This window comes from Macaca nemestrina, chromosome 10, assembly GCF_043159975.1.
Source record: "Macaca nemestrina isolate mMacNem1 chromosome 10, mMacNem.hap1, whole genome shotgun sequence".
Taxonomy (NCBI): Eukaryota; Metazoa; Chordata; class Mammalia; order Primates; family Cercopithecidae; genus Macaca; species Macaca nemestrina.
In genome coordinates, this window is record NC_092134.1 from 43,149,285 (window position 1) to 43,221,373 (window position 72,089).

The following is a 72,089-nucleotide window of genomic DNA, read 5'->3' on the forward strand; positions in this document are numbered from 1 at the left end:
GTCTGTCTACAGATGCACCACAGATAGGGATACCATTGCCTTGGAGTCAGGGTCCAGCAAAGTACCATCTCCTGTACAGGTTTCAGGCAGACATGTTGGTTGAACAACTAAGGCTTATATACACTTTTTATAAATCAAGGCCCTCTAGGTGAGCACAGAGTGAGGGCTAATAAATATATCTTAATAATTACACTTGAGACTCGATTTGAAATTGATAATGAATGAGACTTTTGTGGGTACCTGAGGTCTTAGCCTGTTCATAAATAATAATTTTCATACATTTTCCATTACATTAGGATGGTACTGCCTCATCCTGATGAATTCACGTTTGACGTTTTTTTTTGGCTAATAAATGAATGTTAAATGTCATTTTCAAACTTGAAGAGACATAGTGCACCTTGCCCCATGTGCTTTTGCCTCTCTCATAATAAACAACAACATTCTGGATAATGGCTAAATCAAGCAAGGACGGAAAACAATGATGTGAGGACAGAGATCACAGTCAACTATCCGTGGAAAGCAAGAAACCATTTCAGTTTTAAGTGAGCGGTATCTGAGAGTTATATGTTTGCAGCATAACCTAACCTCTCTCAAGGAGTACATACCATAAAATGCTTCTTGGGTTCACTAAGTTGTTGAATATCATGGTCTTCCAATTATTTTTTTCTGTTTTCTTATGTCCTACAACTGCAGAAGTCTTCCACTTTTAAACACATCTTTTAAGGAGCCTGGCTGTCATTGAATGTCTTCAGAGCATTTCACACATCTTAAAAGCAGTCAAGGGAAATGAAAGTTAAGTCTAAATCTAATGAAATCCTGGCAGAGTACGAATAGAACTCAAAGCTCCACCTGTCCTCTAGCTTCTATTGTATAAATATTTTCACAGGAAAAAGGTCTGCAGACAAAACTACGCACATTCTTCACTCCAATTTTTCACTAGGGCAAAAGCAAATTTTTACTACACACCAAGTGTTGGAAAATAAATTTACTCTTAGTTCACCCACACTAGCCTAAATAACACTATTAAACTAATAAGCACAAGCACATTTGAAAACAAAATAGGCAAATAGGTAGAGGTTTCCAGCTCTACTTTAATGAGACTATATAGCACAAACAATTTAATACTACAAGGCATGCTAAGATGACAACATCCTAAGATCTAACAACTCTTCTTTTAATCCCAATGGCATTATTACTGAAATAATTTCCCTTGTCATTAATTGAAATATTTTTACTCCTTTGGAAGTTTTCCCCTGGGTCTATTTTATTTTAAAATTCATCATATTGCAATTTTCTTCTCAAGGTTTTAAAAGAGTAAAACAAAACATCACTTGTTCATTTGCCAGGTATAAAATAAAAATTTGAGATTGATAAATGACAAAAGTATTTATTTCTCCAGAAACAAAAGATTAATTCCAAAAGCCTTTTAAAAGTTGCATGACTTCTTGATAAACAGCATTCTGGCAGGTGTGAAATTATACCTCATTGTGGTTTTAATTTGCATTTCACTAATGATTAGCAATGTTGAACATCTTTTTATATATCTGTTGATGAAAGATAACAAATGTTGTGTTGGCAAAGATGTGCAGAAAAGGGAATTGTTGTACACTGTTAGTGGGAATGTAAATTAGCACAGCCATTATGGAAAACTGAATGGGCATTCCTCAAGAAACTAAAAATGGAATTACCATATGATCCAGCAATTCCACTTCTGGGGATTTACTCAAAAGATTTCAAATCAGTTTGTTGAAGAGACATCTTCATTCTCATGTTCATTGCAGCACTAATCACAATGGCCAAATTATGGAATCAGCCTAAGTGTTCATCAACGAAGGAATGGACCAAGAAAATGTGGTGTACTATTCAACCTTAAAAAAAGAAAAATCTCTCATTCGCAGCAACATGGAGGGAATTGGAGAACACTATGGTAAGTGACATAAACCAGGCACAGAAAGACAAAGGACATGTTCTCACTTATATGTGGAATACAAAACAACCCACATCACAAGCAGAGAATACAATGGGGGTTACAGAGGCCAGGGATGGGAGTCAAAGGGCACAAAATCTCAGGCATGAAAGATAATAGATTTTTTTCAGTTCTGTGCTAATAATAGAGTATTATACATTTAAAAATTGCTAAAAGAAAAAATTTCAAATGTTCTCACCACTCAAAGTATTAAGTATTTGAGGTGATGGATATGTTAATTCACTTGATTAATGATATTTTACATTGTATCCATAAATCATAATAACTTTTATTCCATAAATTTATACAATTATACATTGGCAATTTACAATTTTAAAAAATTATTTTACAAGTTGCATGACTTAACTCCACAGCACTTGGGCTTTATTCACTCTAGAAAATTAAGCGTAACAACCCTTTATCTCATGAAGGCCTCCCTAGCTATTGGGCCAAGTGTGAAACCTAGTACTTTCAGCATAGCAGAACTTTCTGTCTACTACTTAGGATAGAGAACCTCTTACAGATGCTCAAAGAAAGGTAAAGACTGGAGACTTAGTGACTCTGACTAGAACCAGCTATTTTGTAATAGAAAAAAAATAAATAAATTGAAGTCTATGTCATTCTGTATGTCTCATGCACACCAGTTTGCTGGTCTCTGTGGCGCATATCAGTCAAAGATTTTTATAATAATGGGGACTTTTCTGTGAGTCTGAAGGCAACCAGCAAGATATTCCATTCATATTTTCTTCAGTTAAGATTCCTAGAAAATGATGCAATCATTATCTTAGCATCCTACAACTTATTTCCATATTTTTCAATTTTTGAATGCCTGGCACCTATGTGATAGGCATTTTAGCAGTCTTCAAGAATATCATGGTGAGTAGAATTTACATGAGCCCTATCCTGCAGCAGCAAGCATTGGAGTGAGAAAGACAACTAAACCAGCAACAATACAAAGGAGGATAACAAAGGGTGTTTCAGGGTAACAAGAACATGCAACACAAGCACCTTCTCTACTCTAATCCAAGAATGAGAGCAGAGGGTCATGCAAGAGAATTTCCAATGTATCACCATCAGATATTAAATTAGTCATGCAAAAACATGCAAGACTATCTCAGGGTGTTGGAAACTAGAGAAAGTAACTCTGAGCACAAAATTATGACCAGAATCTTTAGAAAATAAACGTGGGCTTTCACTGTGCAAAAGTGGACAGTCTTGTCACAGTTTTGGCTCCACAGCTCTGAAAACACAAGAAATAAAGCCAAGGAATGGAGAGAAGCAAGCAGATGACCATCGGATCAGAAAGGAAAGGAAAGAATTGCAGAAGCAACACAAAAGTACATTATCCTAGGAGTCAGGTAACTCAGCCAAGCTGCCAGTCCCTGTGATCAGCTTTCCAACTGTGTTCGCTCATTCAACTATCAGTACAAAGCTGTAAGGAAAATATCACATTACCCCATCTTAAAGATGAATAAAAATGAAGCTTAGATAGGATAAGTAAGCTAACTCTTTCTGCCTTCTAATCCTGAGTTCTAAACCATTAGACTGCTACTCCAATTAGAATTGTCCATTAGAATTAGACAACAAGGTTTTAAAAAATCTCAATGGACAGGACAACCCCAGAACAATTAAATCAAGTTCTCTGTAGTAAGCTCGGACATGAGCATTTTAAAAAGCTTTTCAGGTGACTCTAATGTGTAACTGAAATTGAGACCCACCATGGCCTCTGCTACCAGTCACTATATGACTTTAAAACATACACATGCTGTTTCCCCTGAGGCCCTTATCAATAAATCACAGAGCTAAAACTAGATGACTCTTCAGGTCCCTTCCAGGTCAAACCTTCCAAAGAATTGACCAGGAATTAAAAGTCACTAAAATGAATGCCTTGCAAAGATTTGAAAATGAGTAAGGAAATTTATGGTCTATATAGGTCATTAATTACATAGATCTCATTTTGTCAATAATTATAATCTTGAGGTATATTTATGAATCATCAAAATACATGCCTTCCAACATCATAAGTCCATTATTGGAATCCAGTAAGTAGGTAAGGTAATCACTCCAGTGTTATCTTTTGTGATGAATTAGAGAAGATGGGGAGAAATGAAAATCAGTTCCAATTAGTGATCTTAAATGCTACATAAGGCATTGCAGTAAAAACTACGTAAAATTATGATGCTTGTTATTTTTAGATTTACAATGTAACCTATATGCTTTTCCTTCCCAGAAGAGCTATTTAACATAGAGTTTCAGAAAGCCGTTAAATTGATGCAGCTATGAAATGGAGTTGAATGTTTGAGGAGACAGAACCAGAAGCTGGGACCTCATAATAAGAAGGCATCTGCTAAGACCAACAGAACATTTTCCAGATTTAATGGAATGGTCCAAAGAAGAACTGAATGGAAAAGAAGAGCAGATGAATTAATGTTAAGTGAGTCAGAAATGAACATGGATTTTTTTTTTGAAAATCAATAAATTAATGCCACCAGGGGAACTGAGTGAGCCCGAGAAGAGAGAATTGAAAGAAAGTAATTTCTTGTTTTAAGAACTGAAGAAGAGACTAGACAAACTGAGAAGAATGCAGCAGTTTATGCAATTTTTAAGTTTTCAGATTTATGGCAAGCTGGAAAGTCATGTTGTGGTGCCATATTCTATTGCATTACGATGGGGCAGAAATATTCATAAAGAAATGCAGGCTCCTTTAATCCTAATAAAACAACAATTGGTCTTTAGGCATAATCAAATACAATCTTGCCAGTTAAAAAATAGCCACAACTGTTTGTGAGGTCTATTCGTACAAAATAGGTTAAAAGGTGAACTGGAATTCGAATGCCTGTGCCTTAGCCATGGGCATTAATGCTGAATCACTAATAAACAGCATCTGGTGCTTTGAATGTTTCCCAGGAATGTTGCTTTCTCAGCCACAAATTGGACAGTGAAAAGCATTAAGGAGTCAGCCACTTTCCTCAATACCTCAACCCAAGTTTGTAGATTTTTATATTCCTCTTGCCTCCTACACAATAGTATACACATACAAAAATGGTGCCTTCTGGCATAGAGCTTAGCTCATCTCACTTCAGATCGACTTCGTGACTCAACACAGTGACAACTGTCTATCAGCATTTTCACCAAGCCTTCAAGGTAGTAAGTGCATAGAAGAGGCATGGGATGGCCAGGCGCTGTGGCTCACGCCTGTAATCCCATTACCTTGGGAGGCCGAGGCAGATGGATCACTAGGTCAGGAGATCGAGAACATCCTGGCTAACATGGTGAAACCCCAGCTCTACTAAAATTACAAAAAATTAGCCGGGCGTGGTGGTGGGCTCCTGTAGTCCCAGCTACTCAGGAGGCGGAGGCAGGAGAATGGCGTGAACCTGGGAGACAGAGCTTGCAGTGAGCCCAGATCGCCACACGGCACTCCAGCCTGGGCTACAGAGTGAGAGTCCGACTCAAAAAAAAAAAAAAAAGAAGAAGAAGAAGAGGCATGGGATATAAATTATATAAATTAAGTCATTAAAGTGAAAGAACAGAAGCAGATAAAGAAAGATAGGGAAAGAAGAACAGGAAGGAAAGGGAAAAGTAAAAATGACATAGAAATAAAAGGAAGGATGTGATTTGCTTTTAAAAAGCATGGGAGGTGATGTTAGTGAAGTACAAGCAGCCCTGAACTACACTTGGTAAGAATCTAGTTCAATTCAACAAATATTTGTTGAGTACCAGCAAGGTGTCAGGCACTGTCTGAAGAACTCGGGATATAACAACATACAGGATCTGGTCCATTATTTAAGGAACTTACAGCTGTTTGGTGCAAGCAGACACTTACATATGCATTCAAATACTCAACTGACAAACTATTTTTTTAGTGGCTACTATGTACCAGGCACATCTTAGGGGCGTAGCATACAAAAATCAATGTAGTATCATAAGTTCTATGCTAGCAGTAGGAATAAAATACCATGACAGCACAGAGAAGAGAGTTATGGCTGCCATGATGGGATCATGGAAGGCTTCAGCAACTGTTAACATCAGAGGCCTGGCTACTAGTACTGCATCTCACACTTACCAGCTGTGTGACTTTGGACAAGTTTCAAATCACCATCACCCACTGCCATATTGTTAGAAGATGCAGATTTTTTTAAATCCTATGAGAATTCTAGTAATAGTGCCTGCACATCCAAAGTCACAGATTAAAACCATTGGAGGAGCAATTCTTTTCACTCCTCTACCCACAAGGGTGACTCTATCATATTTTTCAAACGTAAGACAGTCTGAAATTGAGCAACCACTCTATGTAGATTACAATTTTAGATAACCAGGGTTGAGGACCAAGGGTACATGTTAACGAAATAGAATACCTGCTCTCTGCCCATCAACCACGGTGACGACAAGCCAAGAAACGTAATTATGCTGGACACACTTAATGGGCACTCCATAGCTATTCACTCCCACAACTGTTTATGGTACATTCAAGTGAGTGAATTCAAATTTTGTTATTTTGTAGAGGCATAGAGTGTTGAAACTGCTTAAATATTATCTAACTCTTTCCTTCAAACTGAAAGAAAAGGAAGTTGAATGATATTCCCAAATCATAGAACTAGTTAATAAAATATCTAACATTAATGGCTACTCAACTCAGGCAAGTAAATGATCAGGTTTTGACAGGGAGTTAAAAAGAAAAAGATGATATTCTGTTCCTGTGAAAATAGTATGATGATATAGGATGAAGGGAAAGTGTGTCTCGGGACAAAAGGAGGCGATGAGAAATCTAATTACACACACGCACACACACACACACATTAGCTTTCAACATTGATAACCCACCTGTTTCTTAAAAATTTTAAAGAAAATATTGAGTCCAAGAGAAATAGCTCTCATACTTACACGTTTTCATTTAACAGATAGTTGACTTTCTGTCTTTACAGCAAAGCAACACAATTTCTTCTCCATGTCTGTTACCAGTTCATGACCAAATAATGAATAAATAGCTGCAGACAAGTAATTCTCAAGGGGGCCTCAAGGTACATCTTGGATGTTTGTGTTAATAAGTCTAGTTTCAAAGTAGAACTGGCAATCTCAAAAGCAATCATTCTGAGCAATTCAAATCTCCAGTCATTGAAACAGGCAGCTCCCCACAAGTGTTTTGCTAATCCTAACCATTACCACATAATGCAAAATGGGATGTGAGTATAACAATCTACGTTGGTTGAACATTTCAAAGAATGGCCAAATGTGGCTCATTTTACCTATGAAAATTCAAACTAATTATTGCCTCTAATCACATCAGCACTTCAGCAAAACTAATATTAGAATACTCTTCATCAGTGTTCCATCTTTTCTATTTTGCCACATATTCGCAACTTTTCATTAGAAGACCTTTGCTTATTCTATATGTGATGGTAGAAGGGAGAATCAAATAGTAGATGAGAAGCCTGTAATACCTACTGGGATTCAACTCTTGTTTATGCAAAGCTTGCAATAACTCACCTATTGGTTAACATAGTTGTTCATTTCTCCCATCATGTAATATTCAAATATGGGGGGGGTGTGTGTGTGTGTCTGTGTGTGTGTGTGTTGGGAACTGAAGGTGAGAGGAAGACAAGTGGTGATGATATAATTTAAAAGTAGAATCCTAAAAGGTATGTCTCAAATAATAAAAGTGATTTATATAGAAGTGATAAAGCTTGGTCATGTCTCACCCATTTATAAATGAGTTGAAAGGAGTCCAGAAACCTCAGTGACTTTCCCAGCACAAAATGGACAAATGAACTGTAAGAGTTAATTTTTATTATCTCCAGGATTATGAATCACCCTTATACATAATGATTTATCAATTTGTACTTAATTGGCGGCTTTGCAGATGTTTTGGATTTACTTTGGCAAATGTTTCATTCCAACTACATGATAAGCTCCTACCAGTCACAGTCGATTTGCCCTGTTTTCACTATTTCTTCTACATGAGGTTCGGGCTTCTAGTCAACCCATTGCCCAAGTGGTGAACATAGTACCAAACAGGTAGTTTTTCAAGCCTTTCCCTCCTCCTTCCCTCCACTCTTTTGGAATTCCCAGTGTTTATTGTTCCCATCTCTGTGTCTCTGTGTACCCATTGTTTAGCTCCCACTTACATGTGAGAACATGTGGTATTTGGATTTCCGTTTCTACACTAATTCACTTAGGATTATAGCCTCCAGCTGCATCTATGTTGCTATAAAGGACATGATCTCATTATTTGTATGCCTGTGTGGTATTCCGTGGTATATATGCACCACATTTTCTTTAACTGATCCACCATTCATGGGCATATAGTATCAGAGATTATAATGGAAATCTACTTTCTTGACAAATAACAGTTCTGATTCACACCTATTTTATCAGAACATGCCATCAGAAAATTCTCCACCTCTCATCTCAAATGAAATTCTAAAATATTCTAAATATCTAAACTTGCCCGTCTCGTTTTTTCTCAGCCTTAAGGATTTTTGTTTTGAATATCATGCAGAAGCAGTGGACTAGGAGTGAGAAAACATAAGTTAAGTCTTGCTTCTGTCTATTTTGGACGCTGGAAAAATCTCAGTAAGCCAGTAAGCATGTGCCTTATTCAAGGACTGATGGATGAATTAGCAACTGGGTGCATGAATGTCACTGTTTACTCATCTACTTCAGATGGATCACCGGTCTTTTGGAAACCTGATTTCTTCAGGTTTATAGTCTGTTATCTTAAATTTGTTATAACCTGTTATCTCAAAATTAAGAGAAACATTGGGTACTTATACTGTGCCAGGTATTTAAAAGGTATTTTAAATATATAGAGCCATAAATATACAGATAATTATATGGTTATAATTGAGTCATTAAAACAATTACCATTAACCTCATTTTGCATCAGAGGAAAACTGAAATTCACGAATACTATGTAACTGGCCCAAAGTCACATAGTGGGAAAATGGCAGAACTTATTTTCAATTCCAGTTCTCTGGGACTGAATGCTCTGACCTCTTTGTCACATGACTTCTCATGGTCCTTCTCGTTCTTTATCTCTGTGTGAACTCCACGCCGCCAATCGGTGCTTGCTTTAAGGTAAAGAATGCATTAAATCTTAGTAGCTTCACATGCTTTGCAGTGTCTTTAAAGAAAGTATGCAGAATTCAGAAGAGGTAGGGACTATTTTTTATAATTAACAGGCCAAAGGAATAGTTGTGTTATTGAGGACACAGATAGGTATCTCAATTAAAAAGAAAAATTATAGTCCTTCTAAATGTTCATTCACAGTAGACACTTTGGAATGTCTTGTTGAATGGCATTTAAAACTCTGCATAGAGTTATACATCATGTTCAAGAGACTTTCCTTTTATCTCTCTGATTCACTGGACTTTCAATTATTCTAATAGTCTGACATATATCTGGATTTATAAGTAATCTCTCAGAGTGCCCTGCAACTATTTGCTATTCCCTAAAATTTCCCATTTCTGGCTGCTGAAAGAATACAGTTCAGCAGGTAGGTTTATTTTAATGCTTCTCTCAACCTTCAAACCAAAGGTTAGTGACAAGAGGGTAAGTCAGACTTCAGATTCCTTCATTTTTTTGCTTGCACCCCAAAAAATGTAGTTTTAAAAAATGGTGGCATATTATACTTTTAGAACAGTACTTTAAAGGCCCCAGGCATAATATTGATTATTTTCCAAACTTGTTTCACCTAGTTTGCATGTATTCTTCTTTTATCAAATGAATTTAGAAATGGAATGAATTTATTTTGCTTGTTTTAAGAGGTGATCTCATACAAAAATATGACAAATTCTTTAGGGTTTTCTATTAGAATCTAGCTTAAATGTAAACAGGACACATCACTGAAAGCTTTGAAATCAGTTATCAGGAACTTCCTCTGCAGTATAATCCCAGTTAACTAAAAGTAAACTACCTTCTGCCCATGCCCTCCGATCCCCATCCCATTTTCCTCAATCCTAGTCCTCAACCTTGTCATTTTTCTGAATGTCTACTATGATCTTTAGATTAATGATGTTTGGAATGATCATGTAAGGACGTCATAACATCAGAGTCATCAAGAAAGATCAAGTAGCATTTAATAACCATGTTTCCAATGATAAGAAAGCTAATAACATTTTGTAATGCCAATTAAATAAGAAGTACGAAAATAAAAATAGCAATAGAACTCATTCTTAAACAACCAGAACTCCAGCTAAACAGAACAACCCATTTACCAAGAAATCTGGTTAATCATATTTCTAGTGCATTTCATATTTTAATTCACAAGGTCAGGCATATCCTGCTGTCCCTGAAGTTAATTTTGGGTTGATTCATGTATAAACAGGTATTACAGGGAAACCAGGCCAAGCGTTCCTGCAGAAAGCCAGTGGATTTTTATGTCTCCTCTGCCCACATGGAGGGAGGCAGGAGGGGATAGAGAATAAAATGATGCATATAGACCTCTGGGGTCAAACGTCAAGTTCTACGGAGGTTCAGTTCACACTGCTCCACTTATTCAACCCGACTACATCATAGCAAAGAGCACGATGCCATGAGCCAGATGTAAATACTCTATTTTGGAGCTGTCAGACATTTTTGGTGGTTCACCAGCCTGACCTTCAAAATCATGTTAGTGACATTTATTTCAAGCCTAAAAGTTTCATGGCAGAGAATTTAAACACTGTAAGCATAGAAGTGGTGAGCTCTTACATCAAAGTTCAAATATCTACTTAAAAACAAAAAATAAAAATAAAAAAATTTGGTCTTTCCACTTAATTTTAAAATCTGTTCTTTTATAATCAGGGAAAAGGGAAATAAAAAAGCAGAGAAAGTTGCCTTTTTATTTCATGACATCAAATTTTATGAAATTTAAAACTGAAGCTAGGGCACTAATCTTTTTTTACATATAAACAGGTTTCAAAAAATTAAAGTTTAGTTTTACAATGTTGATTGTTCCACATGAGGCAAGTTTTTTTTTTTTTCTTTTCCTGTATGTGTTTTCTATTTATTTTGTGTTCTCAAAAGCATCTAAAAAACTCGGTCATAAAAGTAAAGTATACAGTGTGGATTTTTTTCTAAATACCTCAAGTGTTTTTGTAGCCAAAACTGTCTGCCGTCTTTCCTTTGGAGAACCACGAACCCTGAGTTACCCTCTAAATGAGGCATACAACTATCTTTCTTCAGCGATGCCATTCTAGAAAATTAGGTTATATGTTGTCAGAGTAAACCATATAATACATTTGCAGGGAGAAAAAAAAAAAAAAAAAGACAATGTGGCCGGGCATGGTGGCTCATGCCTGTAATCCCAGCACTTTGGGAGGCCAAGGCAAGTGGATCACCTTAGGTCGGGAGTTCGAGACCAGCCTGACCAACATGGAGAAACCCCATCTCTATCAAAAATACAAAAATTAGCTGGGCGTGGTGACACATGCCTGTAATCCCAGCTACTCAGGAGGCTGAGGCAGGAGAATCGCTTGAACCTGGGAGGTGGAGGTTACAGTGAACTAAGATTGTACCACTGCAGTCCAGCCTGGGCAACAAGAGTGAAACTCCACTCAAAAAAAAAAAAAATGACAATACATCTATACCTCAAGAAATGGAGGGTAAGCCCTCCCACAGATTTCTCCAAATATTTTGGCCTCTTCAACTCTGATTACACTTCCAAACAGGTCAACAGTAAACATGTAAGGACCTTCTAATGGTTCATATGTGCCAGTGTCCTTTTTTTTTTTTTTTTTTTTTTTTTGAGACGGAGTCTCGCTCTGTCACCCAGGCTGGAGTGCAGTGGCCGGATCTCAGCTCACTGTAAGCTCCGCCTCCCGGGTTTACGCCATTCTCCTGCCTCAGCCTCCCGAGTAGCTGGGACTATAGGCGCCTGCCACCTCGCCCGGCTATTTTTTTGTATTTTTTAGTAGAGACGGGGTTTCACTGTGTTAGCCAGGATGGTCTCGATCTCCTGACCTCGTGATCCACCCGTCTCGGCCTCCCAAAGTGCTGGGATTACAGGCTTGAGCCACCGCGCCCGGCCATGCCAGTGTCCTTAAACAGTTGTATCTTGAGGAAAATATCTTGTCTTTATCTCCTTTTGTATCTCCCACAGACAGCGCTCCGCCAGGAAGTATTTAAGAAGTACTTGTTGAAGTAATTTTTCTTCAAAACCACAAAGCTACACACACACACACATACATGATACAAAGTTGCCCTACGGAGATAGAAGGGGGCTATTTCGTCACATAGCAAGGATGATCCATCTAAAAGAAGGAAGCTCAAGGGCTGAAATTGAATCAAGAGGTACTTCTCCAGGCACTAAGAAACTGTCACAGTACTATCCATAGAGTGGAAAACAATGAAGTACTCGTTGACACTTGCACTTAACACCTGCTGGCCCACCCAGCTAAGTGGGCCAGCAGAGTAATGCAATTATCCAGGTGACTCATGGAAATAAGCCATTTTTAGCTGAAATATCTAAGCAGCTCAAGCTAAAGTAGGTTGTTACCTAGGTCATTCAGGCAAAAGCAGGTTGTTTTGTTTAAATTTTCTGGTGGTAGGGGAAAGCGTGGAGGCAAACTGAACAAGAAGTTCAGCAAGAAGCTCTTTCGAAACCTCAGAATTGCTGCTTATGACATGCCAGGTAGGCTCCATGTGATGCTGAAAGGAGAAGGAATTAACATTTTAGTTGTCTCTTATTCTACTGCATGCACATACAGACATAGTTTTAATGTGAAACCAGGAGCTTTTGATCTTTAGAAGAAACGACGTTTTATCATCAGCGATCAGTGAAAAGAACTCTCTTTTTTTTGATACAGGGTCTCACTCTGATGCCCAGGCTGGCATACAATGGTGTAATCATAGCTCACAGCAGCCTCAACCTCCCGGGCTCAAATGATCCTCCTGTCTCAGCCTCCCAAATAGCTAGGACTATAGGTGCAAGCCACCATACCTGACTAATTTTCTTATTTTTTGTAGAGGTGGAAACTTGGTATGTTACCCAGTTGGTATTGAATTCCTGGGCTCAAGTGATCCCCCTGCCTCAGCCTTCCAAAATGCTGGGATTATCGTCCTGATTATTAAAATTCTGACTGTTCAAGCACTGAAAGGTGCTTCAAAGACATCAGTTCATTTAACAATAGGTCGTGAGGCAAAAACCATAGTAAAGTTTCTGGTCCTTGTGTAAAGAAACATTTAAGGCTGTGCTGTTCATGTTGAATACATCTGATGCTCATGAGTCTTTACACATACTACTAAAAGGGGGATTGATGATAGTCACTAGGGGAATTCCGCGCTGGCATACAGCTTTCCCCTCTTAGGGTCTGCCAAACCTGTTTCTTTACTTTCCATGCTATTTCCTGCCAGGGTTAGAAACCATTTTGCTTTTCTGGCTCTCTATGGCAGCATTGCTTGGACTTGTGTCTCAGTAGGATGCTCTATGTTTTATCTGCATGCTTTTCTCACTGCAAGCTCTAAAACCACAGGCTGCACCAAAGAAACCATTGTGCTTTTCCAGACCACAGCAAGCTCAGCTTCAGTGAAAAAGGACAGACAGTGATACAATAGGCTAGGGCAGTATGAATAAGCTGCTCCAAGGAATAAGGACATTCAAGCTCTAGAGACATCTCTTGGCCACAGATCAGTTCCACTGTTAACCCCTTGATAGTTAGTGGTCCACAGTATAGACTCTGGAGTCAGGTTAGACAGACATAGGATCCCACTTCTTTCATTTACAAGTGAAATGACTTTTAAAAAGTTTCTTTAACCTCTCTAAACCTCATTTTTTTCATCAGTAATATCAGAATACCTATAAAAACAGCATTGATTGGTTGTTTGGAAGATCAGACGAGATAATGTCTGTAAAGCATTAAGCATACGGATGGGCCGGGCGTGGTGGCTCAAGCCTGTAATCCCAGCACTTTGGGAGGCCGAGACGGGCGGATCACGAGGTCAGGAGATCGAGACCATCCTGGCTAACACGATGAAACCCCGTCTCTACTAAAAAATACAAAAAAATAGCCGGGCGAGGTGGCAGGCGCCTATAGTCCCAGCTACTCGGGAGGCTGAGGCAGGAGAATGGCGTAAACCCGGGAGGTGGAGCTTGCAGTGAGCTGATATTCGGCCACTGCACTCCAGCCTGGGCAACAGAGCGAGACTCCGTCTCAAAAAAAAAAAAAAAAGCATACGGATAGTACATAATCCACTTTCCAAAATGGTGACTACTTGATCACTACCATCATCACTTCCTTCTCAGCGCTTTAGGACTTGTCCCACTTATTACTCCTCATGAACAGAATCTGCTCCCTGGAACATCACAAAAGGAAACCCAGGTGAATCATTTTCCACTTTCTTTTGCAACCCCAAATTAAATTCATGGTACGACTGACATTCTCTTAAGATATTTAACTAGTAGTAATATTAAGAAACCCAGGAATAAAATTCCTTCAACCTATAGTCTTCATCTTTTTTGGTGTTTTTAATCCCTCTGACACAATCATAGCCATTCATGAATTTGTATAGCCAGACTTGGAAAGGCTAAAAGACTAAAGGAAAGAATTATCTTCAGTGACAAAACAAAGGCAAGTTGTACTGGACATTTAACTAATGGATTGGCATCCTGGGGATTGGAGTTCAGGTTATCAAGATGAGATAGAAGGAAGGAGAGAAGAAGGAGGAGGAGAAGGAGGTAGAGGAGGAGGAGGAGGAAGATAAGGAGGAGGGGAGGAGGAGATTCTAGGTAGTGACAGCAAAGAAGAAATTAGAATCCTGATTCCACTAGACCTATTTCTTAAAACAAGAGGGAGACGTGGTTGCCTAGAAAGCATCAATGTATCTAAAATGTAAGAGAGTATTTTATAACAAGACTGTCCCAGAAAATTTCGACTTGGGTGTTACTACCATTGCGACAACAAATCCTTTATATATATTAGAGTTTGGACTGCCTTTGTTTAGTCTAGTATGAAGCCCCTTTCTATAAGACCTCCCTGTTCATTTGCATTGAGTCCCCATTGCTAGTTGTCTGAACCAGGTGTTCAGGTAACATTATTAGCCTTTAGAAATTTCACTTCTCTTTTAGAACTGAAAAATCTGTTATGTTTTTTATTTTTCTACATGGCAAACACATTTTGATATTCACCTCAGTTATATCACGGTTACATATCAGGGTATTTTTGATTTAAAAATTATCAGGTTACATTTCCGTTATTTGGTATTTGGTCACTGATAAGAGATCTGCCACTTCGAAATTCCAATATGACAGATAACTAAATCCAGCAGATTTGCTATTTATAAATTCTTACCTATCACAATGACTTCAAGCTAAGAAGAATGTGGTCCTTCAATTACATACAAATTATCTTCTCTACTATCTGCAAAAGAAATTAGAATAAAAATTAAATTGAAAAACTATGTCTTCAATTAAAGAAAAAAGCCCCAAAGGAAACTTACTTCTATAATCAACAATATAATGCTTTATTAAAATCCCATTAAGCTGTACTGTTTATCATGTTGCTCGCCTGCTTAAAGCCTTTCAACTACTCCCCCTTCCTTTCTGCAAGATTGTGATGCCCAGCATGATTTTGTCCCTCCATATCTCTCCAAACTGACATTTTGCCAATCTCTCCCATGCTTCTTCTCTCCCTTTCTCCAGCCACACAAGCCTTCATTCAATTCTACCAAAGGACTAAATCCCTTTCTACCCCAGGCCCTTTGCATGTACAAATATCTTTACTTAGGTGCTTACTTCTCAGATCATCCCATCCCCTACTTTTCCTTTACCCTATTGCACAGGCTCCTCGATCCTGTACTTACCCATTATAGTAGATGTTCATAATCACAATTAATCCACTATTGGAGTGCTATCTCTCTCCCTGATAGACTCAGATTTTCAAGAAAGTAGATACTTTATTCTTCATTACTGTATCCTCTGCTCCTAACAAGAAAGCACATAATAGGTGCTCACTAAAAAGCAACCAGCTGATGGAATAAATAATAGAAATTTTAGTGAAAACTATAACATTATATTGCCCACATTTACAACTTCTTCCTTGCTTAACTGAAAGTATCATAGCCCTTCTATGTAGCTGGAACTCTTTTATAGGTACCTAGAGGGAGCAAATGTCAATAGTCCTTTTTTTAAGTCCCAAAGGAAATGATTACTGTAACAGATTCTTGAGGGCAGAACTACCTTGACTCAGATCTGCTTCACATGAAAAGATCCCAGATTTTTATTAAAATTCCTTGGCTCTCTGTCTGTCCATTTCAACTGGAATTCTCTCTACTCACCTAACCAAGCCCATGAAAGATAAAACACTTGCTTTTCAAAGTTGAATGGTCATTTTTTTATCTTTATAAAGGAAAATACTGACAACTGAGAAACTGGTTCCTTATAAAATTCTTATCCATTTCCCCTCTTTCATTCTTTCTAAGTAGTTATGATGTCACGAATTCAACTCTAGTGTCCCATCAACTGCTATATCCAAGAACTAGAACTACTTTGCAAATGCTCAAATTATAGTGAACATCAGATAAAGCATTTGTTATCTCCTGTTCTCTATTTTTGGGGGCCATAAGTAACTGAGCACAAGCAGTGCTACCCACTGCAAGCAACAAAATTCATTCTGGAAGTTTGAATGTGGGAAGAAGAGTCTTGCAGTTTCAGGAATGTGCTAGTCACATAAGTTATCTTCTTAACAATCCAAGTTGACCAGAATATCATGACCAGCCAAGGTTCCTCTTGTGAACAGCATTTTCCCACCAAAATGTCTACTATACAGTGGTGCTATTATTTGCCATCCATATCTGGTTAGCACTAAAATAGAAAGGTAAACCAATCATTTCTTGTGAGATTTTTAAAAACAACTTGCACAATCATCAGACAACTCTCAAATGGCCTGTCCCAAGATTTAAGACACAAGATTCTTTCAAATAAATAAAATGGAAACACTATTTCCGACAGCCCAAAGAGAGGTTTGTTGATACTGGTTTCCTTCAAGCTGTCCTTTGATCAAATCGAGTCAACAGCATAAGTGTCTTCCCAGCCTCAAGAGAGGGTTAGTTCAGGGAACAATACAGTTTACACAGGATCAGTTGCCAAAGTGTGAGCTTCGGCTTGGCTCCACTTCTCTTATGAAAGGAAATAATGGAAAGTCTCTTCACATTGGAGATTCAATTAAACCTGATTCAACTATTTAGACTGTGACTACCCAGAATGGAGTGAAATTGAAATATAGTTAATATAATCCCTTTTGCTCCTGGACCTCAAACTCCTGCCTCTCTCTAACACACACACACACACACACACACACACACACACACACACACACACACACACACTCTTTTACCTCATTAACTCATATTTAAAGACACAGCTCAGGCTTCCTTTTCTGAGTCTACCTCCTACCCCCTATTCTGGTAGGACGACTCTACTCGGTGTTCCATAGAACCGTGCTCACTGCTATCATACAACTTACAATTTGTTTTAAGTTACCTGTCTGTTTTCCTTTTGCCTTAAAAAGACTGTGAGCTGCTTAATGGCAGATCTTATTTTACTCATCCTTATATTTAAGCACTCTGTTTTGTTCCTGGCCAATAACTATTTGATACAAGAATGAATTAAGGAATTATACTAAAAGATTCACTTTGGAGTCTCAAAACAGCTAACAAGGTAACTTTCTTACAACTGAGGATATCTTTTTCCTGTTATCCTGAAATCTACAGCCTGAAAGTACAAACTGAGATTACTGACTCCACTTAACTTTTTGCAGATGCTGTAACTTCAGATACTAGGGAGCAGCGCTGCTCCCTAGTATCCACTCAGCCTGTCACATCAAGGAGGCACAGCAGGCTCCTCCTGCCTCCCCACAGCTGTTTCCATGCCTCTGATCCACTGTCTTGTCACTTCCTTGAAACTCTCCATTCATCGGCATTGCTCCCATCCACTCTATCCACCATCTACCAACATTCAGTGCAGCCCCATATATTCTCTCAGGACATTGTTAATTGGTTTATAGTTGTAGTAGTCCATTTTCACACTGCCAATAAAGACATACCCAAGACGTTGAAAAAAGTCTTAAGAAAAAAAGAGGCATAATGGACTAACAGTTCCATGTGGCTAGGGAGGCCTCACAATCATGGCAAAAGGTGAAAGAGGAACAAAAGCACACCTTCCATGGTGGCAGGCAAGAGAACAGGTTCCCTTTATAAAACCATCAGATCTCAAGAGACTTGTTCACTATCACAAGAACAGTACAGGAAAAACCTGCCTTCGTGATTCAGTTACGTCCCACTGGGTCTCTCCCATGACGTATGGGGATTATGGTAGCTATAATTTAAGATGAGACTTGGGTGGGCACACAGCCAAACCACATCATAGTTATTCTCTTCTGTATTCTCCCCCATCATCTTAGGCAGCTCCACCACCAACACTGAAAAATCATCTAAGCACCCAATTCCTTGACCTCCTCTGTTTCACTGTCTTATATCCAAGCACTAAATCTTGATTCTTTGGTTTACTTGCCTCCTCCTGTCGGTCTTCCCCTGCATAGGAATGCTGATTAGGAAAGGAGGAAATGATTGTGTAGAGACAGGGCTTTCCCTGAGGCTAAGAATCCTAGGCAAAACAGAAATTGTCTATGAGCCATGGAACAAAGGGAAATTGGTCATTCATCTTGGGCAAGGAAGACCAAGAAAGTAAATATGGGTTCAAAATATCAAGTACAGTGAAAGAAGATAAAATTAGTCTGAGTGGGAAAAATCTAGAAAAATAAGGTAGAAGTAGTCATGGTTTTCAGCACTCCCTTAGTTGCCAAAAAGACCTGGTAACTGTCCATTTTTCAGCTAACTCTCACATTTGCCCTTTTCACCCTCTTCCCCACCTTTGGAGACAAACCTGACTCTGCCAGTCAGTCTTAAGACTTTTATGATACAGAATGAATGGAAGGGTATAACGAGCCAGGAGAAAGAACTGGGGAAAATTAGTAGGAGCATTATGAATAGGACTGCTCTTCTTGAGGGCTGGATTGATAGCAGGGAATGGTAGGGTGGGAAGTACAAGGCTCCAGCAGTAGCCTGGAGAATTGAAAAGGAAAGAAAAAAATGCAAAAATCAGATCCCCATATGTCCTCCAAGAAATGCAAATGGAATTCCTAAGAGAGTGTGTGTGCGTGTGCACGCGCGTGTGTCTGTGTGCATGTGTGTGTGTTTATCTGTACTTCACTTCAGGCCTGAACCACCTAGCTCACAATCTCAATTAACTTACTTTGTAATCCAACATGGAGTTTTGGTATCAGACAGTGGACCAGAATGAGTGAGGACATTTAGGATGCAGAGTATTCCATGGAGTGGCCAGCTCCTGAGTGAGCAGAGAGCTGAGAAGGCACAGAACCAAGTTGGGCAGACTCAACCTCCCACTACTGCTAGTTTGCAGAGTACTAATCCCTAACCTGGATCAACCCAACCATCTGTTTCTGTGGGCTTGCGCCCAAACTACCAAATGCAATTGGAGAAAATTGGCGGAAAAACAAATTTACAATTTTCAAGCTCAGCTGGACCATCCGTGTTGCTCAGCAATTCTTTTACTTATCCATGATTGGTTCCTTTTTCCACTTTCAATAGCAGCATTGCCAATATGTTATCTTCTTTTTCAGGACTCCAACCTACTTTCTCCATTCATGCATGCAATTCGACAACCATTTATTGAGCACTTACTATATTCTGAGTACTTTTATAAGGATTCGTAGATGATAAAAAATAGTCACAAATTCTTCAAATTCTTCATCAAAAAGGCAGAGTCTGTTTTGCTACTTCCCAAATCTGGCCAGACTACCTGATTTCCTTTGGCCAATACAGTGCATCAGAAATAATGTTGCACTATTTTCAAGCAAGGTCTCAAGAGTCCCTGCAACTTCCTCTCACCCTCTTGGAACTCTGGTACCACCAGGTTCCGAAAGCCCCAATATAGGTGCCTTGAGGATGAAAGACAACATAGATGGAGACACACCATCAACTCAACCATCATAGCTAAACCTATCCACCAATCAACCCACCACCTAAATATAGCCACCTGAGGGAGCCCAGGTGTGACCATAGTCCAGGCCACAGAATTCATTATTAGTGATTTATTGTGCGGTACTTCACTCTGGCCTGTGAACTCCTCCTCACCTAGTCCACCAAACATGAACTTTTGTATGTATGTCTAGTCAATGTAACTTCTGCTACAACAGAAAAACACAGAAATCATAGTGGTTTTACATAAGAGCAGTTTCTTTCTTTCCCTTTTACGTCTAATCAGCAGCTGACTGGCTTTTCAAGATTGTTACATTCCATCGTTTAGGAACCCAGGTTTTTTCCATTTGGTGTCTCTATCTTCTCTAAGTCCTCAGAGTCCCTTCCATTTAACCGGAAAATGGGAGATACTTAATGAGAGACAGGCAATATATGAGAGAGGAAGTAGAAGATTACATGAAAATTTGTTAAGGATCAGGAGTGAAATCTGCCCACATTCTCTCGCCTTGACAAGGACATCTGAGAAATAGTCTCTATGCCTAGGAAGAAAAGAGGATTTATTTTCGTGAACATATAGCAGTCTCTGCAATTATCTACCCTTTGTCACCAAGTGGATATTTCACTCTTTATTTCAAACATTAACTCTCTCCCCAGAGAAGACAACCTAGCAATGCATCCAATCATTCTAATCAGCTCAAAGTTGAAGATCCCTGGGCCAGATGCAGTATTTTCCCTTAGGTCTGAGAGAGGATTTTATGGACCAGCAATTTATATTCTAAAAAATAATCTCTGAATGGTGGAACAGGGGAAGGATAGTTGCAATAAAAATTCACATTTGGAAAATGAAAGAGTGAAACACACACAGCAGTCACCAGTTCCTAGCAATTCTGAAATTCTGCTGGGTGGGCAGGAAAACCCTTTGCCCTGGAGTAAGGAAACATCCTAGATTAGATTGATTTTATTCTCTGAGAAGAACTCTCTTATCCATTGTTCTCCATTGGCCCTGGATCCACCATCTCTGGAAGATTCTTCCTTGTCCATTATCCTCCATGGCTACATATAAGATAGGCTTTTGGGAATATGCCTTCTTTGATAATTTTAGTCTTTGTAGGAACTTCCTGCTAGGGCAAACATTGAACCCATAGTTTGTATTCAGGTTTGAAAAAAATCAAAGTCTTTTATTTTTTTGCTTTAATCTCATGAATTTTTAGCAGCACAATTCACATAAAAACTTAGTAAGCTTCTGATCTGTTTGCTTTCAGTCCCTTCCAAATACTAGTGGCCTAACAATTCTTTCTTCCATATAATTCTAAAGCCTATATATTTCTTCGCATCTGTGTATTTCTTTGCTATCTCACTTTCTTGTTATTCTCTTTCATACATTAATGGCAGCTATCTTTAGCTTATCTGAAACGAAAATTTCTCTAAGTGGAATGTTAGCATAAGGCTGAGGTTTTTCTTTGAATGAAAAGCCTCATTGGACCTCTGTTGCCCAAACTGTTTCTCAGTTTCCTCTCTCACTATTTGAGATATGAAAGCACTCAACTTTGCTAGCCCTCATAAGACCTCTGTTTTCTCCCCATTTCCTTCTAACTTTGCTTTAATATCAGCCTATTCTTGCCTAACCTCATTTCTTTCTTATAACACTTAGGGCAGCTAATAGTGGCCAACACACACTCTCATTTTGACCCTTTTCAACAATTTTCTCTAGCAACAAAGTCAAGGTCCTTCAAACTCTGGCTCCAACACCCTTTTCTGTCTCACTCTACTCCATTATTTATCATGTCCATCAATCCCGTCTATGATCCAGACCTCTGAGCTGTTCCCTGTTTCCCAGACATCCCATGTCCTTTCACATCACACCTTTGCCTTTGCCGATCTCTGGTGATTAAAAATTCTGACATAAGTGTAAGGTTCTTCTTAAATATATCTTCTCTGAATTTGTCCACAGCCATGTCTCATCCAATGACTTCAGTCAAAATAAGTTTCTTCATCCTCTGCTGTCTGTCCCAAAACAACTTGATTTTAATCCTAGTAGAATATAGAATAACATTATTATTATAGTTTATATAATTATTTTTGTCCCTCAACTTAACTCTTTACCATTAGTTACTAAAGAAGAAGCATTTGAGGTTACATAACTTTGTGGCCCTGGTATATAATATGGATAGTGGGAGCTCAGTTAATGTTTGTTAAAATTAAATAGATGCATAAAAAGTTAACAGTATTCTAGTCAATTGAATAATTCTGCCCACCCACATATCCTCAATCACCATGAGCAAATCAAGTATGCAACCATCTACCCTGATGGTTAATTAGGCCAAAACAACCAAGCCAGGATAGGACAATCAGATCATTTTGCAATGAGAGAACCATTCTAATTTTTTTTCAGAGTATTGCAAGAGAGAAGTTCCTAACAATGCACAGATGGCCTAAAAGAGCTAATGCACTCCATCTCCAAAGAGCAGACACTTTATTTTCTTGTTGTCACCAAGACAAGACTCATTATCTAATTTTGTGCATCTGTCTTAAAGTTATTTTATAAGTACAGATCGTTAACTTTAAAAGGACAATTTTTGGTAACTGTTTAGAACTACTTCATTTAAATGCATGAAATCATGAAAATGTAATGCACTTTCAATGCATGAAATCATCGAGAAATGCAGAGAGGCACAGAACAATGGATATCTTTAGATGATTTTCATTGATACTGCTTTGGATTCCTGTTCATAGCACAAAGTTCTTGAAGAACATGGAATCTCATTTTGTGAGGGTTACAGATATGTATGTAACATATTCCATTATGTATCTTTTATTTTCCACTCATGTTTATTTTGATAATATTTTGAATTTTAATAATTTCACATGTGATTTCTGGTTGTGTTTTTCTATTTTTTCTTAGACCAATAGCTTTTTAGAGCCAGAAGAAACCTAAAAATCCTACAGCCCTATCCCTTTATTTTGCGGAAATTCTAAAAGGTCAAGTAACTTGCCCAACATTGAGTAATAAGAAAACAGTAAGATTAACAACCAGGTTTCCTGAATCCACTAAAAATGGAAGTGGCATGATAAAACTAACATTTACCAAAGCCATGTTAGTATTTGTTTGTTCTACTTTCAGTTCAGTTCAATTAAATAATTTTTTCCATTTATAGTCATTGGAGTGAAAACATAATACTGCTTTACTAAATTGGCTAAGGACTAGGTAAAATATATGTTTGCCATAATTCTACCAAAGGATCTGTGACTTTTCAAATTCCTGTTCTTAGTCAGACTAGAGATTTACTTCATATTTCAACACATTTGCTTTTACACACACACACACACACACACACACACATATTTAGTAGCCCAGGTTAACTGGCAGATGATTCCTTAACTAATGTTCATGACTAACCAACAATCTTACTCTGTCTGAATGCTTCAGATGCAGCAGCCACTTTTTTCTTGGTGATTTAATCGCTTCCTTCCATTTAATTACTTTGAGGATTAACTGTGGGCAAATGTATTCCAATAATAGCCAATCTACAAAGAGCAGGAAGCTTTCCTTACGGTCCCAAGGGAAATTTAGCACTTCCGATTGTAACTGCGTTACAGCTCTCATGTTTCTTTTAGCCCGTAAGCCATGTGTGTCACCTTGCCTGTTTGAGTGTAAAAAAAATGTCACGGGTTGCACTGTTTACATGCTAGCATTTGTACACAATTTCTGGCAGAGTAAAGAGGGCTATTCTTAACCTGGGCCATACAGGAAGCTATTTCTTTCCAAATCAAGTCATTAATTCTTAAACAAGCAAACACTACAGCCAAGACAAAAATCAATTTGCAAAAAGGGGAGGCTTTTTTCCAAACTCTCCAGCAGTCGTTGGGGAAGATGCTTTTACAATCTAGTGCTTTAGAGTATTACAGTATTAGGTTAGGTCAATCCTATTTTTCTAGTTGGATTTATTTTGAGAGTCAAGGTGATGAGTAGTTTTGAATACTATCAGCAGCATTTCTATCAGCAATGTTTTCACTACCAGAAGAAATAGTTCTTATTCTAAATAACAAGCATAGAAATCTGTCCAGTGACCTTCATTTGACCTCTTGGCCACATGTGTCTGGGTATCTTCCAATGGTTGAATGTTCTATGAGGGCGGTTTCCAAACTTTGCTGCAAATTAGAATTACCAAGGGAGCTTTTTAAAATCCCAGTGTCCGGGTTGCACCCATCCCAATTAAATCAGAATATCTGAAGGGTGGGAGCCAGCATTATTTGTTAATAATTCCCTGAGGACTGCAATGTGCAGAAAAGGCTGAGAGCCAGTGACTGTGACATTTCTGATTCATGATGCTTTCCGGTAGATAGATTCTCAGACTGAAAGATAAAAAGGAAATTTTTTCTCTGTTCTGATATCCAGATTTGTAAAATCAAGAAATATTAAAGATGCATGTATTTATTTGGGAGATATGTTTATTAAAATAGAGGAAAACATTTACATCAATAGTCACGAAACAGTTTATATTCTTCAACCTATCTATTTTAATTCAGAAATTTGTTTGAAACAGGTAATCAAAGATGCATGTCCATAGCAATGCTAAATTTTAAAATATTTTTTTAAATTGTCCTATTACTATGTCATAATTTAATGAATTACGAAATGGCTGTGTGAAGAACTATATTTTTATTAAGTGTGTTTCATTACACAGAAAAGCTCTCTAAATATAACGTTAAGTACAAAAATATAACATGTATTTGCATATATATCATATATATGGACATATACACCTACACATATACATCCATTTATATATCCTATCTATATATCATATATAAATTACATTTGAAATTATCTACATGGACAAATATATATAAATGCCTAAATGCAAAAGGACATATCTGGAAGGTCACACTTTAAATAAGAAAAAGGGTTTACTCTGTACAGAGTAGTGGGGCTGGGCAAAGTGAAGAGAGACTTTTTCTTTGTATTACATGTACTTCTTTATTGTTTGCATTGTTACAATATTAGCATGAGATTATTAAAATTTAAAATAAACAGAATTAAAACAAGCCAGAAAAGTAAACACACTTTAATACAGAGAAAAAGATCCAGCAAAATGTAAATGTAAATGGCATCTCTGATTTATCAGACAGAAACACATTTTTTTGTACTTTTTATTAGACTTTAAAATTTTTTTCTCATGATTTTACTAAGCATCTTTTATAATGTGTGAAATAAAAAATATTGACCCTAAACATAGATTACAGGATAAACAGACCCTCACGTTTGAAAGGATTAATTCACATTTCAAAGGGGCCCCTGCCTCACCAGCCAGGCCACAAACAATTTTGTTTCTCATTCAGGTTTTTCCACTAAGGAGTATAAAAGCACATTAGAAAACATTATTCAAATCTTGTTCATCCAGTCATCATCTTTAGTCTATTTCAAAGGTGGCTTTTCCAGGGCCATTAGCCTGTATACTTCACAATTCTAAAAAAGGAGGAAAGGTTCACAGTGAAAAGACATCTGAATATTTCATTCTAATATTCCCACAGTTGAAGCATAAAGATTCTTCACATGGGAAAATCATAAGATAAGCACCTACCAAATAAGTGAAGTGTAAATTATACCGAAATTGTGCTTATTGTCATAACTTCTATCAAGAATACTTGATTTTGAGGATTTTCAATAAGGTTTGGTTTAAAGAGGTCAAGATCCCTTTATTTGTGGATTAAAATTTACTTAAAATCTGAACACACACTCTCTTGATATAATAATGGCTACTCTAATAAATAATTCAAAAAGTTTTAGTGGTTTAACACTATAGAAATATGTCCTCGTTCATACAATATTTCAGTGCAGGTGTTAGAAGGGTAGCCTTCCAGGGAGTGATTCAGGTTCCGAGGCTCCTCCCATCCCATAGCTGCACCATCTTCTGGGGCCTAGGAATCTTTTATTTCCAGCCAATAGATGGCAAAAGAGAAGGTGGAGAAGGTTCACTGATGGACAGGGGAAACCCTCACTTCTGCTCATATTCTTCAGTGGACATACAGTTGTATGTTTGTGTTCCCCTCCCCTAAACTTGTATGTTGAAATTCAAACCCTGAATATGAGAATATCAGGAGGCAGGACCTTTGGAAAGTGATTAGGTCATGAAGGTGGCACTCTCATAAATGCAATTAGTCACTTTATGAAAGAGATCTCAGAAAAATCCCTCACTCTTTCTACTGTGTTAGGACATGGCTCTTTATGAACAAAGAAGTGGGCCTTCACCAGCCATGGAAATTGCCAGTCCCTTGATCTTGGACTTTCCAGCTTCCAGAACTGTGAATAATACATTTCTGTTTGGGTTTTGTTGTTGTTTTGTTTGTTTGTTTTTTTGAGACAGAGTCTCACTCTTTTGCCCAGGCTGGAGTGCAGTGGCACGATTTCAGCTCATTGCGACCTCTGCCTTCTGGGTTCGAGTGATTCTCGTGCCTCAGCCTCCCAAGGAGCTAGGATTACAGGTGTATACCACCACACCTGGCTAATTTTTGTATTATTAGTAGAGACAGGGTTTCACCATGTCGGCCAGGCTGGTCTTGAACTCCTGACCTCAAGTGATCCACCCGCCTCGGCATCGCAAAGTGTTGGGATTACAGGCGTGAGCCACTGCGCCCAGCCCACTTGACTAATATTTTGCAACTAATAATACGTGGTTATCAGACAAGCCATTTATTTGATTTCCAAAGTTCTGCAATCACAATTATATATTGCTTTACAGAATTGCTATCTTCGTAATGGTCACTCAACTTCCCAGTATTTTAATAAAGATAACATTTACATTTAAGATTCTTCTCCATTATAATAATCTCATTGTTCACTCCATACCTGTAGAAATAGGTCTTACCACTTCTTTCCTGCCCTTGTACTTCCCATAAAGCAGTCAAACACTGCCTGTCACAAAGCCCCAGTAAACACAAATGCCACAAGGGACTATTGCTGGGCAAGAGAGTAGAAATGGATCTGGTCAGACCTATCACTGCTACTGGAAAAGCATATGCCCTCCTGAGGGTGAGTCACACATTAAGACCAGTCTATTTTTATGTCTTTAACTTTTATAGCCTAGATGAATCTGGTTTACTTTATTATAATAATTTGAACTCTGTTGTTTAAGTCCATTACCATTCACTGTTGTTGAGATAGAAGTCCTTTGGTGGTATGGAAATATCTAAAAATATTGCCTTTGAATGGAGACCAAAATAAATATAAAATAGTTTTCTATTTCTGTAAGACATAAAACTGCTCTCTATTATCATACCCTATTTCGTACCAGTGGCTAAGAAAATACAATACTTAGATGTTTCTTTGATCTACATTTGGCTTATGTCTTTTTGTCAGAGCTGCAGGCATTTCTCAATTGTGTTTAAGAGAGAGAGAGAGAGAGAGAGAATCTGTGATCTGTGAACGTACTCTGAAGTGATACAATCAAAGCTCTGCTGCTGCTTTATTTAAGTTTACCACGGAACTCAGTAAGAGATTTGATGCCTCTATTATTAAGCCCCTATCCGAGGTCATGTTATGGCCATCATTTCCTAAAATATTCTTAAAAATTCATTGTCATTAACAAATATGTAATAATCACTTATGTAAGGCACTATGTTAGGTAACAGGGTAGCAATTGGATGTGGGGAGGCCCCAGACAAAGAAAAGTAAAAGCTGCAACATTTTAACAACCCAAATTTTAGGGTTAATTGCCAACGTGTAAACATTGCCCTGTTATTAACATAAGCTGCAGTTGCATAGAAACTTCATTCTCCTGGTCCAAGTTCATTGTTCTATTTACTGCCTCCTTATCACCTGCCACCAATCTTGGTCTCCTTGATGGCATAGTTGTAGTGTTTTTGCATTGAAATTATCCCTAACTTGAGCCATCTAAACAAGACCTCTCAGTCTTACAACTTTCCTCATTGTTGTTTCAAATCATATATAACTTAATCTATTTCATCTTATTGAAGCTGCTATAGGTATTCTTCCTTCTATGTGGTTTTCTCACTACAGAATGTACCATGTGAAGTTTTAGACTCACTAAATTATTTTAATGTAAAGAGACCATTGGCGGAGTACGGTGGCTCATGCCTGTAATCCCAACATTTTGGGAGGCCAAGCCAGGTGGATCAATTGAGCTCAGGAGTTTGAGACCAGCCTGGCCAATGTGATGAAACTCCATCTCTACTAAATATACAAAAATTAGCCAGGCACGGTGGTGCATGCCTGTAGATCCAGCTACAGGAGGCTGAGACACAAGAATCACTTGAACCCAGGAGACAGAGGTTGCAGTGAGCCAAGACAGTACCACTGCACTCCAGCCTGGGCAACAGAGTGAGACTCTGTCTCAAAAAAAATTAAAAAAAAAAAAAAAATCATCTTTTCTGATCCATTTATAGGGACTGCCATGAAACTGCTGTACAAGTCTCTATTATTATCAATGGTAGAGTACTATCTGCTCACAATAATACTAATAAATAATTTTAGAAAATCAGTTCTATTTCCATGCATTTTCTGGGTAGGACATTTGCAGGGACTGCTGTTTATTGCTGATAAATATAGCTTGTTTATTTAAGCTCTTTACCTTGTTCTAACCCTGCTGAGAGATCTTCTGAAGCAAGAAGCTTTAGAATGGCACAGGCAGGTAATGGACTGAAAGCACTGGACAACCTCTTACGGGAGGCACCATGATCAGGTAATAAACCAACCACTGTAACTCAAGGTCAAATGATCCTTAATCTAAAAACAATCTCTAAATGACATAAGAACAGCTTTAACCACAACATCCACTGCATTTGAGGCCCTATTTCATCTATCTGCAGAGCAAAGTCAATAATATGAGAATCATAAACCAAGCAGGGTTGCAAATCCTCTTATGCTACCTGCCAGAAATGAAGTGAGTAGGGGAAAGCATTGTTTTGAAATTTCACTTATGCAAAGAAGTGAGAAAATAATTCATAAGGTGATTGTTCTGTGTAAGCAGTGGTCAAATAACGTTTTTTGAAGGGAATTGTTTTCTTTGCTTGCTTCCTGAACCCTCCATTTAACATTTCTAGGAAATCATTCTAATGGAAAAGGTCAAATACATACAAAAATAAAATTAGGCCTATTAATCATATTTTGTAATTGGATAACTCGAACATTTGTATTCAAAGAGAAGCTTCCTAATTCTACCCTATACCTTTAGTTCCTCAGAATTTAAAACAGAAATTAACTTCAATGACTCACATTTCTGTATGGAGTTTTATGCCTCAGAATATGTTATACTTATATTTATTTGTATAACTAAATAACTAAAGGGAAGAAGCAATTATTTGGATAATGTAAAAAAAAAACTGGAATTTTAACTTCAGTTTGTTAGAGACGAAAGAACTGCAGATTTAATTCTTCTCAAACTTTAATGTGAATACAAATCACCTGGGTATTTTGATAAAACACAGATTCCAGTGTAGCAGGTTTGGTGTAAGGCCTGAAAACCAGCATTTCTAACACGCAACCAAGTGACACCTATTCTCATCCAAGGTTCACACTCTGAACAGTAAGGTTATAGAATTTTCTATTACACCTGCAGGGTTTCCAAAGAACGGGTAATGATAGACAAGTGAAAAATTACTTTTTTAGATCTATTTTCTTATTCTTCACTTTCATTGGCATACATAGACATATCTAATGTTTTAAAAAGCAACTAAAGAGTGTGGTTTATCCTTTTGAATGTGTAAAATGATACAAATGCAAAATCATCACTATTATGATTTGTATTAAGCTTTGTATCAACATCTAATGCACCTCTTATTAATTCATGGACTACTAATTTAATGTTCTCACTGTGATCAGTCAACAAGTAAACAACTCTCAGACTGTTAAGGAAATGCAAATTTTAATATAACCAGTTGAAACATTCAGTTAGGTTTCACTGAGTAGTTTATAAGTAATAAAAAGATTGTTTTAAATTGGAAATGCACTAAAAGTAACATTTCCTTTGTTGAGCTAGAAAATTAGCATATTTACTTAAAATGCTGACTCAGACCTTGGATAGGCCATTGACTTCACTGAGGAGTTCAAACTGTGTTAAAGCTTTTAATAAAACTCTGGGGGAAATTCCACTGCTACACAATGAAATTCCATTACGTATGACTTATATTTGGCTCCCCAGTTGATAATAAAACATATTAAATGGCATTTCCCTTTCTTTTTTTCCAGCGGCTCAGTTTTTATACCACTATTTATGTATTCCTCAAGAATGTTTTAACTTAAAATTATTTTTAATTTTGTTCTTCAAGAAGTACTAAAATATGTAAATTTTGTTATTGTAATTATGTCATAGTGGATTAAAAATTGTGTATTGGCAATTATCCTGCTTAACAACTGCCACAAATATTCTACTGTTTATGGTGTTGAAATGCCAAGGAAGAACTTTATGCAGAAAACGTTCACATTTCTAAAGTGTTGAACATAGTAATCAATATATATTTCTCTGTGATCCTGATCCTTCAATGTTGTTTGAAGATCACTGCAATGGGTCTAAAGACTATCAACTTTAAGAGAAGAAATAACATACATTAAAGAAAAAAGTCAGGCTGGGTACCCTGGCTCACTTCTGTAATCCCAGCACTTTGGGAGGCCAAGGCAAGTAGATCACGAGGCCAGGAGTTCAAGACCAGCCTGGCCAAAGTGGTGAAGTCCTGACTCTACTAAAAACACAAAAACTAGCTGGGTTGGTGGCGCTTGCCTGTAGTCCCAGCTATTTGGGAGACTAAGGCATGAGAATCGCTTGAACCCGGGAGGTTGCAGTGAGCCAAGATCACACCATTGCACTCTAGCCTGGGCGACAGAACAAGACTCAGTATCAAAAAAAAAAAAGGAAGAAGAAAAAAGTAAGGTTCAATATTTTTATTTATATCAAGTAGCTATTACAGAGTAGACTCTTAATAAATGTTTGATCATGGTATAAATTATAAAATAAACATTTATAGTAAGTTTTACAGTTAGTTTCTCTCACAAAACCAGGTTTAATAGGTAAGAAACACACAGAAAATGTTACCCAGATCCCCTCAAGAAATGACTTTTGTTCCTACTCTACTGGGAGAGCCATCAGCAAGCATCCTTCAACTGACAGCCCTTCAAGGATCACACCCCCCACATCCTTCCCAGGTAGCCCTCATCCAATGACTGATGGAGGCAGGAGTATGAAGGTCCAGGCATTTCAGATCAATGCAGGACAAACCCGACTTTGACTTTTCCCTATGCCATTCTGATTTTGCCTCCTTAGATGTCATGGGTGTTGATACCAAGAGCCTTCTCTAGTAATTCAGCAAATTAACGTTCTGCTTGCCAGAGACCCAACCTGGCACCACAGGCATTATTGTCCTCAACTTACAGATAATAAAACAAAGGCTCAAAGATGGTAAGTGGCTTACCCAAGATGAGGCTGCTGGGACAGCTCTTGTGCTGAGTCCTACTCAATGAAATTTCTAGTTCCTCTCCCATGGGACTTTCATCCCGATGGTCGGTCTGATCCTTGATATTGATTTTATCTGCACTTCAGGAGGTGCACTCAACTAAGGCAGCTTGAGATCCTCTTAGTTATCTTCTAAATGTTTGATGCCAGTTCTTCCTCTCCTCTCCTTCTTTACCTCCACCCCAGGAGGAGCAAAGGAAACTGGTAAACACTTAACGCTGTCTTCAGGCATGTTGCTCTGAAACTCTTATATCACATTCAGAATGCCTTTGTCCCCAGGACCTTTGGCCACAGGAAAAGCGCAGGCCCTGAGACAGGCAAAGAAGTGGGGGCAGAGCCAAAGTCAGGCATACGCCAAAGTTGAACCAAGGTTCACAACAAAGGAGCAGAGATGCGGTAAGAGTGGGAGAAATATGGGCAGAAGCAAGCATGAGGGCAGGGCAAAGGTAGCAGTATATGTCAGAGACAGAGGCAAGAGAAGGCATGAAACAGAACAACCTCCACCACCACTTCTGGGTTTCTGCACTTTCTCTATCTGAGCCCTCAGACCTATCAGGTCCTGGTTATGCTATGTGAGCCATTACTTACTACTGTGAGCCATTTTCCACTTCTCCAGCTACAGTTCTTCGGACCTTAGGATAGAAGAGTCCTTAAAAGCCCCACATGGAACATGTTCTGTAGATGTGAATAACTTGGAGCATGGTGTGGTATATTTAGTCAAACTGAAAACCAGTCACAAGTCAAACATATTATAGGTGACAAGAATCATTATAAAAGAATTTTGCAAACCCAATCTGTCGTTCTAAATGTCATTTGAAAATACACATTCCCAATACAAAAAAAAAGAAAAATGAGAATTGTTTCTTTTGCACTGGTTGTAATAAGATTTGATCTATTTTCCCAGAGAGAAGAATGTGTTCACTGGGGTACATGTTTTGTTTTAGAGGATTTAAAATTGAAATAGTGGAGGACAAGAAAGAGGAAAAAACCCAGGTAAAATTCTAAAGTATGAAACCAGTATATAATATACTTAGTGATTTACAGCAGAAAATAATTTAAGAGGCAGAAGGACATAGCACTTAGGTTCCTAGCTGTTTGAACATCAATAGGCCAAAAATACAATTTGATGTTTGCACAAGGAAATGAACACCCCCACATAAACGTCATTGCATCTTGGTGAAACAGAATTCACAAGAAGCATCTTTCATGGAATGTACTACATTGTGCAAAGGGAATGGCACTCTGTGTCAAGAAGATACATACTTTTGCAAAAACCCCAAAATCAGGGATAGCACCATGATAAAGAGCATCTGGGTAGAGATGAAAGGAAAGATTGCCAAAATGATATTATTGTTGGTGGTAGGGTTAGGGATGGTTGGTAAAACAGCCATTCCGGGAAGAAAGAATAGGCAATCGTGTCCTAGCATTGATCACAAAGCTGGCACAGACACAGAGGCAAGATACAGAACTGACGAAGATTCTGCTTATCTAAACATCTCCAGGAAGTCACAATCAGCTAAGAGCAAAGCATGGGATACATCATATTAATAACTTCATCTTTTAGAAGACAGAAAAAGTAATGAAGGGAACAGCTTAGGACATAATTCTGGCCAACAGAGAAAGTAGTCATTGGCAAAATGAAAATGGTAGAATCCTTTGCCAGGAGAGGGGTTACCAGTAATAGAATCTCACAGTCTGGAAGCTCTGAACCCTGAGCAAAGTTATATATATGCTCCAAAGTAGAAGAAGATAACTTTCCAGAGGTTCAGAAAGAAGATATGATCTCATAGCCAGAGAAGCAAAGACCGGAGAAGAAAAAGACTAGGCTTTTAAATACACTGATCTGAGAGTCTAATCATGGAAGATGAGGGGGAGGCAGTAAAGAAACCACTTCGACAGCTCAACCAGCTCTTAAACAGAACAATTTTAAAGATGCCATTTTTAAAGAATGGAAGAATGAAAACATAATAAAAACAAGTGAAAACTAATACCAAGAGAATAAAGGAAATATTGTAAAAATTACCAAGAAAGATGAAAATTGGTTTTTTGAAAGTACACAAAAAGCAACAGAAAGATTTGGGGACAATAGTGTAAAGTCCGCAGAAGACAGGCAGAAAGCAAAACTTTTCATGACCTTTCTCTGTTGTAGCAGACCTCTGTTTCACAGTCCAGGATCCCTCCTCAATCTCATGAGGTCTAATGAGCCACAGTGCCCAGCCTGCCTGGCTATGGCCATAAGCATATAAACAAACATACCAGTCAGATTCTTCCCAGGATATTTGATTCATGGATGCTGAGAGAGAAAGAGTTTCTCATCATTTTGGATTTGAATCAAATTCAGTAGTTATCTTCCCTACCAAGTCGAAAGCTCATTCACAGAAAGAGTAAGAGCTCAAATATGGCAAGAAAACTGGGCTCCTGGGGACATCCTCTGAATCCCTGTATCTAGCCATGATTGAAATAAGCCTTACCCTTGAATCCCCCAGCTATGTGAGCCAAGGTATCCCTTTTTGTCCTAAGAGAGCTTAAGTTGGATTTCTTGCATTTTTAATTAAGAGATACTCTATTAATACATTGGTTAAGAAGGTTAATTGTCAGTTTACAAAGGAGAAAGCAAACACTGGGGGGAGGAAATTAAAGTTTAAGCTAGGTAAGGAGGTTGAAAAAAATGCACACTTCAAAGGACTTTTGATGACCAAAGAAGGCTCCATTCCACAAGACCAAAAGATGGCTCAGATGACATCCTGACATCAGGGAACTGCAAATAGTCATCTTTGAAGAACTATGGAGAAGAGAAGTCTTGCTGGCAGGTGGAAAAAGGGCAAATACATGTTTCCATTTTCAAAGAGGTGAAAGCAGTTCAATTTATTAAACTATATGCCAAGGCATTGGATAGATCCCTAGCAAAATGTTAGAGTATAAAAGACTGGTAAACACTTATAAAGTGAAGAGATGATCACTAAGGACCAACAGGTTCATGAAGTTCAAATCATGCCAGGATTGTATCATTTCCTTTATATCTATATTTACCAGAGTGGTTGAGGGAAATATTTATTATACCAGGCACGATGCAAGACATTGTTCTGCTATAGTTGAGTATCATTTGGTGGTTGCAGTCATAGTCTGCCTTGTTAATTTTAATATTTACTGTTTATTGACAATCTAATATGTTCCAGAATACACATACAGCTACATGTACACATAATCAATACACACATACACACAAACACACACCTAGTATGCAGCAACATACACACATTCACACACAAACACAAGCACATACATATTCACACAAATACAGCATAACACATATCAACACATGTATACACATACATGCACATACCTACACACATAATACACACAGACATACACATAAACACATGTATATACATAGAATGCATAAACACTGGGATATACATATAAACATATACACACATGCACACACATGCACATACATGCACATACATATATGTACACACATACACCAGAACAATAATCTAATGTGGCCAATAAATATCCCCATGATATTTAAAATTATTTATAAAATTAAAGTGAGACAATTTGTTCAACGTCACACAGCTAGTAACAGAAAAACAAGGATTTTAACCTAGGATTTTCTGATTCTTTAATATTCCTTGTCAACAAAGGGTATCTTTGTGCACTTTTACCCAAAGAATGCTAACCAAGAGAGGAATGTCAAGCTGAAGAAAGGTATGAAGTATCTTTGGCCTCTTTCAAAAAGTTGATTGACAATAGAGAAATTATTACAATTAAATCTGGAAATAATTAAAATTTTATATAATATCTGTAATATGTTATTGAAACAATTGAAAACTAAGCTGAACAAAATAAGAAGAAATGAAATAGAGATAAAAAGAATATTCAGACACAGGATACACATAACACAAGTAACTTAAGAAGAATTTTACTTGGCTGTGAGATCCCGAAATTCACATGAGAAGTTGCTGCTAAAAGAGTGAATTCATCCCTGGGCTGTGTGAATAGCAGTCTGAAGTTCAGCAGAAGGGAGATAGATATCCTTTTTTTAACCCTGTGTGGACTAAATTAACAGATTGGTGCTTGCCCAGAGAGGACTGATTATGATGATGAAAAATCAAAACATCATAGGGTAGATCAGAGAACAATCACCCCTATGTCTGCGTCTACCTGGCAGGTGTAGGATAATTCATTGCATATTTCTCCTATTATAAAGAGAGTTTTAAAAGACAAAAATAAGAATTAATGGAAAGAAGTTACCGTGAGTCAGCATTCAGCACAATAAAAACATAAAAGGTCTCTGTTAAGGCAAAGATTAAATGAAGTGCCAGGTAAAGGAGTGATTAAATGTTGTCGGAAGATGATGCTTCCCTCATAAAGGAAGTCACAGCCACTTCGGTCCTGAAAGGAATCAAGTAAGTGGGCTCTGTGTGTAAATGTAGGTAGAGTTAACATCCAATGCCCTAATGGGTTCCCCAGCAAACCCATTAAACAATCCCTGTGGAAGGAAGTGAAACTACTGTCACAAGAAATCCAAGGTTCTCTGGGAAAGAAAGAACTTGGATCCCGGCCTGTGGATCCCAAGAGTTGAAATTAGGGGAACCTAGAAGTGAGGTTTGAAGTGACTTTAACCTCAATGGGAGAGTTTATCAGGAGGACAAGGGACAAACATTTATTGTTTTAAGGTCCTACATGGAAGTATGTGTTTATGGGGAAGGTCCAGTGACGGCATAATATATGGCTTAGGGAGAAAGCCCCTTGGGCTATGGAATCACCCAGGGGAATCTCCCCAGTTAAGTTTGCTGGATGTTGTGTTTGAAGTGTAATTAATGAACACAAAAGGAACTTCCTTGGCATCCAAGTGTGGCAAACCTGCAGGACATGGGCTGAGAAAAGCATAATGGAGATGAAGTAACACCAGTTCATCTTTGCAGAACAGTCTTCAGCAGGACACCATGTGGCAGACAGCAGCAAAGGCCATCTTCAGTTATATGTCTGACTGCCTGTCCTTCTTTGTACTGACTAATCTTTAGAATTCCTAGATAATTGGAGTGGGTGATGATCATTTGGAGGCTGGTGATCGAAGGGGAGATATTGTGCTTAAAGACAGGTGAGTGCTTATCTGCCAAACGTTATAGGAGCCTTCCTTCTCTAATCAACATAAACTTTAATTCTTAATCACAAAGAAGTGGAAACTATAGGACTAGAAAAACAAAATCAGCGAAAGGCTTTCACACAAATTTTATTTTCTTATTTTCTTATTAATTCAATACCATGAACCACACTTAATATTACCCACACTGCTTTGAGACCTGTGCCTAAAATCAGACAATTTTAAGTGCTCTAGAAGTCCTGAGTCCCAGGTCAGTGTTTCTTGCTTACTGGGGCTGATGAACAGGGGAGAGTGTTTGCAGTTGTAATAATTTCCTATTGTTGCTGTAACAAACTAACATAAACTTCTTGGCTTAAAACAATGCAATTTAGCATCTTATAGTTCCGAAAATAAGAATTATTAAATGAATCTCACTGGGTTCAAATCAAGATGTCAGCAGAGCTGTCTTCCTTCTGGAGGCTCTAGAGAAGCCATTTTATTGCCTTTTCTAGTTTCTAGAGGCTGCCTGCATTCCTTGGCTCATAATCTCCTTCAAGCAATTTCATCACTCTGACCTCTACGTTTGATGTCACCTCTTCTGTCACTCGCCAGTCTTCTCCTTGCCCTTGTTAAATAAACTTCTGAATACACTGAGCCCACTAGGATAATCCAGGATAAAGTCTCCATTTCAAGATTTTTGACTTAATTAAATCTGCAAAGTATTTTGCCATGAAAAACACTCACAGATTCCAGGGATTTGGGTGTAGATATCTGCAAGACATGGGTGGGGCCATTAATTCTGCCTAACACAGCAGCCTGCTAACCCTTAGCAGGAATTCTGAGTTATCAATACTGGAGGCAACTGAAAGGGGTGTCCTGGTTGGTTGGGTTGGGTTTTTTTTTTTTTTTTTTTCCCTCTACCAAAGATAAAAGAAACAGAGATGTGAGCATTTATTGAAATTTCCCTGAAAACTTAATCCACTAGACTTTGCAGAGGAGCAAATTTCAGGAAAACCCTTAAAGAAAGACATAGATATCCCAAACTAAGTAAAGAAGTAGGGTGCAGAGAGATAATGAGATTGTTTTAAAAAAAAAAATTCTCCCTTGGCTGGGAGCGGGGGGTCATGCCTGTAATCCCAGCACTTTGGGAAACTGAGGCGGGTGGATCACGAGGTCAAGAGATCAAGACCATACTGGTCAACATGGTGAAACCCTGTCTCTACTGAAAAAAAAAAATACAAAAATTAGCTCGGTGTGGTGGCACGCCCCTTTAGTCCCAGCTACTTGGGAGGCTGAGGGAGGAGAATCGCTTGAACCTGGGAGGCGGAGGTTGCAGTGAGCCAAAACCGCGCCACTGCACTCCAGTCTGGCGACAGAGCAAGACTCCGTCTCAAACAAACAAACAAAAAAATTCTCCCTTTCACTGTGGATGTGAAACATCCTATAGGAAGATAACAATGATCTTTGACTTACCTGGTTTTGGAAAGTGTTATTTTTAATATTTTCTATCACCACAATAAACTAAATTTATGTTTTAGCAGGACATCAAGTGGGTCAAGCCTACATGGGAGAATTTTCTCCAAATTTTCCTTACCGGTGCTCAAGAAGTTAATTGGGGAAACAAAAAGGAAGTGGCCTTACTTGAAGCCTAACTTGGTGAAGTGAGTCAAAAAAAGCTATATGAAGAAAAACTTTTAATTTAGTGCAGTTTCCAGTAACACCTGCCTCTTTGACACATTTTTCATTTCTGTTTCTGCCAACACCAGGCAGTAGCCAACCCCAGATTTTGTTCACTTTATGATGATGACAAAAGACTAGTCAATTGTGCCTATTTCTTTCCATGGCCTGACTTGCCTCTTAGAAGTTAGAGATATGATATCCCATGATCAGATCAACCAAAGCCAGAAAGTTGGTGAACATTTTGACTCAAGCCATAAGAATTATGAAACCACACTGTCTTAGTCCATTTATACTGCTTTAAAGGAATACTTGAGGCTGGGCAATTTATGAAGAAAAGAGGTTTATTTGGCTTATAGTTTTGTAGGCTGTACAAGAAGCATGATGCCAGCAGCAGCTTCTGGGAGAGCCTCAAGCTCCTTTCATGTATGGTGGGAAGCAAGGGATAGCCACAGTCAAGCAGACATCACATGACAGAAGAGAAAGCAAGAGAGAAGAGAGGAAGTGTCAGGCCCTTTTAACAACCAGCTCTTGCAGGAACTAATGAAGAACTCACTCACTCCCCACCACCCCCAGGAAAGGCATTAAAGAAAGACATAGAAAAGGAAAGGAAAGGATCTGCCTCCATGACCCAAATGCCTCCCATTTGGCTGCACCTCCAATATTAGTAATCATGTTTCAACATGAGGCCAGGCACAGTAGCTCATGCTACTTGGTAGGCTGAGGCCAGAAGATTGCTTGAACCCAGGAGTTCGAGACCAACCTGGGCAATACAGTAAAACCCCATCTCTACAACAAATAAAAAAAAAAAAAAATTAGCCAGGCATGGTGGCATGTACCTGTGGTCCCAGCTACTCAGACAGCTGAGGCGAGAGGATTGCTTGAGCCCAGGAGGTCAAGGCTGCAGTGAGCTGTGATCATGCCACTGCATTCTAGTCTGGGTGACAGAGTAAGACCCTGTCTCAGACCAAAAAAAAAATAATAATAACCTGAGGTCTGAAAGGGTCATATCCAAATCATAGTAGAGACGTGTAAGGTTTATATTTTGTGGTCACTTACATGGGAGAAAACAATTCTACATGTTCCCCAGCCAGTGAAGGCCAATCATTAATCCCTCATCTGGAGCAGCCTAGGAACTCAGTGTCATTAGCCATGGAGAATGAATACCTAAAATGCCAAAATAGATACTTTTTAAACACATAAATACAGTATTCCTTTTATTACTATATAATCCACAAATAAAATACGGTATTTTTAATATTACTATCCTATTCTCATGAAACTATTTCTTATTATGTTGGTAGCAAAAGGTTGAGCCTGTTAACTGTCAATTTTGGTAGCCATAAAGTGAGGAAGTCACCTGACATGTCCCAAGAGAATGGCATAAATCTGCTAAATAGGGACATACAAAGTTGCCACACATGAAATAAATAAACCATGAAGCAGTGATTTCTAAGAGCTTTTATAATGCTTTAATAATCTATCTGTGTTACAAGTCTTTCTCACAGAAGTATATATAAGATGGTATGATGTCAATGTAGTGGGTTTTTTCCAGTAGATATAGAACTATTGATTTGAGTATACTTTTATTTAAGAATAAATTTTGGGAATACAAGAAGAGGAATGTGATACCAATGTTAAATTAAATCCAGGCAACTTCCACCCCTGATTTTGCCTAATTGATTCACTCTATACCATGGGTGAAATTATGACTGAACAAATCTATACTTCTAGACAAGGGAATAAAACCTTACTTATCACCTCAGAGGAAGGAGCGGGACAGGATGGACTCTGAAGGCACATATGGTCTTCATCTTTGACTGCTAAGTCCCATAGTGACTATTGAGCCACTCATGTGTCACATGAGTGGTGTCACATTTATCCATTATGTATTTAACAAATAGATATTAACAGATTACTCTCATAAGAATCTGAAGGACTCCCCCCACCAAATCCAAGACTTTTAATTATTTGTAGCACTTTGAAGATAAAACTTTACTTTTCAGTTATAGCACAATATCTTTATCCCTATTTTTTACCCCTTTCTTCCTACTTATAAATAGAAAAGAAGTACCATTTAGTTTTAAAATTGTCCATTCAGTTTTAAAATTAAAAAGAGATATACAAACACATACTGCTATATCTACTACTACTATATTATCTTAGGCAAATGACTTAACTTTATTAAGCCTCAGTTTCCCAATCTATAAAATAGAGAAAATAATGCTTCTTAGAATACTTTTAGAACTAAATGAGATTATTTATGCTCTCCACAGCATAAGAATTTGAGTATAGTGAGTCTCAGTGAAGACTCTGATGTGCCTGTTTGATTCAAACCTCCCTTTTACCACTCATCAGCTATGACCATGGATATGTTACTCCTTTTAACTTTAATTCCCTTGTCTATGAAATCTAGAAATAACGTTATTTACTTAACATAACTTTAATGAAAGTCAAGTGACTATATACATATAAAGTACTTTAAATAGTGCCCAGAACATAGTAAGTTCTTATTACCATTCAGTTGCAAGTGTCCAAAAACTCAACTAAAAGTAGCTTAAGAGCAAAAGGGAATTGTAATTGGGAAATTTAGAAAAGCAATTATGCCTTTAGGCACAGATGGCTCCAGGAGCTCAAAGTCAAGTTTCTGTCTTGCCGTATTTTGGCTTTGCTTATTTCTGCCTGGCTTCATTCTCTGGCTTCCATCCTACCCTATGGAAAAAGAGGGTTTTCTCAAATTATCCTGCAGGGAAGCCCAAAGAAAGATTCTGATTGGTTTTGTTTGGATCATGTGCCCATTTCTGAACCAATCACTATGGCTACAGAAAAGAATGGCATACTGATGGACTCATCATGCCCACTCTTTGATCTTTGGGAAAAAGCTAGGTCTGTCTCATCGTATTTGCAATAAATGAACTCCTCATAAGAAAGAGGTATTCAAAGCCAAAAGGGGAAAAAGGTGCTAAACAAACAAAAATAGCAAATATTCAGTTCAACGAGCAACAAATGTTAGCCATGACTTTTATCATTATTAATATTGTTATCATTGCCATTATTACTTAAATAAGCAGTAGAACCAATGGGATCTATATATAAATATCTATAGAAAGAGATTTATCATAAGGAATTGGGTCATGTGATTATGGAGGATTGAAAAGTCCCAAGATCCGCTGGGTGAATTGGCAAGTTAGAGACCTAGGAAATCCAATGGTGGAGCACCAGTCTGAAGGCTGGTGGACTCAACCAGGAAGAACCAATGTCTTAGTTTGAATTCAAAGGCAGGAAAATACCAATGTCTCAGTTCAAAGGCAGACAGAGGCATCCTCTCTTATTAGTAGGAGGGTCAGCCTTTTTGTTTTATTCAGGCTGTTCTATCCAGCTAAATGGATGAAGCCCACCCACATTAATAATCGCATTAACGAACATTATAAACCACCCAGCGGGAGGGCAATTTGCTTTACTACGTCCACCAATGTACATGTTAATCTCATCCAAAACACCCTCACAGAAACACCTAAATATCAGAGCATCCCATAGCCCAGTCAAATTGACACATAAAATTAACCACCACAAATTTAAAAATAATAGGAGCCTGGGATAAGAAAGCAAACACTGAGTATTTACCACTAAGCTCCAAAGAAACATAGTAGTAGAATCTTCTGACATTTATGGTTTGAGGAAGCCCCCACATGTTTAACATGTCCCCCTCTTTTGAGCACCATTAAGTAGGCCCATCTATTAATGCCTAATGAATTCAGAGACTGTCACCCAAACCCTCTTTACACAGTCTTGTTAAGCGTTTAAAGTTACTGAAAGACCAAATGAGAACCTGACTTATGCAAAGGTCATTCTAATGAGAAAAGTATAAAATACCACCCAGGTACAAATTTACCAAGGAAGCAATCAAATGTCATCAACAGATGGATATGATAACTATTCACAAAAAATATATATAATAATCAATGTAGTCCTCCATCATCACCAAAGATACATAGTTATATTTTTGGAAATACGACATAAGAGAAAATTGTGATAAAAACTTTAAGATGACTGGGCGCGGTGGCTCACGCCTGTAATCAATCCCAGCACTTTGGGAGGCCAAGGAGACGTATCATGAGGTCAGGAGATCTAGACCATCCTGGCTAACACGGTGAAACCCCGTCTCCATTAAAAATACACAAACTTAGCCGGGCGTGGTAGCAGGCGCTTGTAGTCCCAGCAACTTGGGAGGCTGAGGCAGGAGAATGTCTTGAACCCAGGAGGCAGAGCTTGTAGTGAGCCGAGATCGCGCCACTGCACTCCAGCCTGGGCGACAGAACGAGACTCCGTCAAAAAAAAAAAAAAAAAAAAAAAAGCTTTCAGATAATTTTTCCCAAGATTAAGCCAAATGTCAGATCTAGTTACTGTCTTTTAATGTAAAAATAGTAAGTCTATATATATATGGTTCCTGGGTTCAAGAGTCAGCAGATTAGGTTTCAAACATATTCTCTCCAACACAGACTTGGTGTGCAAACCACCGACTTGGTATGTTCCAAAGAAGTTCAGGGATGGAAAGAATTTCAGTCATATATTTAAGAGAGACTTCTGGCTTATTTTGAGCAGTGACAGATATCTTCAAAACTAACATCCAAACAAAGGCATTTCCTCTCAAATTGGTTGGCATGTCTGTTGACATTTTGGGCTGGGGAATTCTTTGTTGTAAGGCGCTGGTCTGTGTATTATAAGATAATTTGCAACAACCCTGGTCTCAACTCACTAGATGCCAGTAGCAACTCCCTCCAGTTGTGGCAACAAAAAATGTCTCCAGACATTGTTAAATGTTTTCTGGGGATGAAAATCACCCCAGGTTAGAGACCATTGATTCAGGCAAAGTGCTGGTTGTGACTATTTAAAAAAAGGGCCCATGTTGCCCAAAAGTTTCTTGGTATTCTTTTTCCATGCTACCTGCTAACTTATAAAACATTTTGCTGTCTTGCTTGAATAAATTACAATAGTTTTATTATCAGAATTTTTTGGAGGAAGCCACAAGAAAGGAAAAGTCTAAGTCTACTAAATAATTCTTTAGGTTTCACTTTTTCATTTGTCAAAACACACACCATCTATGGTATATTACCACAGAAATGTCTTTTGACACACACAAAAAATTACAAATCACACACACAAGATCCAAGCTCAAAAACTTTTGAGTTTAGCAAACACCGCATGTTCACATTTGTAAGTGGGAGTTGAACAATAAGAACACAGGGAGGGGAACATCACACACCACACATCGTGGCCTGTTGGGGGAGTGAGAGGCAATGAGAAGGAAAGCATTAGGACAAATACCTAATGCATACAGGGCTTAAAATCTAGATGATGGGTTGTTACGTGTAGCAAACCACCATGGCACATGTATACCTATGTAACAAACCTGCCTGCTCTGCACATGTATCCCAGAACTTTAAGTAAAATAAAATAAAATAAAATAAAATGCTTTTGAATTTAGAGTTATTTAAATACTGATTAATTTAATGTAATTTGGGACTTGGCATAGTGGCTCATACCTGTAATATTAGCACTTTGAGAGGACAAAGCAGGAGGAGCACCTGAGGCCAGGGGTTTAAGACCAGCCTGAGCAAAATGGCAAGACCTCATCTCTACAAAAAATATTAAAAGTTAGCTGGGCATGGTGGCAAGCAACTGTAGTCCCACCTACTCAGAAGACTGAGGTGGGAGGACTGCTTGAGCCCAGGAGTTCGAGGCTGCAGTGAGCTATGATTCCATCACTTCACTCCAGCCTGGGCAACAGAGAGAGATTCTATCTGTAAAAATAAATAATAATAATTTTATATTTAATTATATACATTTAATTTAATTATATAAATTAAAATACTTTTTTTAATTTTAAGAGACTTAAAAATTTTTTTAACTTATATCATTCCAAAAAAAAGTAATGCAATAATATATATCTTTTTAAAAACCATTTCTTAATATGCTTTCTAAAACTCATAGAAAAGTTATTTATAATATTTGCCATTTTTAGGTCTTGAGTATTTGACTTTGAAGGAGACGATATTGTACAACTTGCCACTGAATGGTTTTCAGCCACAGTGAGTTATTTTGCAATGCCTCTATCTACAGATAAGGTGTTACTTCCCATTAGGCTACTTACCATAAACAATCCAGGAACCTGTTTTTCCATCTGATATTCCAGCTTGGCAAGTAAATAAGTTCTTCATTGTTTGTAGAATAAAATCAAAGCCTGCAATCCACTATTCAATAGATTGGTTAGGTCTAAGAGATATTGTTAGGTAAAATAAGCAATTCCCAAAATATTACGTGCATAGGTTTATTTAGAAAAAAAAGTGTGTACCTATGTATAAAAGAATAAACATAAGCATGGAAAGATACAAACCTAGCTGAGCTTAGGAACTAGAGGTAAGAGAGAGAACACAATAATTTGGTGAAAATTAAAATTTGTTAGAAATTAGTATTTAAAATTTTTTCATATGCATTTGCTATTTATATGTAATTCATTTAAAGCCAGTAATTTCTTCTCTTCCCTACTTATGGTAAGAAAATCCGAACCAATGCAAGTGGTCAAAAACTATCAGGTTGGTTTAATACGGTTGGTTATAATAGCATTTAAACGTGGTTCCTACATACAGATTAAGAACACATGCATGTAAAAAGGATATTAAAAATATTCAGAGAAACATTCATAATGAATATCTCTGACTGAATCATGAGTGCACTTTATGTTATTCTGCTTGTCTACATTTTATTTTTTAATGAATATGTATTGCTTTTATAATGAAGGACTAAAAATAAAGGAAAAGGACTGGAGGAGTGGGGAACGAGAGGAAACTTCAGTCGACTTTCCAGAACACTGAAAAGTATGTCAGAAAATGCTGAATGAACAGTGGTCTTCAAATGCGTCAGATTGGTTTTGAAATTTGTCTCAGAGATAGTAGTCAAGACCCGCTGGAGGAACTGAGTCATACTTTCACAGAAATCTCTTAGTAAAGGAGGGAGAATGAATTCCAGGAGATAAAAACAGATCAGTGGAAAATGGCTCCTGGGGATTTATTCTCTTCTGAGTATGAGTTTTATTTCAGTTCAAGATTTTTTATTGTGTGTGGATATGGGAATATACCTTCATGTGATTCGAAAGATAATTTACATGGGATTAAATCCAAGAATTCATTTTCCATTGGAATGAACTTCCTAAGAAATAAGTCACCCTATTCTGCACTGTGCATAGCCTGAACTGTAAATACTCAGGACAAGGGTGGGAAATGTCTGTGTGTGTGTGTGTGTGTGTGTGTGTGTGTGTGTACCTGCACACACCAGCAAAGCTTTATTTGGAAAATAATTGGTATCCCAGGGATATTAACAAAGCCCTTGACATTGTGCTTTCAGAATTGGGGTTGATGCCTTCCCAGGTTGTTTATTCTCTTGGTGCAAAGGGTGCAGCGATCAGCCCCTTCCTTGCCTTTAGTTCCCTGTCTTTCGTTTTTTCCACCTCCTCAGAGTTGGAAAATTATACCAAAAGCTATGATTTTTAAGACTGTATATAATATGTGAGCATTCAAGCTCTTTAAAAGGAGGTTTTAATATGAATTAATAAAAATATAGCACATGCTTAATTTGTATTATTTCCCATTTTTAAATTGTTTCTTCTGAACACCCTTAATTACAACAAGAATAAAGGGTGAAGCAGTTCAGTCAAGGACGTACAGAGGGCCATAAGGGTGTTAACAAAATTTAATTTGATCTTGGGCTGCTTTTAAAAGAAGCCTAGATAGGAGGTAAAACTGGGGGTTTTAATTGTGGCAAATTCATATGAAAGATGTTAAATTCCAAAGAGAGCTATTGGACCACTGAGCAAAAGTTTTTAATTAAGTTACCTAGAGCTGTTTCAAGGCTCTGAACCCCTTAAGAAAGATATGAGAAGGTATAGGAGTAGTAACTAAGACTAGGTTTGTGAAGAGATGTTTTAGAGAGAACTGCTTCAGTACTGAGTCTCCCTTCCCCACCCTTACAGCAGGAGATGGGTACTTCCCCCTTAGCTTCAAGCCTAGAGATCAGGGCTTCTGTGGGACTTGCAGAGAGCTTCATTTCTGTCCACTGGAGTTGGAAGGCACACTGTGCTGATGCCAGAGGAGCCTAAGAGTCTACAGGTGAGATGTCTGAGAGCCGAGCCAGGAGAGAGATGCTGTTGCGTTAGGATTCACCTGTACTGAGTTTTGTCAAGATAAAAAGTAAATGAGAGTTTCCCAGCAATCAGATGTGAGCCATGTGTGTGCACGTGCCCCGAGAGAGAGAGAGAGAGAGAGAGAGAGAGAGAGAGAGAGAGAGAGAGAGAGAGAGAGAGACTGGCTGGGGACATTTTAAATGGAATCCTGCTCAAGAGGGCTTCCCACAGAGAATAATATACCTCTATCGAGTGTCTGAGTAGAATAGCAGTCGAATGACAAACAGCCAACCTTTTTACCTCTTTATCTCATCACACCTACCTGTACCATCACTAGAACCAAAAGAGGTCAGAGATAGCAGCTAGTGGGGTTGATGGAGAAGGAAGCAAGCCAGAAACAGTAAGTCCTCCAGGCCACTTCCCAGAAGATAGGCTGCTTGCCTACAGTCAAGCCCTGGCTTGGGGAAGGAAGAGAAAGGAGTTTTATCTTTGAATTAGGATATAGGGGTTGATATTTTATCAAACTAAGAAGGTATTTGGTGAATTAATGTGAATAGAGTATTCTATATTGCCTAAGAATGAGTAGAAAATTCAAGAACCTGACAGATTTTTCATCCAAAGGAGAGAAGAACTGCTACCACTGAAACATTTTTAAAAGAGATTTGGATGACTTTTTTAACAAATAAACAAACACATAAATAAACAAACTTGCATTTTGATCGTATCCGATAAGATTTGCTTGTTCAAAATTCTAAGGATAATAAGTTTCAAAATAAAGAAGGCTATGCTCATGTTCTTAGCAGGACTCAGAGCAGTGTAATGTTCTTTTCTATGTGATTTTCCTCAAGAGCCATATTGACAGAGCAACCAAGATGGTGAAGGGATGGAAAAGCCAAACCACAGAAGAGACGACTCAAGGAACTCAAGCTGCTTAGGTTAAAGAAACATCGGGTAAAAAACAATAGCTCTTAATTTTTATTTATAATCTTGCATGTAAAGAACAGATTTTTAAAATTACATGTTGTTCTTGGGGGTTGGATATGAACCGATGGAGACATGTATAATGCAATATTTAAAAACAAATTTTAAAATTGTTTTGAATTGCCTTGCATTGCAACATATTTCTCATTACTGGAGGTTCAAGCTGAGGCTGGATGACATTTTTCATGGTTATTGCACAGAGGATCCATTAATCATTTGGCTCTGTTCTAAACTGCCAAAGACTAATTTTTTTGTAAGCTAGTTTGCCAAATAATCAATCCACCTGAATGGCCATTTTACTGAAAACCAATTTACTCAACACCAATTCGCTTTATACACTTATTTTCTTTAACAATGCCATTTTAGTTGACTGGATTTCATTTTGCCTTCATAAGAGAGCACTTTAAAGAATGTTTAATTGATTGCTACCCTAATTTTCTGGAGTCTGAGAAAGGGGAGACTGAGAAACAGAGAGAGTGCATTCTTGAGTATTTTCTTAAAGTAATCTTGAATATAATTAATTATTATAATTGTGTTCTTTCAAAATGCTATTGCTCCTCTCCCAGACCCTCATTCTCTCTCCTCTCTCCCTCTTTCTTTTAGTCTCCAGCTTCAGCACCAAGGTCTTGACACATAAACAAATGGAGCATTTATTGGATGTAGTAGTGTTAAATACAATACCCCTCTCTTTATTTTGGAACCAGCTGAGAGATACATACTGAAGCCAGTCAAGCAGAGATCAAAACATCACCTTTATTCCTGGTAAGCTGTATTGGAGGATATAGCCTAAATCTGGCCAAATGGCTACAAACTGCAGGTTCAGACCTTCTTTCCAGAAGCAGCCAGAATTGAGATTTCTATAGTGCTGTTCCCACACCCACAAAATTATCAGCATGTCAATACCCAGCCTGTAGAGCATTATAACAGGCAAAAACATCACCCCAGAACCTAGAACCTTAGAAAGTCAGTGGTACCTGAGAGAAAGAGAATATACATGGAGAAAAATGTCTTGGTTTATCCTTGTAGGACATCATCAGTATAGGCCAGTGGTTTAGACCCCAAGACTTGTGATTTTAAACTCTGCTGGAGAAATTTCCCATCCAGTGGTTTATTTTGCCTTTACGTGAAATCTGGTAGTGGCTGCCTATTTTATTCAGGTTAAAAGCCAAAATCCTTACAAAGGCCTGTAGAACTCCCTCATGCTAACACTCATCCAGCTTTATCTCCTCCTGAACTCCCCTTTGCTTGGAGACTCAGCTGCAACTGCACCAACCTCCCTGCTACCCTCAAGCACACCTTTCCTAACTGAAGGCCTTTATGTTCAGGTACAGTTAGAGTACCCTCAGTTAGTACACAAATGACTTTTTGTGTGTGCGTGTATGTGTACGTAATATATACATATAATACACATGTATACATGTATTCTATGATATAATACATAATACATATATATGTTAGCATTTATCTCATTCCATTGAAATTATTAGACTATACTCCTAATCTCTTATTAAATGATAAACTCCTAAAAGATAGGAACCATATTTTTAGGCCATCAAGTGTCTTAGTACCATATGAGGTGCAAAGGTAGATAAATTACTTAATAAATAAGTGAATGAGTAAGTCGACGGATAAATGAACTAACTAAAATGTTTTTGTACCACTGGTTGCAAATATCATCATCAAAGTCCCCAGAGGAATCTAGAATTCTCATCTGGGCAGTATAAGACCCAGTTGTCTAGAAACCCTGGGTCTCACTTATAACCAAACTGATTAAAGGCATTTATGGTTTTGAGTCAGTCTTAACCTGGATGCCTGGTCAACCATGTCCCCTTAGTCCACCATACTGCTATCTGCTACCACCATCCTTCCAGTATCACTAATTCATCTCAAGTTCTTTTAATATTGCTACTGTGAAGCTTCAAATATTGAACAGAGTTTGTAAAATGTAAAGTATTCTACCCTTTTAAGACATTCATCATATTGCTGCTACTGTGACTGGCAGTCATCAGACCCTAGGGCTACTTGGTTTGAATACTCTCCTGTTTTGATCCAGAAAGTTAATAATTCATCACAAACTCTCCTCAACTGCTAACCACAGGGATCTCCAATTCACAACTCTCTTCTAGTAGATAGGCCATACCCACCTCAGTCATGGAAATCCACTAATACGACTTGATCCTTGCCATGTAAGATGACATACCTTCTCAGTAGGTTCAGGAAAGTGGAGAGTAAATTAGTATAATTAGCAAACTAACATGACCATACCTTAGCACACAACCCCAAGCCCTGCCTCCAGTATCATCTATAAATCAGACTGGGGAAGCCAGTTATCTTTTACCATAGGTAATTCATTCCTCTGTGACAGGGGATAGATGACCTTCTGATTCTTTCTTTCTGTCTTTTTTTATGGTTACAGTACATATATGTGCTAAAGAGACTGCATTTATATATCTCTGCATAGGTATATATATTGTATATGTTTATATGTATATATACACACATAGATATAAACACATAGATATTTATACATAATACATATATATATATACACTCCCTGAGTAAAAAATAAAATCCTGTTAGTTGGCATTTTTAATCTTCTTGCTCCTTTCACCAGATTTGTGAGCCTTATATGTTTTCTCCTTTATAATTCTTTTGAAAAATTTTATGCCTTATTTAGATCACAAAAATACTCTCCTGCAAGTCTATTTTGTTCTTAAATGACTATTTAATGTCTCTATTCATCCACTCGAAATTAATTTGTTTTATCTTTATTTTCTCTATCCTTTCATGAAATGAGTCACTCAAAACTCTGTCAGATATATATATTTTTTTAAAATCAAAAGCAGAAGCTTCTGACTTCTACCACTTCTCATGGAGCTGTTGTAAAGGACAGTGTGGTCTATTATGACAGAAAGCATCTACGTTTGTAAATTACCTCCATATTCATGGAATTATAGGAAGTTATTGTTGGACTTGCACAAAGAATTTAAATCTACCCTTCATCTACCATGGAAGCCAATGAAGCCCAGATCAGTTTATGGGCTTCCCAAAGTCACATGGCAGATACAGATAAAGCCACAACTGAAAGCCAGATATCCTAAGGACTCAGTGTTTCTTCTAGTCCAACATGTTGCCTTCCTTTTATAGACAAATCCTCTTTTCAGAGTTAAATGACAGAAAGAGCATATTATTGGGGTTCTTTTTTGGTGCAGGTGGGGCTTTAGGTTAGGATGTATGTGACGAAACAGTAATATTGGGGGCAAAATTCAAAAGCCTTGGCTTTTGTTGTTTCATTATACTTAAAAGGAAAAATGATTTCATTGAGCTAAATACTATAAAATGTAATTATAGTCCTTAGGAACAACTCAGCAGAACTGGAGCTATATTTTGCTGTCTTAGCTCACCAAAGCCCTGGAAGATGTTCAAAAAGAGATTGTATAACAAGTGGCATACATCATTTCCTTTAGGTTCCAGCACTCAGTCATCAGAAAATGTGACCATTTTGGATTCATTAATAATGTGGTGATTGCCAAAGTTTAAATGATCATGTGTCCATATGTAATGGCTAAAGCTGGGCACTATTTTTCTCTGTATATATCAGTAAATACTTAATGTTTCTCTTACTGTAGTCTATATATTTCTGTCTTAGGGAGATAAAATTACTGCTCTGAAAACCAGCTTTTCCAATTTAATCTAAATCTGACTTTTTGTCATCTTTATTTTTAGTTTATAAACTGCTTGAGAAGGGTTTTTTTTTTTTTTTTTTTCTTGGTTCCTGGCTGGAGTTAAAACTGAGATTATGGAAATACCTCCAGAGCAGTTATTTCTATCCACACTGAAATGAGAAATTTGGTGATGTTTAGTTGAACATTCAAATGTTTCAGCTTTTACCCTTCACCATTAATAATACCATCATCTGTCTTCCACACAGAAAAAATCTTTCTTTAACTTTGCATTTGAGAATTTCTTTTTTATTTTATTTCCTTATGGAATCTTCCTGGTCTGATTCATAACATATTGAGGTCATGTCAGTTGCATATCTGTTACACAGGAGGATGTTTTATTCCTAAAATTTACCACGAGATCCACTGACATGTGTATGAGACTTGAAATGGGGCCATTTGTGCTAAAGATCCCAACTGATGTATGACTAGGCTCAGAGTCTTCTTCAAACTGCTATTCACATACAAAAGGAGATGGAGAGATTTCTTACAGCATTAGGCTTTGGTACCCATCTCCTCTCCTTTGTAAGTGTTCACTTAATTTGATAATGATAGGTGGTGGACAGAAAATAAGTGGTCTCAATTTTTTTCCCAATGTCTACGTCTCCAAAATTAGCTTTTAAAAGCCTTCTCCTTTTTATCCCAAATGACTTTTTCTTCATTTTAATGAGTTTGAATTAGGATATGAGCAGCTGAAAAAATGAATTACAAATTATATAGCTTAGTAAGGGGTTACTAGCATCCTGCCAAATTATTCAGTATCCTCTCATAAAGTAAGGTGGAGTCATTTCCTGTGTGGGTGGAGATGGGTTAGGGAGGGGTTCCACAGCTTCAGTTTCACCCTCTATTTAATATCCTTTCCCTTTCATGGACATGTCCATATCCCATTGTCCATATAAATTTCACTATAGACTTCTGTAGATGAAGATTAATCGTAGTACAGAGAACAATCAAAGTTGCCTAAGTTTATTTTCTAATAGAATTTGGATTAAACTACTGAGTCTTCCTGAAACTTAGCAATGTGTTTTATGTAGACATCTCAGCTGAAATCAATACATTCAGTTGTGAGTCTCAAATGCCTTGACCCTTCACTTCCATTCTTTCCTTCCTTTACTACCTCCTGCAATAGTCACAGACTCACATAATTTCAGGCTGAACTAGACCTTAGAGACTGACCATTCAGTCCAGTTCTTCACTTTATAGAAAAGGAAAGCTGAAGCCCACAGCATTAAGAGATGCTCCTAACATGACCCAACTAGCTAATGGTAGACCAGGAATAGGCACCCAAGATTCTAGACTTCTACTCTACTACTATTCTTTTCCCTCACTTCATTATCCCATTGCTCTGGCTTTGCAGTTGCTCACTCTCTCGCCAATATTCTCAGGTCTCTTGTCTATTGCCTTGTACTTTCATCATATCCACCTATCAAAGCAGCAGTTGTGCTTACCAATGCCCAATGTACTGAGTATTATTACAGAAAATTACCCAACTAGGCAATTTGCTACTACTTTCATGTCAGGACCTCCCCCTCATCTGGTATATTAATGCCTAGATGTGATTCTGTAGTTCCATGTTTCCATGAGGAATGACTTTCCATAGTCAGCACTCATGTTCTGCACAGCAGTGATTCCAAACTTTCTCCACTTCTCTCAAACTCTGACCTGCAGGGTACCTTGTATCTTACTTCCCAGAGAAAATACAAGTAATCCAACTTTTTGCCAGCTAACCTACAACCTTCTCTTGGCCCTCTTTTATTTTTTAATTTTTTAAATTTTTAACTTCTATGGATATATAGTAGATATATATATTTTGGGGGTATGTGAGATATTTTACTACAAGCATACAATGTGTAATTGTCACATCAGGATAAATGGGGTATCCATCACCTCAAGCATTTATTTTGTATGTGTGTTATGAACATTTTAATAATACCTTTTGGGAGGTGTTTCTTACTAAAATGAATGAGATGTTTCCTATTTAAGGCTAATCCCTGTGATCATGCTTTGGATCACATCCCCTGTAGCATTCCCAAGACACTTGTTCTGTGGTATTCCTTCGTTCCTTAATTTTCACCACTGCTGCCTCCACTGTCTTCTTTCCACAATTATGTAAACATATTCAAGCATCTTCCTTTGTCCAGCAGCTCCTAACAAGCTTCTCTTTTCATTTGTCTTCCTTTGCCATACCCTTAAATCTCCATGTTCCTAGGAATCTGTCCTGGATAATTTACTTTATGCATCCATTCCGTGAACCATCTCATCTAATCCCATAGTTTGTAACTTCATATTTTTATGCTGCTAATTCCCAAATCTATATCCCCAAACCTGCTCTCCACCCTCCCCACTCTCTCTCACTTTCACTCTCTCTCTGGATCTTCAGACATTTCCACTTATTAGTGGGAGGCCCCAGGGAGGCCCCAGAGACACCTCAAAGTCAACGTGTCTAAAACCAAATGCACCATCTGCCCTTACAAACCTAGTCCTTCCGCTTTGTTCCTTGTTCCATGAAAGGGTGCCATCATCCCAGTTAGTAATTATCTTTAACTCCCAATCACAAAGTATACTATAACATATTTGGCACAGTAGTTCAGAAAACAACATTGGTCCTGGCCCTGAACCTCAGTTGCTGCATAATCTTGAAGAAATTGCTTAAGATTTCTAAGTTTCAGTGTTATCTTTCTATAAAATAGAGACTCTAATAGTAACTATTGAGAATTAAACAAAATAATGCAACCATGACATCCAGCATATGATAAGCATTCTGCAATTTTCATCTGTCACTATAAATGCTATGATCATTAGGAGTATTATCATAATCGGTACATATCTCAAAACAAAGTCCACTTCTCTACATGTCTTTAGCAACAAGCCCAGCCCAGGTCCCTCCTCTGTCTCACTCAGAAGCTTCTAATCAATCTCCCTGGCCCACGCATGCCCCTCCAATCTACTCTTCACATTGCATCCCTAAGTGATATGCTAAACCTTTCAAGTTCTTTCTTTCTACAAAGACAATGGCTTCTTCTACTTCCTGCTAGGTTAAAGTCCTAATTTCTTGGAATGGTTTAAAAGCTTTCTATGTCATCTAGCTCTTCTTTACCTTTCCAACCTCATCTTTTGTTTTCTCCTCTCACTCTTCCTCATTGAACCAAAATGAAATTTTTAAAATACCCCTTAAACTCTTCAGGCCTCTCCCACAACAAGACCTTCACATATGAGTTTTTCTATCTGGAACACTCTGTGTAATCAATTGGACTTGTTAATTCCTAATCATATTTCAGATTTCAGCTCATATGCCATCTTTTTCAAGAAAGCTTTAGCAAACCTTTGCTCCAACTACTCTAAATTGGCAACCTACCTATCCACTTAGAGAGCAACCTAATCTTCTGTCATAGTCATAGTACTTACCAAACACATCCTACCTATTTATTTATTTGATGTTATTAGTTTTATAGGCCTGCTCTAACGAAGTCCCATCCATGAACTTGATGGCTTACAAAAACATAGATTTATTCTGTCACAGTTCAGGAAGCCAGAAGACCAAAATCAAGGTTTTGGCAGAGTCTCGCTCCCTCCAAAAGCTTTAGGAGAGAATCCTTCCTTGCCTCTTCTAGTTTCTGGTGGTTTCTGATACTCCTTAGTTTGTGGCAGCATAACTCTAATATTTGTCTCAGTCTTCACTTGGCTTTCTTTTCTGCCTCTTCTTCTCTTCTTATAGAACACCCTCATTCTAAGATTTCATCGCAAGATCCTTAAGTATAACTGCAAAGACCCTATTTCCAAATAAGGTCACATTCTAAGATTCCTGGTGTACATAAATTTTGAGGAGACACTATTTAATCCATTACACTTGTCAGTCATATTCACTAGACTATATTCTGTACGACGGCAGAGACTATATCCATGCTGGCCATTACTGAAAGTCAGCTTGACACAGAGTCTACATTTAAAAACTAATTGTGGAATGAATATATTATTTCCTCTCAATATTTTTCCAGCCTTTCTACCATATTATCATCGTATCAAGCAACCTCAATGATCACCTCCACTTTGTCCATTAAAATTGAGTCATGTCTCAGCCTGAAAACTAAATAAGCCCCTCTACTGGAAATGAACAAACCCAGCATGCAGAAAATAAGAACATAGTCAAACTTAATAACACTATCAATCAACTGGATATAATGGACATCTGTAGATAATTTCATCAATAGCAGCAGAATACGCATCCTTCTCAAGCTCACACACAACATCATCAAGTTAGACTACATTGTGAGCCATAAATACACATCTTAACAAATTTGAAAGAACAGAAATCATATAATGTCTGCTCTCAGACTACCATGGTGAGAAAATCAGTGCTTTCCCACTAAGATCAGGAACAAGGTAAGGATGTCTCCTCTCACCACTGCTTTTGAACATTATGCTGGAAAACCTAGCTAATGCAACAAGACAAGGAAAGGAAATTGAAAATATACAGATTGGGAAGGAGTAAATAAAAATGACTCTGTTTCAAGATGACATAAATATCTATGTAAAAAATTTTTTAATCAGCAAAAAAGGAAAACTTTTAAAACTAATAAACAATTAGAGCATAGTTGCAAGATACAATGTTCATATATAAAAGTAAACTATTTTTCTATATGCCAGCAATGGACAAATGAAATTTGAAATTTTAAAAAATACCATTTTCATTAGAGACCCCCAAATAAAATAAGGATGACATTATTGAAATATGTACAAGATTTATATGAGGAAAGCTATACAACTCTGATGAAAGAAAAAAAGAAGAACCAAATAAACAAAGATACATTCCATGTTCGTTAGTACGAAGACTCAGTATTATAAAGATGTCGGTTTTCCTCAATTTGATCTATGAATCCAGTGAAATCTCCATAAAATTCCTACAAGTACTTTGTGGATATTGACCCAGAATAGCCAATACAATACTGAAGGAGAACAAAGTTGGAGACTGACATTACTCAGCTTCAAGAATTACTATAAAGTTATAGACAGCGTGGTGTTGGTAAAAGAATAGACAAATTGATTAATGGAAGAGAATAGAGAGCCCAGAAATAGATCCACATAAATTTGACAAAGAAGCAAATACAACATTCTGGAGAAAAGATAATCTTTTCAACAAATCATGTTGGAACAACTGAACATGCATACATAAAAAAATGTGAATTTAAACACAGACCTTACACCCTTCCCAAAAGTAAACTCCAATGGCTCACAGTCTTAAATGTAAAATGCGAAACTATAAATCTCCTAGAAGATAGCATAGGAGAAAATCTAGTTGACCTATAGTATGAGATGACCTTTCAGACACAGCACCTAAGACACAATCCGTGAGAGAGAACTGATCAGCTGAACTTCATTAAAATTAAAAATTTATAATTTGTAAAAGACATTGTCAAGAGAATAAAAACAGAAGCCACAGACTGGAAGGAAATATTTGCAAACAACGTATCTTGTAAAAGATGAAGCTGGGCACAATGGCTCATGCTTGTAATCTCAGCACTTTGGGAGGCTGAGGTGGGCAGATCACTTGAGGCCTGGAGTTTGAGACAAGCCTGGCCAACATGGTGAAACCCTGTCTCTACTAAAAATACAAAAATTAGCCAGATGTTCAAAGGTAATAGAAGATAGACTAGCTTTGGAAAAGCAAAAAAAGAAATTCCCTCACTCAGAGTGCTTAACAGATTTTTCTGGTCTTTGATTTAAAGTATACTAAAACCTATAAATGTCAAAGTCTCCAAGTTGGAGCATTAGCTCCAACCACTAAATGCTCTACAAGTAGTTTTGTAGGTTCATTTCTTTGGTTCACTGAGCTTATCTTCAAATTCAGGTAAATTCACTGGCAGCATCCTCACAAATAAGTATATTTATATACTTATTTGTGAAAGCTTGTTATCACTGATTTTTTAAAACCCCTATTTTTTTTAAACTTGACAGGAGTCCTGCCCAGATAACTATATTCACGTATTTATGACATAATGTATTATCAGAGTTTCCTCAGAAAAACAGAGAGTGTTCTAGGCATTTGGGGCAGGAAGAAATTTAACAAAGAGAATTTGGTGCTTACAAAACTGCTGGAAGGGCAAAAGCCAGAGAAAGCTACCGCGAGCACAGGCTTGCCATTGGATTCAGGCAATCAGAAAATGGCTACTGTAACTCAGAGCAGGAATTCTATTTAAATGCCCCCAATTGATACAAGTGATAATAATCAAGGGAACATCCAAAGTCCACTGCAAAACCTCACTTTTCAATGCCTGATTATCTGCCTTCCAATATAGGTAGAGGAATAATATTATTTCTATCCACTGGTGTGCAAGAAATATCTAACTGATTCATTGGGCATGAAAAAACTACTTATTTGTAGCATTTTTCAATTTCTGTGGTATAAAATTCCCACTATGGCTGATTTAAAGCTACTGAATGCATAGTTGGAAAATGATGTCCATGATCAGTTCCTTTGAACTTGTATGAGCCAACTCAACACATCACTGTTTCTGACACCCTTCTGCCTTCCAAATATTACACAAATGTATCTCACTGATGGAACCTAATGCCAATTCAGAAGCCTGCTGGCAAAGGAGACTGGGAAACATATAGCTCTCAGATTTCCAGCCCCCACAATGCAGAGTGGAGCAAAGAAGGAGGTGTCAAGTATGCCAAGAGCCAACACAGCTGATGTCCAGATCACATAACATACAGACTGATATTAAATGCCATGTTCCCTTCTTCTGCAAATAAAAACAAACCAAACAAATCCTGGTGATTTCATCTGCTTTATGGATCAATTTCCAAATGATATTCAAGCTCTATATGGGTCATTTGAAAATCACTCTTTAAGCAGGCACAACAATGCTAATTCAAGTTAACATTGATTAAGCCATTATAATGTGCTAGGTATTGTTTTAGGCTCTGCACACATTACACCACTTAGTCTTCTCAACAATTTCATGTGATAGGTTTACTATCATCTGAATTTTAAGGATGAAAAAACTGAAAATGTGTAAGGTTAAGCAAATGCCCTAGATCACATAGCTACTGAGTAGCAAGCAGCATGTTTCAAACACAATTTGTCTGACTGCAAAGCTGCAAACATACAATGTTTTATGATTAGTTTCTACTTCTCAGCACCATGTTTGGGTTCAGATATCTGATAGCATTGAGAATGTCATAGAATAAAGACCCTGAATTGTTTTTAGGACTTCCTTGAATCTTAGCAATTATCTGTTATTGGAACTACTGTAATTGGAAAAAAACGTGTGGGAGAAATAGGATCCAGCCTTCCTTTTAGCAAATGTAAATTTGCCACATTAAAGACTTTGTATGTTTCCAGGTCCAGTGACTGGTTTTAATGTATAAGTTGTATTTTTATCCATTGCTTAGAATCACCTCTCTAATTTTTCATGTCTTGCTTAATCCAGTAAAATATCACTCTATGCTTTCATGTCACATTCACATACCTTGCATTCCCTTTTTTAGATTCTGTTTTAAAAGTAAGTAAGCATCTCTCTTTATTACAAACCATTAAATGATAATTTAGTCAGTGTGCTTTTTACCTGTGCAATTTCAGGCTAATTGCATGGCTACATATTTGTCCAAACCAAAGCAATCGTGCTTTCTTTTTTATTCAGTCGATCTTAATTTTAAAAATGAATAAACTGAATGGCATATTTGTTGGGGGAAGGACTGTCCTTTGATGAGCAATGGGCCTGATTTCAGGAGCAGGTGCTGTCTGTGTAGGACACCATATCAGTTCTGACCATGCTTTTGCCAAGGCAGGCTGAATCCATGCCAACTTGTTGCCTCGGATGCTTTCAATGCTTGTCAAATACCAGGACGTAAGATATCTTACATGATATCTAGTCAAAGCCAATTCAGAATATCAGATGCACCAAAACATAGCAAGATTACTGACATCTCTGAGGTTTTTATTTCTTCCACCAACTTTAACCTGAAGATCAACTACCTCCGTTGCCTGGTTGACAGGATAAGAAAAAAAACCTGAGTAGCAGTTACATATTTTTTAAGAAGAAATGAAAGCACTATACTGATTAATCTGCCTATTTATCAAGAGACATTCAGAATTATAAAATTTAGAGATACTTTTCTCAAGCATTAGAATAAACAAGATGTTCTCTTCCGAAGGTATTTTCTTTAAGATTTGTTGGGTTTCTCTGATATTTGACATACCCACTAAAGCAGTTTTTTCAGCTATATGGTATCTGGTTATGTCTAGCTGGTGTTAAACTAGCTAAACCTGATTTGACAGTCATGTTACAAATCATTGTGGAAGGTTGAACAAAACAAGCATGGATCATTGGGCAGGAAATCCACTAAGAATAACAAACCTGAAAGTTGACTATCACTAGTGCAGATGACATCAACATTAACTTTAGTTCCTATTAATACACACACTAAAAATGCAATAGATTTAATGACTGTAAATGCTGCCTCCCATCTCAGCACAAACTGCTGTGTCTGAGAATAAATGAGTATTTATCATTTCCTGATTTCTGCTCTGGCCAGTGGCCAACACAGAATGTACATCAAAATTAGAAGAGATGGGAGGTGAGACTTGGTTCCAAATTGATCTGAATGATGATAGCAAGCTTAAAAGCTGCCTCCCTGCTTTTAAGGTTCACTGTCTGTTTTCAAAAGTAAAAGAAAACATTCAAGAAAATACAACAGGAAACCAGTCTACAGCTTAGAGAGAATCTTGCTCGATTTGATTCCTTTACAGCATTGCATTATCATCTACATTAAATCAGAGCTTACCCTGCCAAACCCTGAAATGCATAAAATGGAAATGAGGAGGAAAACTGCCTTTGCCACTCATCTGTTTCTGTCTTAGGAAATGTCTCCAGTTTATCTGCTTGCTGTCTCACGAAGAGGTTTTATGTGACCACATTACATAGCACAGATGCCACAGAGGGACAGACCTGGATGCATGCTGGCTTGACCTATCTCATAGCAAACCCCAGATGCATTTCATCTTAATGAAACACCCACATGGATCTTCAAGCTCAGAAATCACTTGCTCCCTAATCATGTTGTGTGTTATTTGGAATTTTGAGGCAACTTCCTGCTAAATGCCATCAAGTTTACTACTGGAAGAGTCAGGAAAATCCCTAGGTTAAGATCTTGATCATTGTCCTAGAAGCAATATATAACTAATTAAATTTTTATGAAGGCTGGGCACAGTGGCTCATGCCTGTAATCCCAGAACTTTAAGAAGCTGAGGAGGGTGAATCACTTGCGATCAGGAGTCTGAGACCAGCCTGGCCAACATGCTGAAACCCCATCTCTACTAAAAATACAAAATTCAGCCAGGCATGGTGGCACGCCCCTGTAGTCCCAGCTACTTGGGAGGCTGAGTCAGGAGAATCGCTTGAACCCTGGAAGTCCAGGTTATAGTGAGCTGAGATCGCACCACTGCACTGCAGCCTGGGCCACAGAGCAAGACTCCATCTCAAAAAATAAGTAAATAAATATATATATATATATTTGCAAAGAATATATATTCCAATAACTACTTTGAACAAGGAGATATATTCTAAGGAGTTTATGAGAGGAATGTACTACTATTATAATATTATAATTATTGTTAAATATTTATTAAATAATTTCATTCTTTAAAACAATATGAAGTAGCTGGCAGAAATTTGAGGTAGGTGGTAACTTCTCTCACATATATAACCACATACATACACATGTATTAACACACACACACACTCAAATGTGTGGACACTATTAGTTTCCTAGGGCTGTAGTAACAAAATGCCATAAACTGGGCAGCTTAAAACAACAGAAATGTATTCTTCTTCTCTCCCAGTTACAGAGGCTAGAAGTCTGAAATTGGGTTGTTCACAGGGTCACAATCCCTCTCAAGGTTCTAAGAACTCCTCTGTCTTTGCCTCTTCTTACTTTCTGGTGGCTGATGGGCCACCCTCAGCATTCCCTCGCTGGCAGATGCATCACTACAATCTCTGCCTTCATCTTCACACTGTGCTCTTCCTTGTGTGTGTCTGTGTCTGTGTGTCTTCACCCTTCTTATAAGTTACACCAGTTAATTAGATTAGAGTCCATCCTAACCCAGTATGACCTCATCTTAACTTAATAGATCTACTAAGACTATTTCCAAATAAGGTGATAGTCACAGGTATCAGGGTTAGGACTTTACTATATCTCTTAAGGGGACACAAGTCAACCCACAACAGACACACATAAAAGAAAAAAAAATGACAGCAGCCATATAAAATGCAACCAGAAAGAAAATTATTGTAAAAATACATGACAAAATTGTCTATACTTTTGTAGGTGGGCAATAAATTTAACAATCAACATAAAAAGGGAAATCAGATCATGTACACAATTCAGAGTGCCTGTTAATTTTAAAATATATCAAGGGCTACAGAAGTTTCCGATACTCAGATCAGAGACTAATAAATCTCAAATTTAAGACTATGCATAATGGCCAGGCATGGTAGTTTACGCCTGTAATCCCAACACTTTTGGGAGGCCGAGGCAGGTGATCGCCTGAGGTCAGGAGTTCGAAACTAGCCTGGCCAACATGCCAAAACCCCGTGTCTACTAAAATTATAAAAATTAGGCAAGCTGGTGGCACACTATAATCCCAGCTACTCAGGAGGCTGAAGCACAAGAATCTCTTGAACCTGGGAGGTGGAGATTGCAGTGAGCCAGGATCGCACCACTGTACTGCAGCCTGAGTGACAGTGAGACTCGGTCTCAAAAAAAAAAAAATATATATATATATATATATTTCCTTATAGGCAAAAATTTGATTACACACAAAATAAAACATCATTTTTCTAGTTGCATATACATCCATCATTTTAAAATATAGAATTATAAAACAATAATAAAGAGGGAAAAAATATGTTTTATGTCACCGAAGTCCAAAGGTCATATTTAAATATTAATGTTGGTAATCAGCAAGGAAATCCAAGGAAATCCAATTTATTGGAAATTACAAGGTCCATTGAGAAACACTACAAATACACAGTTCAATGATTCCCCAGTCAAGGGGGCACTTCCATAATTTGGGGAAGTTTTTAGAAGGGCACAAGGAAAGCTCTGTAACATTCAGAATGCCACTGTCTGAACAGACACAATGCTATGAGAAGGGTGCCGGCTCTTTGAAAACACAGTTTCAATTAAGATCACAGAGAAGATTTTTCCACAGATGGATAATTCCAAGGATATAGTCAAAATCAGTAGCAAAATAAGATTTGATTTCTAGGGATTCACTTTAGAGCTAACTGTGTTGGAACAATTTGGAAAGTAAATGATACTGCATTTTTAAAAGATATCATCATTATTTCCAATCTTCTTCTCATTTTTCCAAACGGTGGTATTTCATTTCAGGTGCTCATCTTTTGGGTTCCTTTCTTAAATCTGACAACTAAGTTCCCCATTTCCATGCGCACCATTCCCTCAGCCCACTTTAAAGCAAAGTTAAACTGTTTTCTAAAATCTTACTGGTTAGGCTTGATTTTTGATAAAATGTTCTTAAAATATTTATAACGGTATGGTAGACAGAAAAAAAAATAGCCCCTCAAATATATATTCTCTTTCTAATCTGCAGAACCTGTGACTATCACTTTATATGAAAAAAAGAGTGCGAATTACCTTATATAGCAGAAGACCTGATTAGGAATGTTGAACGGGAGCATTATCCTGTATTATCTGGGTTGGTCCTAAACGCAATCACATGGACCCTTATAATAGACAAACAGGTCGGGAGCGGTGGCTCACACCTGTAATCCCAGCACTTTGGGAGGCTGAGACGGGCGGATCACAAGGTCAGGAGATCAAGACCATCCTGGCTAACACGGTGAAACCCCGTCTCTACTAAAAATACAAAAAAAAATTAGCCGGGCATGGTGGCGGGCGCCTGTAGTCCCAGTTACTCAGGAGGCTGAGGCAAGAGAATGGAGTGAACCCAGGAGGTGGAGCTTGCAGTGAGCTGAGATCTCGCCACTGCACTCCAGCCTGGGCGACGGAGCGAGACTTTGTCTCAAAAAAAAAAAAAAAAAAAAAAAGAGAGAGAGAGAGAGAGAAGCAGAGAGAGACTAGACACAGACACTCAGAGGAGAAGACTATGAGATAGAGCAGGGAGCGGTGCAGCCACAAACAAATGCCAACCACCACCAGAGGGAGAAGTAGAGGATTCTTCCCCTCCCCGCTCTGGAGGGAGACAACACCTCAATTTTAGACTTCTGGCCTCTAGAACTGTGAGAGAGTAAAATTATTCTTTAAACCACTCGATTTATGGTAATTTGTTACAGCAGCCACAGAAAACTAATACAATGGGTAAAAACACAGGAAACAAAGGAAGCAAAAAGACGTAATAATAATAATAATAATAAATAAAACAGTCCTCCTCCAGAAAAAAATATATATATCTTCTTCTATAGATACCTATCATTTACCAAGCACCTGCTGGATAGGTGCCAGAGGAGGATTTACATGTTTTATACACATAATCCTAATGCTTACCAAAACCCAGCATTGTAAATGTGATTATCCCCATTTTGCAGATGAGAAAAATTGACTGGCCCAAGGCCACATGCAGTAAGTAAACAGAATTCCCCAGATTCAACCCAGATGCATTTGACTCTAAACTTTCCACTGTTCCGGCAACACTCTGCTGCATCCATACTTCTCTTTTTAGCCTCCCCTTTCTGTCCCTGTCAGCGCTCTTTCCATCCAACTGCAGAGCATACTTGCGACTGTTTACTTTACTCTTAACCAGCTGCAAATATTTCCTTCCACATGCCCAGGAGCCAACCAATTGCATTCCTGGCATTTGTAGGAAACACAAATCATAAAAATAAACCATTAGGCAATATGCCTCAAATACCATGGCTTGTAATCTTTTTTTGAATCTCTTGAATTCCTATATCCGGGCCCTATGCTATCTAGACAGGTTGCTTGCTCCTCTGCACCACACTAACCCCAATTTACCCCAGATTAGACACATTTCCAGCAACTCCCTGGTTTCCAGGGCTACAACCTTGTTTGGATAAAAACTGAATTTGAGATTACCAACAAGATCCTATCCATCCTGCTAAGCTCTGTCTTTCTCCCAGTCTCATCTACTCCCCTGTATCCTTTCCACTGGTCTATCCACCCCTGATCCACTATAATTTAGGCCTCAATGTGTTTTCCCAGGGCAAGAAATCGCTAACAAAATCTCATTCTCCATGACTTATACATGTATATATACACACACACCATGACTTTAACAGGTATTTATTTCTTGAGGCACAAAAAGACAGTTGTACAGAAATAAAAACATTAATTTCTATATAGTTAGAAAAACCTCGGACACAAACCCCTATTTCTCCTAATGGTGGGAAAGGAATACTGCTCTTCTCCATCCTCACCCCCATGCCTTTCTCCTTTCTGCTAAGGGAGATCTAAATTCTCAGGGCTTATGTATCATCCCGGCTTAGGGGCAAGAGCTTCTGGTCTGAGAGTCCTCTTCTGGCCTGGTCTGTGTAGTTCAGCCTCCAGGTCTTAGGTGTTAGCCCAGGAGACAGATGATAATAGGGCTCTGTGTCCAGACTCAAGCATCCATCAAGCTTTGCTCAAGAAGCTCAGTTGTCTTGCTGCTCTGCTCCCCTTCAGCCCTTGCTAAAACTGCTGATCCTCCGAGACCCTCTAGCCTGGACCTTGACCATCAAGGCCTCGCCTCCCAATCACCCCGCTAACCCCTGGCAGACAGACATTTCACAGTTTTCAATTATATTTTAAATCCCCTCAGGCACAATGTTTCAGACTTCCTAGATACATCCAGGGAGGAAAGGGTTTGAGGGTGAGGCAGAGGAACGGGTGACTCAGACCCTTCTGTGTGAAGTAGCACATCACCATCTCCATCTACTAAGGCAGCCCCACATGGATATTGAGTCTGGGAGGTGTCTCCTTCTGGAATTCCAGACAAGAAGCAGAGCAGTATGCCAGTCCCTCCTTTTTTCACAACCCTTTACAACCCCTAAGTCCCAGAGGGGACTTAGTCTCCCACTCCAGGTTTTAATTGCAGGGGGACAAGGAGGAGGACCCTCTCTAGTATCCACACTTTTCTTTTGAAAATCCTCCCAGAGTTCCTCCCTTAATTAAGCCTAGCAAGAATTCGAAAGTCCTCTCCATAAGGGAAGGAAAGCTGCCCCAAAGGCATGGTGAATCCTCCATATTCTCTGGTTCAGGGTAGAAACTCAGCACCTCCACCTACTTGGCTTTGCTCTTGGTTTATCATACGAAGTTTTAAAATTTCAGTGAAACATTTTTTCTTCCAAGTGCCTCCTGAAAGTATATTGGCTTTTAGAGTATTCTGTGTCTGTGGTGGTGGACTTCTTAAAAGGAGACAAAACTTGAGGCCAAATGAGAACGACTTTGTCCATGTGGTTGTATCTGCATTTCTTCAAAAGCAGTAAATGTATTGCTCCCAGTGCATGGAGGAACTTGGCATATAATTAGAAATTACTAGCAATGAAAGACGCATCATTGAGTTTTTTACAGGCACTATTTTGCAACATTATGTAAACACCACAATCTAGGTTTATAATATGGTTTACAATTTTATATATTATTATTGTAATGGTGCAATTTGGCAATATCTTTGAAAAACAGTGCTTACTTTGTTTAGTTTTGAAATCAAAACAGCACATTTATTTCCTCATTTTTATTTCAAAATTGAACAATTTAAAGTAGTTTACACATTTAACGTCTGATGTGATATGGAATATCAGGACTAGTAACACTGCTCACAAAAAACATGTGTATTTTGCAGATTACTCTATTATTTTTACATTTTGTCACATTTTACTGTTGAAATGTTATAATAACAATACTTGAGAATGAAACTTTAGAGTTACTCTCGGCTCCATCATCCTATGAGGCTAAGAGGATATGCTACAAATTACTAAACTAATTCCATCTTATTGGATATTAACTTTATTTTTTTAATTATACATAGTTTTGGATGAGGATGCAATAAATAACTTTGCATGCACGAATTTTCTTTATTACTTACTTGCGATGAAATGCCAAGATTTCAATTACTGAGTCAAAGGGTAGAGTTGGCACTAATCAATGTCTTCACAAAGCACAAAGGTTACCTCAATGCCTTTCCTTGCTAAACTCAGTGCCCTTTAAGGCTACCTATGAGTTTTTTATGAAGCTAAGATTACTGCAATAAAACAAGTTTTTATAAAAGTCTTACTTTTTTCACGGTAAAGTGACCTTTTTATGTTTACACAACATATCATAAAACAACCTCAGAAGTTCAATAGATCTAAACTCAGTAACCTATAATGTTATCTGCAATCATTTTTTTCTGATTGTTTCAGGGTTCAGGTGAACTTATTGGCACATAATACCAGTCAAAGTGCAATATGAGACATGTTTCACATGCGGTTTCACATGCAGATAAGGCATTAGTATGAAAATAAGTACGCGAATTATAAAATGAGGTTGCTTTCATAATTTATTATATTGTGCTTGTAGCATTATGGTTAATATTAGACCTGAACAACCAAGGAAAGCACTGATAAGAGAGAGAGAGAGAATTCAAATAGAAAGACTTCCTAGAAATTTTAAACCTGGCCCTTTATATCAAGGCTTTCCTAGAACTTTACGAATGTTTTTAAGCTTAACTTCATTATGCAAAACCATTTTCATGTATATCTGAATCTGTTGAAAAGAAGTAAAGACCAATGTCACAATGTCATTAACACGGTTATTTCAGAAATATATTTATTGGTTCCTAGTAGTCTACGAAGAACAAAGCAGATCAAACTAGCAAGTTATTAAATTGCTACAACTACTATAGATACTATCCATTTCAGTAGCTAAGAGACATGTAGATATACTAAACAATATGCAGGAGGAATTTTATGCCCAGTGGAATGAATTCTAGGAAACCGAGCTCAAGAAAACCAAATTAACATCTGAGTTCTACTACCAAAGATGAGAACTTTCCTCTCTCTGCACTTCAGTTTGGACATCTACAACATGAGGGAAAGGGCTGTGCAAGATCTTTCCAAGCCTTGTAATATTATCATTCCATAGAAAGGGCAGCAGCAGCAGCACTACTCCAGCATGAAAGGACTCAATGGCAATAACCAATGTAACACGTAATTATAATGCAAACTTCTTCACAGTTAACCAAATGAGCAGTATACCCAGACGTCCTTTTACCCCTCTCTTAAAGTATGATCAGTGGCAGGTGTAGCTAAATATTCACAGCATAAAAATCTGTATCATGTTTTTATACTTAGTGACCAGCAAATTATTGGATGGCATTACTATCTGGCCCAATCATTACTTTATGGCCCTCTAGGAATATTTTTTCTTTCTTTCTAAGTCTGCTTGCTAGGGAGAGGAAATTTTTTTAACAAAACCCAGGAATGGAACTCTGAAGACAAAAATTAAATTAAATTAAAAGTTGATTGCAAAATCATAAGATCACATCATTTGCTTTCCTCAGCCTTTTTGTTTCATTTCGGGTTCTGCCTCCTTTGTGAAGCCTTTTCTGATGTTCCCAAGTCAGAAGTGAGATCTCTCCCCCTCCACCCCCACACCTCTCTTCTGTAGCTCTACCTTCTTCAAGGACCTTATCATAACTTCAAAGCACATAGCTCTCTCTCTCCCTTTTTTGGTAGCAGTGGGTAAATACTTGTCCCAATGTCTCCTACTAGATTTTAAGCTCTTTCTGAGGATAATTTTTTTCTTTTATTATCCACATATTGCTCATAATACATAGTATCTTAACAGTATTATGTTACTTGTTGACTTGAATCAATGATACTTTAATTAATTAGTGCCGTATTATTTTACTTCCTATAACAGTATTTATATGACTGAGGCTGATATCAAGCCACCCTGATAGGTCTAAGTGGTGTGATTATACAGGAGCCTACAATAAAACCATAGTTTTTTGTTTTGTTTTGTTTTTATTCTCATGGAACATCTGGATAACATAAGCTGTGGTTTTGAAGTCATAGGAACCACAAAAACACTTGTTCCTATTCACAAAGATGATCCCATGATGGGCCTCTCCAAAAGAGTTTATATTCCTAGTACTCCAATTCCTAGATTGTCCCCTTGCAGAAGCACAGGAATTGCAGCTCTACCTATATATAGCTCTACCAGGTTGGAAAAGTGCATATGCCCTAATCTGCTGCTCTCACAAAAACGGTTTTGTCTACCCTGAATTTTAGGGTCTACTTTTTTTAGGCCTCACTGCCCTATGATATCTGAATGAGCAGGGACCTTGGAGGCACTATTCTCAAGAAGAATAGCCCCCAAAAGACCTCAAGGACTACAGTTAGCTTAAAGATAAAATCAGGGCCACTAGTTTCTAATCATAACACCTCTTATAGGAATGCATTATCCTTACATAAGTCAACACAAGTCAAAGTCATAAAGCATTTTTTAAGTCATTAAAATCATACTTTGCCTTTAGCTATAGTGTTAGACAAGACTGGATTAAGATATTTTGCATAAATAACTCTAATAAAGTCACTGACTTAAAATATCCAATTTTTGTTTTGCAGATAAAAGCATATAATTAGCCAATAAGAACAAAATAACATTTACTATCAAATATGAAATATCATGTTCAAAAATGCTTGCAAAACTCTATAGCTTTACATAAATAATAACTCACCCTGCAGAATGTGTTTCACACTTAAAGAGTTAATCTATGGTTTTATAAAATCTCTTTTAATCCACTTCAGTTATATTTTAAGTATCACTTTCAACAAGTCAAATAAAAACAAACTCTGACAAAATTGCCTGCCACACTTTGCCCAAAAGTTAAGCCAGTAAAAGTTTTCAGATTGTTCAAAAAGTAGTAGTATTCAACCTACTGTGCAATACTTCCTGAGTTGTGAGTGGAGAAAATGCTAGGAAGGTTAGTGTCATATGGTGCATGTACCAATGGAATTAAAATACAGACAAAACCAAAGTTCTCTGCCATGTATTTGTTGCCAAGTATCTTGATGAATCTATAACCTATTGTTCAACTGGATCACATCGGGAGCCATGCTTCTTACTTCTTTTGAATCTTAAAAGCAAAATGTAGTTATCTATGAAGGCTAGATAATGTTGGTTAAATGAAAGAATGTAAAATAGCTTGGAAAATAGAAAGAAAGTCTAATTAAGGCTAAGCCTAAAAACACTTGTAAATATTGAGAAATGTCTCTGATACCTAACTTTATCTATACTTATATAACTTCTCTTAAACTTCAAAATTCAGCTCAAGCTTACATCTTCTACACATCCCTCCTGACTTCCTCTCTCCAAATTCCTACAACACTGAACCTCTTGAAACTATACAAATTAGAAAAATTAGACAGGTGTGATATTATTTGTTCTCCCCTCTTCTGTCTTGTCCTGTCTCCACTTCCAACAGAGACTGTAACTTTCTTGAAGGGAAGCAGTGGTTCTCCTGTGTGTCCTCCAAAGTGACTAGTAAGGTACTTGGCACAGAGTGAGTATTCAATTGAATTCAGCAAATTACAAAGATGATGTATAACTTAAGATTCCTGATGAGAGCTCTCATTTTGGTAAAATACATTCCCGATTATCTGTTATTGATGTTTTTCAATATTGAAAAAGCATATGCTTGAGGGATACCTCTATATCTGCAGTAAATACTAGTAGAATATTCATGTGACTTTAATGACTACCTAAGGTCTATGCCATCTAAGATGCATCATGACACAAATATAAGGGGTGGGAGAGAGATATAATTATAAGCTTCAGGTGTTTTGTATGCATTTTCTTGTGTGCAGCTGCTATTATCTCTACTTATCGTTAACGTGTCATTTTACATTCTGGCAGCAATGATTATTCCTAATTATATATGGGAAAATAAATTGTAATACATATTTAATACAAACAGTCTGTCACTGGGGTAGTCATATAAAATGGTTAATCATGTTTAAAACTAACAGGAACAGATTGGGGGCAAAAATATGCTATGAAAAGACTACCCTCTTTTTCCATAATCTTGATTTAAAATTTAACCTAAAGGTCAGAAAAATGGTTTCAAGACACATTAGTATTTTTACCACAGAACAGTTTCTCCTTGGAACATAAAGAATTCTTTTGAATCAGATGACACATGAACCTACACTTGCTTAAATATCTCTGCAGATAAGAGTATCTTCCTTGTGAGAATCATCTCTCATGTTCGAGCCCTTTCTTCTGCCCCATGGTAAGACAAGGCAAAAGAATCCATCGTTTCAGCTGCAACTCAGCCATTTTCTGGCTGACAAGATGTTAGTGAGATTCAGTTCAAAAAAGAAGCTTAGTTTAGTATTTTGTCCCAAATCTCTTCTGTAAGTATGATTATTCTGGTTTCTCCCAAGGCATAACTCTGCCTTGCAAATAAAAACTATTCCATCAGACAAGTCCCATGTAATTAAATAGGTTAAACAAACAAACAAACCTGGATTCTGCAATCAACCTGATAGAATTATTTACCCTGGGTGATTGGACATGTGGCTGTTTACAAAACAGGCTTAGATAGTATTGTTTCTTAGCTAAATGTCATCACTGTTAATTTAGAAAAAAAAAAATCAAAGGGAATTTAGAAAAAAAATCAAAGGCAATAATCGTATCTATGAGCCCTCAAAATATTTCCAGACTTGTACAAATCTACTTGTGGTCACATGGCAGCTATTTATTTTCAAAAGCATATTTCTGTTGTAAGAAAATGTTAGGGTTTCTACCAATTATTGCAATATTTCTTTATGAAGTAAGATTTCCAGCTGGTAAAATTCAGGGAAGAAATGCCATTCTTAAGAATCTCTCAGTGATTCTTGTGTCAATTGCAGAGGTCATTCACACCTCTCCAATACTTTCAACATCGTGAAAGTCAAGTATTTAACATTATGACACTCTGTATTGGAAAACAATGGAAATCCATAGCCACCCTATTTAACTGGAAGTTATTATATATATGTTAATCTATACCTGCCATGGATTGGTGCCTCTCCACACCCCATCTTGGAGAACACCAAAGAAATATTTAATGGGGAGTAAATTTTCTAGGATTTCAGGAGATGAATGTGTAGACAGGCTAATCTGGAAAGAACAAATGAAGGAAACCCTGGTGTAGACTAGGAGAAAGCAGCCAGGATGTGGGGAGAATGACCTCAACGTGTGCTGGAAAGAGAGAAATGATAACAGCTGTCTCCAGAGTTTGATCACAAGGCAGTATTTCTCCAAGGTGTGGAAGACACTTTGCATCCCAAGAACAACTGCGAAATAAAAGTAGAGGATGACGTTCTAGTGATATGAATTCAAGATCCTGAGGCTTTAGGGTCCTGTTAGTCCCCATGACCACTCACCTATTATTAATAAACCACAAGTGGAGAAACAGGGACTACATTCTTCATCTTCTATAAGTTGACACAGCAATTCATCTTCAGTGAGAAGGAGGTCATAAGAAAACCTGGTTTTATGAGCAAGAGGAGTCTAGAAATAAACACTCCCAATTTGCCGTTAGTCATTATGAATAAGGCAGCAAAATTAATTTATTTTAATGTTATAGCCAAGAAGCACATGTTTTTCTTTCTATGTGATTACAAAAATGCTGAATGTCCCCTGAGGACAGAAGTCCTTTTTTAGACTTCAAGAACAGACAACCCAATTTTCTCTGAGTTTGTTTTTTCCCCTTTGAGAATGCACTTAATTTGTTAATGCAGGAGTGCATTTGTCACCAATAAAATTCATCTTCACTGTATAAACTGATGCCTGAAATTAGTCCTGATAGAGGGAAAGCTAGGGGGAGTGTACTTGGTTGCATGTTATGAAAACATAATTCAATGACCTAATTTGTAATAAGATTTTTATATCCAACAATTGCATGAACAACACTAAAAAGATCCTGAAAGACCAAGATTTTATTCATTTCTACCAAGCATTGGCTTTTATAGTTATAGATCAACAAAGCAAATTCTATTTTTTAATAGGGGCTTCGCTGCTGTTAAGTGGG

General features: G+C 37.7%; 1 long non-coding RNA gene across 1 annotated transcript; it reads right to left on the reverse strand.

Annotated features, from left to right (window-relative positions):
* Nucleotides 1-594: 594 nt before the first annotated feature.
* Nucleotides 595-21,965, reverse strand: LOC105483749 (uncharacterized). Its single transcript, XR_988547.2, has 6 exons — nucleotides 21,803-21,965; nucleotides 15,746-15,866; nucleotides 15,235-15,303; nucleotides 12,444-12,595; nucleotides 1,689-1,868; nucleotides 595-766 (listed from the first exon to the last, which is right to left on the reverse strand). It is a non-coding gene; the product is annotated as an uncharacterized lncRNA (long non-coding RNA).
* Nucleotides 21,966-72,089: the final 50,124 nt, after the last annotated feature.